At 41.3% G+C, this 71588-nt stretch overlaps 3 protein-coding genes and 1 long non-coding RNA gene across 18 annotated transcripts; 3 read left to right on the plus strand and 1 right to left on the minus strand.

The window, feature by feature from the left end:
- The first annotated feature begins 2553 nt into the window (after positions 1-2553).
- LOC102123898 (zinc finger protein 525-like) lies at positions 2554-24741 on the plus strand. 9 transcript variants are annotated; one of them, XM_065535922.2, is made up of 6 exons: positions 2554-2710; positions 6235-6311; positions 8172-8322; positions 9630-9756; positions 10569-10700; positions 17265-24741. In XM_065535922.2, exons 4-6 carry the CDS (start codon positions 9723-9725, stop codon positions 18788-18790), a joined length of 1692 nt encoding a protein of 563 aa, XP_065391994.1. In that variant the 5' UTR covers positions 2554-2710; positions 6235-6311; positions 8172-8322; positions 9630-9722; the 3' UTR covers positions 18791-24741. The 9 variants fall into 9 exon arrangements, with proteins under 9 accessions (XP_065391994.1, XP_065391996.1, XP_015297495.3 ...); XM_065535924.2 differs by having other exon boundaries at positions 8172-8269; XM_015442009.4 differs by lacking the exon at positions 8172-8322.
- Positions 8934-56318, minus strand: ZNF677 (zinc finger protein 677). Of its 6 annotated transcripts, none has more exons than XM_074024564.1 (5): positions 56284-56318; positions 54579-54654; positions 53016-53086; positions 44589-44742; positions 8934-9241 (listed from the first exon to the last, which is right to left on the minus strand). In XM_074024564.1, exons 3-5 carry the CDS (start codon positions 53028-53030, stop codon positions 9195-9197), a joined length of 216 nt encoding a protein of 71 aa, XP_073880665.1. In that variant the 5' UTR covers positions 53031-53086; positions 54579-54654; positions 56284-56318; the 3' UTR covers positions 8934-9194. The 6 variants fall into 6 exon arrangements, with proteins under 6 accessions (XP_073880665.1, XP_073880664.1, XP_005590255.3 ...); XM_074024563.1 differs by lacking the exon at positions 8934-9241 and adding an exon at positions 20500-21203; XM_005590198.5 differs by lacking the exon at positions 8934-9241 and adding an exon at positions 26311-35540.
- Positions 56319-56482: 164 nt separating this feature from the next.
- Positions 56483-57726, plus strand: LOC135968571 (uncharacterized). 2 transcript variants are annotated; one of them, XR_010583457.1, is made up of 2 exons: positions 56483-56790; positions 56975-57726. It is a non-coding gene; the product is annotated as an uncharacterized lncRNA (long non-coding RNA). The 2 variants fall into 2 exon arrangements; XR_012427949.1 differs by having other exon boundaries at positions 57605-57726.
- Positions 57727-62253: 4527 nt separating this feature from the next.
- On the plus strand, positions 62254-62784 carry LOC102122872 (small ribosomal subunit protein uS13-like). Its single transcript, XM_045378577.3, has one exon. The coding sequence runs from the start codon at positions 62297-62299 to the stop codon at positions 62633-62635; it is 339 nt and encodes a 112-aa protein (XP_045234512.2). The 5' UTR covers positions 62254-62296; the 3' UTR covers positions 62636-62784.
- Positions 62785-71588: the final 8804 nt, after the last annotated feature.

Raw genomic sequence — 71588 nt, forward strand, 5'->3', positions numbered from 1 at the left:
AGACTCCGTCAAAAAAAATAAAAAATAAAAAAGAACTAGTAACAGTATAATGAAAACAATCTTCTTTTTAAAGTAGCTCTCATTAAACACACACACACACACACACACACACACACACACACACACCCCACATCCTGTATTTCCAATAGAAAATATGCTATGGCACCTAATTAAAATACATTTCCAGACCTATGTAAATAAATTACAAAACTGCTGAATTGGTGATGCCAATAAGACAGAGGAATAGGAAGTCCCAAACACTATCCCCAAACACTATCTCCATCATGAAGACACACATCTAGTAACAACACATTTACCAACTGCCTTTGTAAGAAATCTAGACACCACGTAAGTGGTTGGACTTTTTTTTTTTTTGAGACCGAGTCTCACTCTGTCACCCAGGCTGGAGTGCAGTGGCAAGATCTCGACTCACTGCAGCCTCCACCTCCTGGGTTCAAGCAATTCTCCTGCCTCAGCCTCCTGAGTAGATGAGATTACAGGTGCACGCCGTCACACCCAGCTAATTCTTTGTATTTTTAGTAGAGACAGAGTTTCACCATGTTGGCTGCGCTGGTCTCGAACGCCTGACCTGAAGTGATCCACCCACCTCACCCTCCCAAAGTGCTGAGCGTGAGCCACTGAGCCCAGCCTGGAACTCTTAATAAATGCCCAGTAGGAAAATTGGAGACACTGATAGAGGTCCTACCCTGGCATCACGGGGTATCACTGTGATGAAACCACCGACTCTTGATTTCTCAAAGGGTAGAGAAAGTATGGAAAGGTCCATCTAATATCCTGACTTTTCAGGGCACTGCCTGAGGGACAAGTTTCTGTCTTGGTTGAACATAAACACTGAAAATGACAGGATGCCAGGTCAGGGAAATCACTGAGAACAAAGGCAATCAACATAAACCAGAGTCTGCAGTAACGCACGCAGACACTAGGTGGAGAACCAGACCACAGCTTACCATGAAAACACAGGGACTGCAGAATTGCAGGCTGTGAACAGGAGCGTTCCTGAAGAAAAACTGGCAAAAATTCTCAGGTAACTATAAGCAAAAGCCCAGAGACGCCACATTCCCAGAAAAGGCTTCAGAGGTCTCCAGAATCTCTAGTCAGGCTGAATAGAGAATGTCTTCCCTGAAGGAAGCCAGAAATAAAAAAGTAGGAGTGGCTGATTAGTGAAATGCTGAGGTGCCAAGATAACAAGACATTCAAGAAGATAAGGAAACATGATCCACACAAAGGAACAAATGAAACCACCACAAACTGACACTAAAGAGATGAAGATGTGTGAATTATCAGACAAAGAATTGAAAATAAGAGTCACGAGATGGTCAATGAATTAAGAGAACACACATAGACATCCACAGGAAATCAGGAAAACAAGATATGAGCAAAATAGACTACCAATAAAGAGACAAAAGCTATAAAGGAGAAACAGAAATTTTAGAGCTGAAAAATGTAATCAGAAACACTGAACACAGAGCCTTGGTGCTCAATGCTGCACACAGATTGCAATCCCCTGGGCCACCGTAGTTATTACTGAGGGTAGATCCCAACCTGACCATGGGAATAGGAATCTTGGGCAAAGGAAAGTTGAAATGGTTAATACGTTAATACGTTAAAGTACGTTAAAAGGTATGTTTGCCAGCGAATGGGACAGAAGTTGAAATGGTTTATGATGAAATGGTTATTTCTGCCAGCAGGTAGGACAGAAGAGCTACTAGTGAGACTGAAGCAACTCTGGGTGTGGGGATCTGGCATCTCTGGGGGTGTCAGTCTGGGGTAGATTGAATGCCCGAAAGTTTCTGCAATGTGGATTAATTTAAGCTTAACTAAAAAGCCCTGAAAATGTCTGTGAAGTGTATGCAAACTAGAATGTGAAATGCAAAACTCTGCCTGGGCAGAATGTGTAAGTAATTTCAAGTCACCTCGCAACAGAACTTAACACAATCCCCTCCATATTCTACACCCATTCACAATGAAGGGAGACAGTCAGCCCTGTGCACAGTTGCAGAGATTTTCATATGGTAAACACCTGGGGTGTGGAGCGAGGAGGGCTAATACCGGTGACATTAACTCTTGCTTTAGAAAAAGCAGTAACTTTTTAAAAATAGTAGAGCAATTTAAGTTTGCAACTTACGAAAATATCTTGTTTCCAATAGCGATGGCCCACATAATTCTAACGGTTTACCTTAAAATTGAAACATTAACTTAAAATAAGCAGAAAGCAAAACTGCTCCGCAGGACACGAAATAGACTTAAGCGTTCCCAAACCCAGAAGATAGGGACGCTCTGGGAACGCAGGTTCCCACCCGCCCTCCTTTGGTCCCTCCCGGCCCCGCCCCCTGCCTGTCCAGACCCCGCCCCACCCTGCGCGTTTTCTCCCCGGCCCCTCCCTGTGCCGGTCGCGCCCCTCCTAGGCCCCGCCCCTAGGACCCCTCAGTCCTCTCCAGCCCCGCCCCCTGCCCTACTATCCCTGGCCAGGCCCCGCCCCTTCCCCGCCCCCAAGCCGCCCGGTCTCAGCTGCGCGCGGTTTTCTGCAAACCCGGAAGCGGATCGCGGGGAGTGAAGGCTGCGCCGCAGAGCGTGAGTTTTACTCTCTCCAGATTAAATCTGCGCTTCGCAGTCCCCCTTCTTCCATCCGCCGGGTCTGGAGAGGATCCCTACAGATCTTAAAATGCCCGCACCGCGCCCTCCACCCCAGGTAAATTCTGACGTTGCTGCGAGAGTGCGGGGATCGCTTTCCCTTTGGGTTAAAGTCCCTCTAAGGCTACTTCCTGAATCTGGTCTTTCTGCCTTGCGCTAGGTAAACATGGCCTTTCGCGTCTTTTGCTACCTAAAATCCTTTACCGATTTTTCTTCCCGCCACGCAGGAGGGCGCTTTTTTTTTCTTTTTTTTTTTTCCTGAGACGGAGTCTCGCTGTGTCGCCCAGACTGGAGCGCAGTGGCGAGATCTCGGCTCACTGCAAGCTCCGCCTCCCAGGTTCACGCCATTCTGCCTCCCAAGTAGCTGGTACTGCAGGCGCCCGCCACCACGCCCAGCTGATTATTATTATTTTTTTTTAAGTAGGGGGTTTCACCGTGTTAGCCAGGATGGTCTTGATCTCCTGACCTCGTGATCCGCCCGCCTCGGCCTCCCAAAGTGCTGGGATTACAGGCGTGAGCCACCGCGCCCAGCCGGGGGCACTTTTTAGAGCCTTCACCTGCAAGGTGGGTTCAGGTCTATCCGGTTCTCCAAGACTCGCCCTTGTTGGCCCTTGGTGCGCAGCGCTGCAGCCTCAGTCCGGAGGGGCCGGTTCCTTAACCTTGGTTCTGGGATTCTGCAGACCCCACCCCTGTCCTAAGGTGCCATCTGTCTTTCTCGTCTGAAATCTTTCTCAGGGAGGGCCTTCAGCTCCCACGCCCCTTTAGGCAGTCACCTCCCGTGGTGGGAAGGTGAGCTGGGCTTGTTCTGTGACACCCATGGTGGAGGAGGTGACCTTGGCCTGTCCTGTGACACCCAGTATTCTTTTTTTTATTTTTTGAGAACGAGTCTCCCCCTCTATTACCCAGGCTGGAGTGCAGTGGTGCGACCTCGGCTCACCGCAACCTCCACCTCCCAAGTTCAAGCGATTCTCCTGTCTCATCCTCTGAGTAGCTGGGATTACAGGCATGAGCCACTGCGCCCAGCCAACATGGAACACTTCTGACAGCAAATGTGTGGGAGTTTTTTTCCCACACACTAGGCAATTCTCCAGTGGACACCAGCTGCGTGTCCTATAATTCAATTCAATTCTGACACTGTGCACCTGGAGTTAGAGTCAGATCCAACAGGTTAAGGTCTTAGTCCCACAAGACCAGCCCCCCCCCCCCCGCCCCACCCTGCTGCCACTTCAGACATCAGTCAAAAGTAATAGATTGTCACCTGTCCTTAAAACTGACCTATATTTTGGGGCTCCCATGACTCCCTCTTTGGTTTTGATTAATTTGTGAGGACAGCTCACAGAACTGCTGGAAGCACTTACTTATGTTTACTGATTTTTTTTGCAGTCAGTCCTCGCTTAATGTTTTCTATAGGTTCTTGGAAATTGAGTCATGAATGAAATGATATACAGCAGGTCCTCAAATAACGTTGTTTTGTTCAATGTCATTATTATTATTATTTTTTTTTTTGAGACGGAGTCTCGCTCTGTTGCCCAGGCTGGAGTGCAGTGGCATGATCTCGGCTCACTGCAAGCTCCACCTCCCGGGTTTATGCCATTCTCCTGCCTCAGCCTCCTGAGTAGCTGGGACTACAGGTGCCCGCCACCTCGCCCGGCTAGTTTTTTGTATTTTTTTTTTTTTTTAGTAGAGACAGGGTTTCACTGTGTTAGCCAGGATGGTCTCGATCTCCTGACCTCGTGATCCGCCCGCCTCGGCCTCCCAAAGTGCTGGGATTACAGGCTTGAGCCACTGCGCCCGGCCTATTATTATTATTTTGAGATGGAGTCTAGCTCTGTCGCCAGGCTGGAGTGCAGTGTCTCGGTCTCCACTCATTGCAACCTCCACCTCTCGGGTTCAAGTGATTCTCCTGCCTCAGCCTCCCAAGTAGCTGGCATTACAGACACGTGCTGCCATGCCCAGCTAATTTTTGTATTTTTAGTACAGATGGGGTTTCACCATATTGGCCAGGTTGGTCTCAATCTCCTGACCTCTTGATCCGCCCACCTTGGCCTCCCAAAGTGCTGGGATTACAGCGTGAGCCACTGCGCCCGGCCATTCAATGCCATTTTTTATGTTGATGAGGAAAAAAGTTGCCGTTTCACTTAAAGTTCCTGTTTCCAAGAATCTATTGATAAGATCAAGTGAGGATTTGGTGTATGAATAAAGGATATCATAAATGATAGCCATGAGCAGCCAGATGAAGAGATATGTATGGTGAGGGCTGAGAATGTTCTGAGCACAGGAGCTTCTGTCTTGTGGATCTGGGTGTACCACCCTCCTGGCATTCAGATGTGTTTGTCAACCAGAAAGCTCTCCAGACTCTATAGATCGGGAATTTTTATTGAGGCTTCATCCTGTAGGCATGAGAGATTATTGACTCAATCTTCAGCCTGTTCCACTCTAGGAAATGAATGATGGAGCTGAAATTTCCAAGTTTCTAATCATGGCTTAGTCTTTCTGGCAACTAGCTGTGTCCAGGAGCCCACCAAGACTTGCCTCATTAGAACAAAAACCACTCCTATCATGCAGGAAATTCCAAGGGATTTAGGGGCTTTGTGCAAGGATGCGGGGTCAAAGACCACATATGAGAACAAAAGATTCTCCTAACACCCCTTTCTGTGAGGGGTTTAGGATCTATGTCCCAGGAACCAGGAGCAGAGACCAAAAATATATTTCTTGTTATTTCACACTCCCTCAAAATGGAGCTCAATCCTGGTTTGACTTGAGAGTACTGAGTCGTTTTGCAAATAAAACTCTTGTACCTCTTTACCTGAGATTTCCATTAATGTAATGGGGTTGGAGTCCAGCATTGAAGTAGTTACGTTACCCCAGCTGATTCTAATCTGTGTCCAGCATTGATACTTAGGCTCTGTGTCTTCCATTTCTTTTTTTTAAATGTTTTAGATGGCGTCTCACTTGCTGTCGCCCAGGCTGGAGTGCAATGGGGCAATCTCAGTTCACTGCAAACTCCGCCTCCTGGGTTCAAGCGATTCTCCTGCCTCAGCCTCCCGAGTAGCTGGGACTACAGGTGTGCGCCACCACACCCGGCTAATTTTTGTATTTTTAGTAGAGACAGGGTTTCACCATGTTGGCCAGGCTGGTATTGAACTCCTGACCTCAGGTGATCCACCCGTCTCGGCCTCCCAAAGTGCTGAGATTACAGACTGTGTCCTCCATTTCTGAGGGCTAAGCTCAGCCTGGGATCTATAGAGATGTGAGGGCGGCTGTGCTCTGCATGAGGTTTGCTCAAGGCCAGGTGTGCGCCCTGAAGGGAAGCTCAGTCCAGCCCAGCTCCCCACTGCTGCAGCGTGCGTGTGGGCTTCTCTAGGAGGAGAGTGGGTTCTTAAGAAAGCGGTTACAGACTCACCTATTGGTCTTCCTACAAGTTTCTTTCTCCTCCATCACTCCTGGTGCAGTCGGTGGCAGAGGACTGTCTTTGCACGGGGTGAGGTCTTCCCTGTGTGTATGGTCGTGGCACAGGGAGCGGATGTGTTAATTCTAGGCATTAGATAACTTCTTTTTCACATTCCATATTAACTTTTAAAGGCTCATGTGGCCTGAGGAAGAAGTCCAGAAGAGAAGAAAGAGGAAAGAAAGAGGAGACAGGGATGGCTCTTCCTCAGGTAAAATGATATTCTCGGTGGATTGTTCTGTTTCCTTTTTTTTTTTTTTTTTTTTTTTTTGAGAGAGAGTCTCACACTATCACCCAGGCTGGAGTGCAGTGTTGTGATCTTGGCTTACTGCAACCTCTGCCTCCTGGGTTCAAGCAATTCTTCTACCTCAGCCTCCCAAGTAGCTGTAATTACAGGCGCCCGCCACCACGCCCAGCTAATTTTGTATTTTTAGTAGAGATGGGGGTTTCACCATGTTGGCCAAGCTGGTCTCCAATCCTGACCTCGTGATTCACCAGCCTTGGCCTCCCAAAGTGCTGGGATTACAGGCGTGAGCCACCATGCCCAGCTTATTCTGTTTCTGTTTCCTTTCCGAAATTTCATTCTTTGGAGTTGCAAATCTTCTGAGTCTGAAGCGTCCTGCCTGACACGTTTGCTCGCACTCACCTGTGCCTTCCCTCAGTCCCTCTCATTTCACTTAGATTCCATTGCCTGTGACCCAGTGATATGAACTTGGGAAGAGGCCCTACTGGGCATGGTCCTGGGAAGGGCTCACACCCAGACATGGATGGACATGAAGTGTGGGCCCCGTGGTGTCAGGACTGTTAGGCAACGCGGATTGTTTAGCGGCCACATCTGGATGCACTGTGAGGTCTCTGTGGATCAGGAGTAGAGAAGTTGCACATGGAAGTCACGTACTAATGTGCACAAGTACCTGGTAAATTCCAGAAAAGTCGGCTGATAAGGGGAATTCTGGCATGTTGTTTGTCTGATTTAATAATGCATTCGAAGATACATACATGAATCTATGTTTTTGGCTCCAGAACTGTTATGATTTGGAAGGGAATGGAAAGTTCAGAAACACCTTGGTGAGGGGAGGGTGTTTTATTCTACCACTGATTTTTTTTTTTTTTTTTTTTGAGACGGAGTTTCACTCTTGTTGCCCGGGCTGGAGTGCAATGGTGCAATCTTGGCTCACTATAACCTCCGCCTCCCAGGCTCAAGCAATTCTCCTGCCTCAGCCTCCCAAGTAGCTGGGATTACAGGCAAGTGTCACCATGCCGGGCTAATTTTGTGTTTTTAGTAGAGACGGGGTTTCTCCATGTTGGTCAGGCTGGTCTCAAACTCCCAAACTCAGGTGATCCATCTGCCTTGGCCTCCCAAAGTGCTGGGATTACCGGCGTGAGCCACCATGCCTGGCTCCACCAATTTTAAAATATGAAATCAATCTAAATCTCTTTCTTTTTTTTTTTGAGACTTGCTCTTATCCCCTAGGCTGGAGTGCGATGGTGCGATCTCGGCTCACTACAACCTCTGCCTCCAGGGTTCAAGCGATTCTCCTGCCTCGGCCCCCCAGGTAGCTGGGTTTACAGGTGCCTGCCACCATGCTGGGCTAATTTTTGTATTTTTAGTAGAGACAGGGTTTTACCATGTTGGCCACGCTGGTCTTGAACTCCTGACCTCAGGTGATTCACCTGCCTTGGCCTCCCAAAGTGTTGGGATTACAGGCATGAGCCACCTCTCCCGGCCAGAAAACAATCTAAATCTCTAACAGCAGGAGATTATTTAAGTCATTTTCAGCACGTCCTTCTTTTGGAGGTTGCTTTTCAATCTCTTGATTCTTTCTTTTGATGCAGAGATGTTTGTAAGTTTGATGTAGTCCCGTTTGGATATTTTTGCTTTTCTTGCGTGTGTCTTTGGTGTCCTATCTTAGAAATCATTGCCAAATTCAGTTTCACAAACCTTTTCTCCTACACTTTCTTCTAGGAGTTTTATCATTTTAGGTCTTAAGTTCAGGCTTTTAATTCTTTTTTTTTTTTTGCTTTGTTTTTTTGTTTTTGTTTTTTTGTTTTTTGTTTTTTTGTTACCCAGGCTGGAGTACAGTGGCACGATCTCGGCTCACTGCAACCTCTGCCTCCAGGGTTCAAGCGATTTTCCTGCCTCAGCCTCCCGAGTAGCTGGGACTACAGGTGCCTGCCATTTCACCATGTTGCCCAGGCTGGTCTCGAACTCTTGACCTCAGGTGATCCGCCCGCCTCAGTCTCCCAAAGTGCTGGGATTACAGGCGTGAGCCACTGCGCCCAGCCTAAATATTTAAATTTAAATTGATAGAATTTTATTTGTAGTTTGACTATAACTATTTCATAGGGATTGAAGTTAAAGCTTTAAATGTTTTTTCATGTTTTTACCATTCTTTTATCGGCCATATATAACATAATGTTGACAAACTAAGTTAAATACAACTTACACACTTTACTGTCCCCAAGATGCTGAAATGCACATGAGGAAAAATGATAGTGAAAAAAGTCATAAAAAATACGTCATTGAGAGGCATGTTTTCTCTTTGTTAATTTACATTTGTGTATGTGTGTGTGCATGAATGTATGGATGCCCAATCCTATGGCTTTTATAGAAGACACATCACCATTTCATGAATCAGTTTTGTATTTTTATTTTTTATTTTATTTATTTATTTATTTATTTTGAGATGGAGTCTTACTCTGTTGCCCAGGCTGGAGTGCAGTGGCGTGATCTCGGCTCACTGCAACCTCCACCTCCCGGGTTCAAGTGATTCTCCTGCCTCAGCCTCCCGAGTAGCTGGGATTACAGGCGTGTGCCACCACTCCCAGCTAATTTTTGTATTTTTACTAGAGACGGGGTTTCACCATGTTGGCCAGTATGATTTCGATCTCTTGATCTCGTAATCACCCGCCTCGGCCTCCCGAAGTGCTGGGTTTACAGATGTGAGCCACCACACCCGGCCACACTTTTTAGATTCTGACCTTTCTTTCTTTAAAGCCACCGTGGACATTGTCATCTCTGAAGACCACACACCTCTTCTGGAGCATCTAGATACTGAATATCACTGTGTGTCAAACATAATCTCTAGCACTACTATAGAGACAGCCATGTGTTGATTTTTTCTCTGTTTCTTCCATTGTCTACAGAAAGAGAAATCCACACTTATTTAGAAGATATCATGAGCTCTTACAGAAGAGTGTAATAAAATGCAATTAGGGAGACATACCGAATGTTCTTCCTAACATCCCTAAGTGCCCCAAAATACTTTAGCATGGGTCTGCCAGAACTTTCCCTTCAGTAAATCCATACAATTCTCTTCTCTTCTCATTTTATGTAAAGATGATAACTCTCCCCACATGTGCTTGGTAAAAAGTGTTTTTCAGACACAGTTTGCCTGAAAATACCTTTCCATGGATTTCCCAGAACGTTCATTTAAACTAAATTGACTTACACCTCTCTTTTCGTCTTTTGTGTGAAGATAATAGCTTTACCCATAACTTCTTGGTGAAATGTGTTTTTTCATATCAGGGAAGGTTGACATTCAGGGATGTGGCCATCGAATTCTCTCAGGAGGAGTGGAAATGCCTGGACCCTGCTCAGAGGGCTTTGTACAGGGACGTGATGTTGGAGAACTACAGGAACCTGGTCTCCCTGGGTGAGGATAATGCCCCTCAGAAGCTGGGATCTGCTCTGCTGTATCTCTGCGTGTTACCTTGTGTGCCTCCTGGGAGCCCCTGCATTGCTCAATTAAGATTGAAGCTATGTTAATTCTCAGATGAAAAGCTTAATAGTGCAGCATCTGGACTTGTTTAATTATCCCGTTTTCAAATGATCTACCCGCTTCAAGATATGTCATTGGTGGTTCCATAGCTTAAGCAGAAATAAATCTTATGGTAGACTTTAAAAATATCTACTTTGGGCTGGGCGCGGTGACTCACGCCTGTAATCCCAGCACTTTGGGAGGCCAAGGCGGGTGGATCACCTGAGGTCAGGAGTTTGAGACTAGCCTGGCCAACATGGTGAAACACCATCTCTACTAAAAATACAAAAAATAGCCAGGCATGGTGCCAAGTGCCTGTAATCCCAGCTACTTGGGAGGCCAAGGCAGGAGAATCACTTGAACCCGGGAGGCGGAGGTTGCAGTGAACAGAGATTGCGCCACTGCACTCCAGCCTGGGCAACAAGAGCGAAACTCCATCTCAAAAAAAAAAAAAAAAAGAAAAAAGAAAAAGTAAAAAAAACCCACTTTGCTGTTTTCTATCCCTTTGCTTGTGATTTAGTACTTCTTAGAGGACGGCTTGATGTCCGTATCTTACCATGTTCCCTAAACATTCAGAAGGAGGCATTCAGGGGTGAATTTGTGAAACATTTTTCTAGATCCATTTGTAATGTCCTCTCTCCTCCTCTAAACAAAGGGCTGAGATTCTGTAAAAGCCACAGCACATCACATTCCTTTCTTTTTCTAAGCAGGAATCTCTCTTTCTGAAATGAGTATTATCTCCATGTTGGGGCAAGGGAAAGAGCCCTGGACTGTGGAGAGTGAAGTGAGAATAACAAAAACATCAAATGGTTGGGAACGCATCAAAGGTGTGAACACAGGTAAGAGCTCAAATGGACAGAGAGGAAGCTGCACCGTTAGTAGTCAGGTAACTCTTTCTGAGTTGAAGAGTTCTATGGGACAAAAAGTTTAAATCCTGTGAGCTCTCAATGGAAACTTCCATTTGCCCTCATTTATCCCTGGGCTCTTCTGATGTGTAATAGTTTATCCTTTCACTCTTCCATGGTGCTACAGCTCAAACAGTGACAAAGGCAAAGTCTTTATCATGATGGACAGCACCCTGTCATGTGGCTTCTGTGACCTCTTTGGTTTCTTCACTCTGAGGGGTACAGGGAGGGTTGTGTCAAAGGGGTCTCCTGTGATCTCTCCTGTACCTGACTGCATCTGATGCTCAGTTCTCTGTCTATACAGATCAGAGCTGAGGCCTCCATAGACCTGCCCCCTTGACGTATTCAGGTTTTGCCCCATTTCCTGTACTTGGGAGGCCTAATCAGTTGATGGGGAAACATTGGCAACTCCTCCTTTGCATATGGGGCTCCGGAAACCTCATGGTGCTGTCTGCAGCCCTCTCTGCCTGTTGAAGTCTTTCAGCCTCAGTCATTTCTTTTGTTCTGCTTTTGCCACAGACTGCAGTGTGTGCAACAGGGGAGTACGCTGGGCTTTCTGGGATTGTTTACTCAGTACTGGAATGGCACTAGGCAGAGAGGTCCTTTTTTTTTTTTTTCTTTTTTTTTGAGACAGAGTCTGGCTGTCTTGCCCAGGCTGTGTTTGTGATGCAGTGGCGAGATCTCAACTCACTGGAACCTCTGCCTCCCAAGTTCAAGTAATTCTGCCTCAGCCTCCAGAGTAGCTGGAACTATAGGCGCATGCCACCACACCTGGCTAATTTTTGTAATTTTTTTTATACTTTAAGTTTTGGGGTACATGTGCAGAACGTGCAGGTTTGTTACATAGGTATACATGTGCCATGGTGGTTTGCTGCACCCATCAACCCGTCATCTATATTAGGTACTTCTCCTAATGCCATCCCTCCCCTAGCTCCCCAACCCCCAACAGGTCCTGGTATGTGCTCTTCCCCTCCCTGTGTCCATGTGTTCTCATTGTTCAACTCCCATTTATGAGTGAGAACATGTACTGTTTGATTTTCTGTTGTGTTAGTTTGCTGAGAATGATGGTTTCCAGCTTCATCCATGTCCCTGCAAAGGACATGGATTCATCCTTTTTTATGGCTGCACAGAATTCCATGGTGTATATGTGCCACATTTTCTTTATTCAGTCTATCATTGATGGGCATTTGGGTTGGTTCCAAGTCTTTGCTATTATGAACAGTGCCACAATAAATATATGTGTGCATGTGTCTTTACAGTAGAATGATTTATAATCGTTTCAGTATATACCCAGTAGTGGGATTGTTGGGTCAAGTGGTATTTCTAGTTTTAGATCCTTGAGGAATCGCCACAGTCTTCCACAGTGGTTAAACTAATTTACACTCCCACCAACAGTGTAAAAGCATTCCTATTTCTCCACATCCTCTCCAGCATCTATTATTTCCTGACTTTTTAATGGTTACCATTCTAACTGGTATGAGATGGTATCTCACTGTGGTTTTGATTTTCATTTCTCTAATGACCAGTGATGATAAGCTTTTTTTCATATGTTTGTTGACCACATAAATGTCTTCTCTTGAGAAGTGTCTGTTCATATCCTTCACCCACTTTTTGATGGGGTTGTTTTTTTCTTGTAAATTTGTTTTTAAGTTCTTTGTAGATTCTAGATATTAGCCCTTTGTCAGATAGATAGATTGCAAAAATTTCCTCCCATTCTGTAGGTTGCCTGTTCACTCTGATGATAGTTTCTTTTGCTGTGCAGAAGTTCTTCAGTTTAATTAGATCCCATTTGTCAATTTTGGCTTTTGTTGCCATTGCTTTTGGTGTTTTAGTTATGAAGTCTTTGCCCATGCCTATGTTATGAATTGTATTGCCTAGTTTTCTTCTAGGGTTTTTATGGTTTTAGGTCCTATGTTTAAGACTTTAATCCATCTTGAGTTAATTTTTGTATAAGGTGTAATGAAGGGATCCAGTTTCAGCTTTCTGCATATGGCTAGCCAGTTTTCCCAACACCATTTATTAAATAGGGAATCCTTTCTCCATTGCTTGTTTTTGTCAGGTTTATCAAAGATCAGATGGATGTAGATGTATGGCATTATTTCTGAGGCCTCTGTTCTGTTCCATTGGTCTATATCTCTGTTTTGGTACCAGTACCATGCTGTATTGGTTATTGTAGCCTTGTAGTATACTTTGAAGTCAGGTAGTGTAATGGCTCCAGCATTGTTCTTTTTGCTTAGGATTGTCTTGGCTATACGGGGTCTTTTTTGGTTCTGTATGAAATTTAAAATAGTTTTTTCCAAGTCTATGAAGAAAGTCAGTGGTAGCTTGATGGGGATAGCATTGAATCTACAAATTACTTTGGGCAGTATGGCCATTTTCACAATATTGATTCTTCCTATCCATGAGCATGGAATGTTTGTCCATTTGTTTGTGTCCTCTCTTATTTCCTTGAGCAGTGGTTTGTAGTTCTCCTTGAAGAGGTCCTTCATGTCCCTTGTATTGTATTCCTAGGTATTTTATTCTTTTTGTAGCAATTGTGAATGCAAGTTCACTCGTGATTTGGCTCTCTGTTTGTCTGTTATCGGTGTATAGGAATGCTTGTGATTTTTGCATATTGATTTTGTATCCTGAGACTTAGCTGAAGTTGCTTATCAGCTTAAGGAGATTTTGGGCTGAGACAATGGGGTTTTCTAAATATACAATCATGTCATCTGCAAACAGAGACAATTTGACTTCCTCTTTTCCTAATTGAATACCTTTATTTCTCTCTCTTGCCCGATTGCTGTGGCCAGAACTTCCAGTACTGTGTTGAATAGGAGTAGTGAGAGAGGGCATCCTTGTCTTGTGCCTGTTTTCAAAGGGAATGCTTCCAGTTTTTGCCCATTCAGTATGATATTGGCCATGGGTTTGTCATAAATAACTCTTATTATTTTGAGATACATTCCATCAATACCTAGTTTATTGAGAGTTGTTAGCATGAAGGCTGTTGAATTTTGTCGAAGGCCTTTTCTGCATCTATTGAGATAATCCTGTGGTTTTTGTTATTGGTTCTGTTTATGTGATGGGTTACATTTATTGATTTGCATATGTTGAACCAGCCTTGCATCCCAGGGATGAAGCTGACATGATCGTGGTGGATAAGCTTTTTGATGTGCTGCTGCATTGTTTGCCTGTATTTTATTGAGGATTTTCACATCGATGTTCATCAAGGATATTGGCCTGAAATTTTCCTTTTTTGTTGTGTCTCTGCCAGATTTTGGTATCAGGATGATGCTGGCCTCGTAAAATGAGTTAGGGAGGATTCCCTCTTTTTCTGTTTGGAGTAGTTTCAGAAGGAATGGTACCAGCTCCTCTTTGTACCACTGGTAGAATTTGGCTGTGAATCTGTCTGGTCCTGGACTTTTTTTGGTTGGTAGGCTATTAATTACCGCCTCAATTTCAGAACTTGTTATTGGTCTCTTCAGGGATTCGACTTCTTCCTGGTTTAGTATTGGGAGGGTGTATGTGCCCAGGAATTTATCCATTTCTTCTAGATTTTCTAGTTTATTTGCACAGAGGTGTTTATAGTATTCTCTGATGGTAGTTTGTATTTCTGTGGAATTGGTGATGCTATCCCCTTTATCATTTTTTATTGCATCTATTTGATTCTTCTCTCTTTTCTTCTGTATTAGTCTGGCTAGTAGTCTACCTATTTTGTTAATCTTTCAGAAAACCAGCTCTTGGATTCATCTGGTTTTTGAATGATTTTTTTGTGTCTCTATCTCCTTCAGTTCTGCTCTGATCTTAGTTATTTCTTGTCTTCTGCTAACTTTTGAATTTCTCTGCTTTTTATTCTCTAGTTCTTTTAATTATGATGTTAGGGTGTTGATTTTAGATCTTCCACGCTTTCTCTTCTGGGCATTTAGTGATATAAATTTCCCTCTACATACCGCTTTAAATGTGTCCCAGAGATTCTGGTACGTTGTGTCTTTGTTCTCATTGGTTTCAAAGAACATCTTTATTTCTGCCTTCATTTCGTTATGTACCCAGTAGTCATTCAGGAGAAGGTTGTTCAGTTTCCATGTAGTTGTGCGGTTTTGAGTGAGTTTCTTAATCCTGAGTTCTAATTTGATTGCACTGTGGTCTGACAGACTGTTTGTTATGATTTCCATTCTTTTGCATTTGCTGAGAAGTGTTTTATTTCCGATTATGTGGTCAATTTTAGAATAAGTGCCATGTGGTGCTGAGAAGAGTGTATATTCTGTTGACTTGGGGTGGAGAGTTTTGTAGATGTCTATTAGGCCTGCTTGGTCCAGAGTTGAGTTCAAGTCCTGGATATCCTTGTTAATTTTCTGTCTCATTGATCTGTCTAATATTGACAGTGGGGTGTTAAAATCTCCCACTATTATTGTGTGGGAGTCTAAGTGTCTTTGTAGGTCTTCTCTTTGTGAAGCATCTCGAGGGAGCTTATGAAATTGAATGATGCCTACCTTCTTTATGTCTACCGTACCTTGTCTTGTTTAAGCCAGTGCTACTTTTATTGTAGTACATTTCTATATATTGTAAATGAACTTGTTTTTATTTAATCAGCAGTCCATATTTTGATGAGTTTAGTGATTGTTTTATGTCTACAATATAATAGGGCTTTGTATTGGGGAATGCATTTTTAAGTATATTTTACAAGCTTTCCTTCTTTAGTTTGAGGGAGTGGCTCAGTAGCAGTTTCCTTAAAATCTGCATAAACTCCAGAACATATTGAAAATATTGTCTAAATTATTGGTTTTTTTTTTTTCACCTGACTTAATATATATTATTAAAGTGTCAGGCTAATTTGTTATAGCTTCTAAATTGGGGGATTTTCTGTCTTAAGAATACACTTCTTTTTCTTTTTTTTCCTTAAAAATTTTTTTTATTGTTGAGAATATACTTTTTACAATTAATTCAATGCCTTATTTTCAGAAATACCATTACATTGACTTGACATAATTTGTTATAGAAGATAACATTGCTTTTTCTATAGTATATTTTCAATTGTCTAATCATAACTTTTTGAGTTTGGGTTAAATGTCACTGAATTTTTATGTCCTCCATACATTATTTTGTAAAAATTATGCTGCTTATCTAGACTTGTCACATCCATCTTGGTATACTAAATTAATATTTAAATATCTCACAGTATTTTACAGGAAACCTGTCTCATTTCTTATACTTCAAGGACTTCTTCACTCTTATGTATATCACCTGTATTTTCTACAAATTTCTGAAGTTCTGCAAGTCGCATTCTTCAGTTAATACATGACTGTTTTGTTCCCCACCTTTCTTTCCATCTGAATTTTCTGTAACGTTCACTTGGTTCCTGTCAATCCACTTCTTGGTGCTGTCTTGTTATTCTCTGCTCCTTATGTGCTGCTATGTTGCTGAAAACCTAGCTCCACGGGTCTCCATGCACTGCCAGGAAATCTTTCTGCACTTTGCATTCACTAACAGCTCCCTTCAGTATAAGCCATTACCCACTGTGGGTCATTTACTTATTTTCTTTATAAGGTTACCACTATAGTTTGGAGGGGATGTTTGTCCCCTCCAAATCTCATGTTGAAATTTGATCCCCAGTGTTGGATATGGGGGCTAATGGTAGGTGTTTGGATCATAAGAGTGGACCCTTCACGAAAGGCTTGGTGCTGTACTTGAGGTAATGAATGAGTTCTTATCCTATTACTTCCCATGAGAGCTGGCTGTTGAAAAGAGCCTGGTGCCTCCTCCCCTCTTGCTTCCTCTCTTGCCATGTGATCTCTGCACATGCCATCTTCCCTTTGCCTTCTACCATGAGTGGAAGTAGCCTGAGGCCCTCACCAGAAGGAGCTGCTGGTACCATGCTTCTTGTACAGCCTGCTCCCCCTTTTTAGAGTTAACATAAGTTTGCACAACACAAATGTTTGGGTTATAGGTCATTTGAAACTGGATTTCCCTAAAATTAATTTGCATTACATGTAATCACTTTTTCTTTATTAAAAATCCTGTTCCTAAAAATTTGAAGATCATGGTTGAAAATTTTATAATTGTTCAGTATAAATACTATTTTTGGTATAATATCTTTTTCTTTCTCTCTTTCTCTCTTCCCTCTTTCTCTCTTTCTTTTATTTATTTTTTATTTTTTACTTTTTTTTTGAGATGGAGTCTTGCTCTGTCACCAGCCTGGAGTGCAGTGGCACAATCCTGGCTCACTGCAACCTCCACCTCCTGGGTTCACGTGATTCCCCTGCCTCAGCCTCCCTAGTAGCTAGGACTACAGGCACGCGCCACCACACCTGGCGAATTTTTTGTATTTTAGTAGAGATGGGGTTTCACCATGTTGGCCAGGATGGCCTCAATCTCCTGACCTTGTGATCCACCCGCCTTGGCCTCCTAAAGTGCTGGGATTACAGGTGTGAGCCACTGCGCCCGGCCAATATCTTTTTCAATATGAACTACTGATTTGCCAACTATAGTTAATAGAAAACCTGTTTTTTAAATATCTTGTAGACGTCTCTCCTACACATATGATCAAGAAATCACCACCAAAACAGAACAATAGCACAGAAAAAGTATTCCAAGCAGTGATGTTGGAAAGACATGAAATCCATGACATCAAAGATTTTTACTTCAGGGAAATGCAGCAAAATATTCATGACTTTGAGTGTCAGTGTCACAATGATGAAAGAAATTACAGAGAAATACCTGCAATTAAAAACATCACTGGAAGAAGAGATCAAGGTGATGGAAGGAATGCAGGAAATAAACCAGTTGAAAATCAGCTTGAACTAAGCTTTTGGTCGCATCTGGCTGAACTACAGGGATATCAGACTGAAAGGAAAATTTATGAATGTAATCAAATTGAGAAGTCTGTCACCAGTGGCTCCTCAGTTTCATTACTTCAAACAAATCTTCCTCGTGTCAACACCAGCATTTCTAATCTGTATAGGAATGATTTTATGCATCCTTCATTACTCACACGAGACCAGAAAGCATACATTAGGGAAAAACCTTACAAATGCAGTGATTGTGGCAAGGCCTTTCATCAGAGGTCCAACCTTACTATACATCAGAGAATCCATACTGGACAGAAACCACATAAATGTGATATATGTGGCAAAGGTTTCAGGCGAATTGCAAACCTAGCAAGTCATCATAGAATTCATACAGGAGAGAAACCTTACAGATGTAATGAGTGTGGCAAGACCTTCAATCAGACGTTCAATCTTACTACACATCAGAGAATCCATACTGGACAGAAACCATATAAATGTGATATATGTGGCAAAGGTTTCAGGCAAATTGGAAACCTAGCAAGTCATCATATAATTCATACTGGAGAGAAACCTTACAGATGTAATGAGTGTGGCAAGACCTTTAATAGGATGTTCCACCTTACTAGACATCAGAGAATCCATACTGGACAGAAACCATATAAATGTGATATATGTGGCAAAGGTTTCAGGCAAATTGCAAACCTAGCAAGTCATCATAGAATTCATACAGGAGAGAAACCTTACAGATGTAATGAGTGTGGCAAGACCTTTAATTACAGGTCCCACCTTACTAGACATCAGAGAATCCATACCGGACAGAAACCATATAAATGTGATATATGTGGCAAAGGTTTCAGTCAAAATTCATACCTTGAAAATCATCAGAGAATTCACACTAGAGAGAAACCTTACAGATGTAATGAGTGTGGCAAGACCTTTAATTACAGATCCCAACTTACTAGACATCAGAGAATCCATACTGGACAGAAAACATACAAATGTGATATATGTGGCAAAGGTTTCAGGCAAATTGGAAACCTAGCAAGTCATCATAGAATTCATACTGGAGAGAAACCTTACAGATGTAATGAGTGTGGCAAGACCTTTAATAGAATGTTCCACCTTACTAGACATCAGAGAATCCATACTGGACAGAAACCATATAAATGTGATATATGTGGCAAAGGTTTCAGTCAAAATTCATACCTTGAAAATCATCAGAGAATTCACACTGGAGAGAAACCTTACAAGTGTAATTAGTGTGGCAAAGCCTTTAGCATGTACTCAAACTTAACTGGAGAGAGACCTTATAAATGTAATGAGTGGGGCAAGGCTTTTTTTCAGAGTTCAAAATTGTGAAACATCACAGGATTCATTCTGGGGAGAAACCAAACAAATGTAATTAATGTGGAGAGGCATTTATTCAAAATTCAAGTCTGGTGGACCATCAGAGAACTCACACTGGAGAGAAACTTTACAAGTGTAATGAGTGCGGTAAAATCTTTATTGGGCATTCAAGCCTAACTAACCATCAGGTAATTCATACTGGAGAGAAACCTTGCAAATGTAATGAGTGTGGAAAGGCTTATATGAAGCGGTCCCAACTTAGACATCATGAGAGTATTCATACTGGAGAGAAGTCATACAAATGTACCAAACGCAGCAAAGCGTTTAAACAATGGGCGGACATCAGGATTCACCAAAAAATCTATGCTGGAGAGAAACCTTACAAGTGTGATGAATGTGGAAAAACCTTTACCCAGGCCTCTCACCTCACTATACATCAGATCATCCATACTGGAGAGAAACCATATGAATATGATGTATGTGGCAAAGTCTTCAGTCAAAATTCACATCTCGAAAGTCATCGTAGGATTCGTACTGGAGAGAAGCCTTACAAATGTGTGTGGCAAGGTCTTCAGTCAAAATTCACACCTTGTAAATCATGGGAGAATTCAGACTGGAGAGAAATCCTACAGATGTCATGAGTGTGGCAAAGCCTTTACTGGAGGCTCACACTTCATTAATCATCAGATAGTTCATACTGGAGAGAACCTTCCAAATGTACTGAATGTACCAAGGCTTTTAAGCGTGGCCCTAAACTCAGGACTCACCAAATAGATCATACTTGCAAATGCAACGAATGTAGCAGTGTTTTAAAAGTAGTGTTCACTACATATTAGATATTAGTATCTAATATATCTTGGGGCAAAGGCACACAAATGTAATGTGTGTGACAAGGATTTTACCTGAGGATCAGAAGTTGGGGAACAGAATAATTTGTACTGGGGAGAAACCTTAGAAATCCAATGAGCATGGGAAAAACTTTACTATCAGTTCAGGTACTACATAACATCAGAGAGTTCATATTGAACAGAAACCATGTAAGTACAAGGTATGTGGCAGAGGCTGTATTCAGGCTTCACAGTGCACTGGACATCAGAGTATACATCTTTTGCTGGGCATGGTGGCTCACGCCTGTAATCCCAGCACTTTTGGGAGGCTGAGGCGGGCGGCTCACCTGAGGTCAGGAGTTTGAAACCACCCTGGCCAACATGGTGAAACCCTGTTTCTGTTAATACAAAAATTAGCTGGGCGTGGTGGTAGGTGCCTGTAATCCCAGCTACTCAGTAGGCTGAGGCATGAGAATTGCTTGAACCTGGGAGGCAGAAGTTGCAGTGAGCTGAGATGTGCCACTGCATGCCAGCCTGGGCGACAGAGCAAGACTCCGTCTCAAAAAACAAAACAAAAAAACAGAGTATACATCTTTTAGAGAAATCACACAAAAGTAACACGCATGCTAAGGCTTTTTTTTTTTTTTTTGAGACGGAGTCTTGCACTATTACCCAGACTGGAGTGCACTGGTCCAATCTCAGCTCACCACAACCTCCACCTCCTGGATTCCAGCAATTCTGCCTCAGGCTCCCAAGTAGCTGGGACTACAAGTGCACACCACCACACCTGGTTAATTTTTGTGTTTTTTAGTAGATACGGGGTTTCACCATATCGGCCAGGCTGGTCTCAAACTCCTGACCTCATGATCTGCCCGCCTTGGCCTCCCAAAGTGCTGGGATTATAGGCGTGAGCCCTTGCATCTGGCTCATGCTAAATCTTTTACCCAGTGGTCAAAACTGGCACATCACAGGATTTATACTGGAGAGCAACCTCACAAATGTAATGAAAGTGGTAAGGCTTTTTATCAAATGTCCTTGTCTTTGGGGTCATGAGAAAATTCATACAGAATCTATTAAAAATGTACTAAACATGGAAAGACCTTCAAGCAACAGTGATATAATGAAGGTGGTAGTTTTTTAAACCAACACCCACAACAGTCTACACATCATAGAATTCATACCAGGAATCTAATTTTCCAAAATTAACTGGAAATATTACAAACTGCAGAATAGTTCCAGGCCAAAATATGTTACATTCATAACATGATGTATATATCAAAGGAAAAAAGGACATGTGGAAATGACACATTAGTGTATAAAATAGTCATTTATGTGAAGTTTCTTGGAAAGGCTACACTACTATTATTGGTTTCCATCTGAAGTTTGAGATCTGTCGATTTATGCTTTTCTTACAGGCCTTTCATTGTGGTCTTTCGGAAGGAATCAATAAAATGACAGGGCCCACTTCATTAGGTGTGGTTCATTCCTATTCATGCTCCCTGGAAGAACAAGAATGCTGAATTTTAAAATTTAATATTGTATGAATTAGCGTCAGGGAGAGGTGGAGAATAATACAAAACTGTAAGTCATGCTTATTGTGTTCAGTGTGCCCTTCTCCAGAGGGCCACTGGCTTATAGGAAAGGATTGCTGCCCTACCAATTGACCATGAGATGGCATCCCAGGACGTTAAGACACTGGGTTTTTGTTTGTTTGTTTTTTGAGATGGAGTCTCGCTCTGTTGCCAGGCTGGAGTACAGTGGTGTGATCTTGACTCACTGCAACCTCCATGTCCTGGGTTCAAGTGATTCTCCTGCCTCAGCCTCCCAGGTAGCTGGGACTACAGGCTTATGCCACCATGCCCAGCTAAGTTTTGTATTTTCAGTAGAGACAAGAGTTTCACCATGTTGGCCAGGATGTTCTCAATCTCTTGACCTCGTGATCTGCCCACCTCGGCCTCCCAAAGTGCTCAGATTACAGGCGTGAGCCACTGTGCCCGACTGACACTGGGCTTTTTATGAGAGTGATAGATTACTAGGACCTGATTGTGTGGTAGAAGTAATGTAGGGGAAATGGCGATCATCTTCTTTAAAAAGCAATAGCTGTTGTATATCAATGATTAATGAAAAATTAGTTATTCTTGTAAATTGAAGAAAGAATGGTTATCATAGAGGGTAGTTCAAGTCAAAGAACCAGGACTGGGCATGGTGGCTCATGTTCTGTAATCCCTGCACTTTGGGAGGCCAAGGCAGACAGATCTCTTGAGGCCAGCAGTTTGAGACCAGCCTGGCCAACATGGCAAAACCCTGTCTCTACAAAAAATACAAAAATTAGCCAGACATGGTGGTGGATGCCTGTAACATCAGCTATTTGGGAGGCTGAGGGGAGAATCACTTGAACCCCGGAGACGGAGGTTGCAGTGAGCCGAGATCACCACCCTGGGCAACAGAGTGAGACTGCCTCAAACAAAAACAAAACCAGACAAAAGAACCAGAAGAGCGTGTGCACGTGTACGTAGACGTTTCACAACTGGCATTATGTTTTACTACTGTTTTATTTAGAAAGTTTCACACGTTTTATGTGTTAATAAAATTTAATCATAACTTTTAATGACTCACGTTTCTTCTACCACAGTTTTGTCTCACCTCAGTTGGGTATTTCATAACAGACAGTGATAGTGCACCATTAGGCTCTCTAGGTTGAAGGAGTCTTGCAAGGAAACATGAGGTTTGGGCTTTAACTGTGGCAACTGACATCCAGTATCCTCCCCTTTAATTTGTTCTCATCCAAAACTGATCCATATATTTTTCTTTAATAAGTGATTTTTCAAGGTTGCATTTATTTTCTCCTTTACACTACACTTTGAGTAAGAGTCAGTGTTATTAGTGCTTTATGTGTAATCACTGAACCTGTGAGATAAGTACTGATGTTATTCACATATCACAAACGAGGAAACTTAGGGCCAAGATGGTTTAAGGACTCATCCACATCCCTGTAAGTGGGTGAGTCAGGATTCATGTTTGGCTGCAAAGATGAGTGATACAGTTTGGATTTGTGTTCCTGCCTGGATCTCCTGTCAAATTGTAATCCCGTGTTGGAGGTGAGGCCTGATGGGAGGTGACTGGATCATAGGGGCAGATTCCCCTGTGGTGCTGTACTTGTGATAGTGAGTTCTCATGAGATCTGGTTGTTTAAAAGTGTGTGGCACCTCCCCCTCTCTCTTCCTCCTGCTCTGGTCATGTGAAGTGCCTGCTCCCACTTTGCCTTCTGCAATCATTATAAGTTTCCTGAGGCCTACTCAGAACCTGAGCAGATGCCAGCATCATACTTCCTGTACAGCATGCAGAACTGTGAGCCAATTAAACCTCTTTTCTTCATAAATTATCCAATATCAGGTATTTATCCAATATCAGGTATTTCTTCATAGCAGTGCAAGAATGGACCAATACAGTGAATGTCTTAACCATGGTGCTCCACTAACATGGCTAGTTACTTTTCTTTTTCTTTTTTTTTTTTTTGAGATGGAGTTTCACTCATTGCCCAGGCTGGAGTGCAATGGCACAATCTTGGCTCACTGCAACCTCTGCCTCCCTGGTTCAAGCGATTCTCCTGCCTCAGCCTCCCGAGTAGCTGGGATTACAAGCGTGCACCACCACACCCAGCTAATTTTGTAGCTTTAGTAGAGACGGGGTTTCAGGTTACAGGTGTGAGCCATCTCGCCCAGCATGGCTAGTTATTTCTCTCTTTCACGAACTCAACATCTTGACTTAATTTTGTTAGTATCTTTTGTCATTTTATACTGGTTATCTTCACACATAATTGTGACTGTAGTAAGCATTATGTCTGTATTTTTATTTCATGGGCCAAATTACTATAAATACACACTTAAATAAGATGCCTCAGCCTCCCGAGTAGCTGGGATTACAGGTGCTCGCCACCACGCCTGGTTAATTTTTGTATTTTTAGTAGAGACGGGGTTTCACTATGTTGGCCAGGCTGGTCTCGAACTCCTGACCTCAGGTGATCCACCCGCCTCAGCCTCCCAAAGTGCTGGGATTGCAGGCGTGAGCCACCGCACCTGGCTGAGAGTCATATTTTCATCACATATCTGAATTACAATAAAGTTGGGGAGATAAAGCATACAGTCAGTTTTGTAGTCCAGTGCAAGGGGAACACAAGGTTTCTCTTAATCGGAAAAGAAGAACTGGTAGGTCTTTTCCCTTATACCAGGGAAAACATAGGAAATATGTGATTGTGTTGCTATTTGATTTGAAACTACAGTATTGGCTGGGCGTGGTGGCTCAGGCCTGTAATCCTGGCACTTTGGGAGGCCGAGGTAGGTGGATCACCTGAGTTCGGGAGTTCGAGACCAGCCTAACCAACATGGAGAAACCCTGTTTCTACTAAAAATACAAAAAATTAGCTGAGCATGGTGGTGCATGCCTGTAAACCCAGCTACTTGGAGAATTGCTTGAACCTGGGAGGCGGAGGTTGTGGTGAGCCAAGATCGCACCATTTCACTCCAGCATGGGTAACAAGAGCGAAACTCCATCTCAAAAAAAAAAAAAAAGAAACTACAGTACTTTATGTGAAAGTAATTTTTGATGACACTGACAGTAAAGATATAAACTGGGGCTTAAAAACTCCACTAATTTTACTTGACATGCATTCATAAGTGGAAGTAGCAATATGCCCCTAAGTGTCCCCAGGGGTAGATGACAGAGGTGTGTATCCTAACAAGTCTTTGCACAACTGGTACCATCAAATCTCTCAGACAGTTTTGACAAATGGTATTTGCTATCTTTTCATTAACCCATTACCCCACCCTACCCCCACATCTTCCCAGTAAGCTGTGAGGCTCCTGTCAATACATTTGTCTGTGCATTCCACAAATGGGTCATCATGATTCTGGATCCACACTTGTATCTTAACCCCTCTAGGAAAAGAACTGTTGTTAGAAGAATCAATATGCAAAAATATACACAACTTATATAGGTGTTTTGACTTTTAAGTCCCCCGAAATAAAAAATTGTGAACCATAAGAAGTCTCAAATTTTAAATGTCTCCAACAGATAATGATCACACACCTCACCAAGCCACTCTGACTGTGGATATTCCTCAATCATTATAAATATGTTCCCATCCTGACAATTTTCTCCATTTCCTCTGCCCAATTATTTTTCCCCATTTGTATCTATAAGACAGAGTAAAATTAATGATTTTGCTCAAACATCTTATCCTATGGGCATTTCTTGAACAGTTTAAAGTAGGACATCCTGTCATTCTATCACTACATGTACACTTCATCGAACTTATCCCCATATTATAATTAAGGCTGACTTACCCGTATAGAACATAAGCTACTTGAGAGCAGGGAACTGGTTTAGTTTCTTGCTAGATCATCAATGATTAGAAAAATCCCTGAGAGCAGGGACTCTGCATTTGTGTTGAATGAATGAATGAATGAATGCACTTTTTTCGATGCAAATAAATAAGTTACTGCAATGCAAGGGCTCACAGATTAGCAGGTAACAGATTCTACTTTTATTCCCACATTTTATATCTCAGGCAACATGAGCTAAATAGATCCACCTTAGCAGTGAAAAAAGGTTTTCATGAAGTTTTTCTAAGCCATGAAAATGGAAGATTCACTCTCAAATGCTCCATTCTACTCCCAATGAAAAATAACACTTATTTGTCAGGTAGAAAAACTTACGTGAGTAATGACAATCTGAAAAACAGGGACTAAAAGACAAGTAGGAAATTTATCTTTCTCACATAATAGCAAGTCCAGAGGCTGCAGTTTGGGATGTGGCAGGTCCTCTGAGAAGTCCATTCCGCCTACTCTACCTCCATCAGCACTCAGCCTTCCTTCTCCTTGAGGAGAATGCAGATGGCTGGTGTACGACTGAGCAGGGTATAGGATGAGGGGCAAAACCATTTTCATTTTTAGGCTTTGTCTTGTTTACCCGAAAGCAATATTTCCATATTTTTTTCCAAAGAATATTAATTCAGTTAAAAGGCTACTGTAATTATAATGAAGAACGGGGATTTTCAAATTTCATATTCACACATCAAAAACAGAGGAAGAGAAAGAAACAGTAAGTTAGAAAGCCAGGAACAGTGGCTCATGCCTGTAGTCCCAGCACTTTGGGAGGCTGAGTTTGGAGGATGGTTTGAGCTTGAGCACAGGAGTTCAAGACCAGCTTGAGCAACATAGTGAGACCTCATCTCTACATAAAAATTAAAAAGTTAGCCAGCTGTAGTGGCACACACCTGTGGTCCCAGGTACTCGGGAGGCTGAGGTGGGAGGATCATTTGAGCCCAGGAGGTTGAGGCTACAACAAACGGTGATCACACTACTGCACTGCAGCTGGGGCTGGACAGAGGGACACCCTTTCTCAACCAACAGCAGCAAAATCCACAAACATGCTGCATACCTGTTACCAATTATATCAATGACAACGTAGTCACCATAATTTTGGGAAGAGCCAGATTATATCAACTGACTTTGTTCTTTATCCTGAGAGTCTAATATTCTATGTAACCTATGGCCTGTTTTTAGGTGTTCGAAATGAAAGACAAAAATTATCAAACTGTCCTTAGTGTTTTTTTTTTTTAACTTACAGATTTACTTCTATTGAGCTCTATTTGTATCTAAATGAAAATATTTCTCCGAGTTTTAATATATTCTAATTCTACTATCAAAGTAGGAAAATGAAAGAATTTGAGATTTTTAAAAAAATGCATGCCCTCTTACCTTAAAGTGAGAGATGTATACACTTCCAAATGTATTTTCATATTAGACTACAACTTAAAGGTAATCTAACTGTTATATCATAACTCGGGAATTTTCAGAGGGAGCCTGTATTTCCAATGAAGCATTAAAGACCTTAACAGGATTTCCTCGGGTACATAGAATATACTCAATTGGGGTGAACTTTTAAAATGTTTAAGGATATATTTGTTCCAAAAAATGAATCATCCCATCTTGTTTTAGTTTTCAATTTTAGTTTCCTTTTTTGTTGTTTTTCCCCATGTAAAATTTTTTTGTCTCTAAAGTCAAAATTATATTACAAATATACGAAAATCCTATTCTGATTTGCCTTCTCGAACTTTTTATTTTTTTAAATAGGTTTCTTGATAGGTATTAATTTTAGATTTTTTTTTTAATCACAAAGAGAATACCATATATGATATTCTATACCTTATTTTTTAGCTATGGTGGCGATCACTCCAATATGACTTTCCCCATTCTTTTTTTTTTTTGAGATGGAGTCTCGCTCCATCGCCCAGGCTGGAGTGCAGTGGCGGGATCTCGGCTCACTGCAACCTCTGCCTCCTGGGTTCAAGTGATTCTCCTGCCTCAGCCTCCAGAGTAGCTGGGATTACAAGAGCACGCCACCATGCCCAGCTAATTTTTGTATTTTTAGTAGAGACGGGGTTTCATCATGTTGGTCAGGTTGGTCTTGAACTCCTGACCTTGTGATCTGCCCGCCTCTGCCTCCCAAAGTGCTGGGATTACAGGCATGAGCCACCGCGCCCAGCCCTGACTTTCCTCACTCTTTTAACAGCTTCACATATATAGCCAACATTCCCCTAATTTCTCAGCCACCTTGCCTCAAGTTAAAACCATGAGACCAGTTTTGTCAAACAGGGTGTAAGTGTAATGTATCACTTTCAGGCCAAACCACTTAAAACTAAGTGTGACCTTCTTGCTCGTTTCCTTTGCAATAATCAGAGGCCTATTTTTGAGATGCAGAAACCATAATATGGAAGCACCTCCATCTCTGAGTTACCACATAAGCATCAGTTGCCCTACAGGGTCAACTATCCCAGTGGTGCAATTGACAGAAAAGACTCATTTTATACAGTAAGCTTCTGGGATTTAACAAAAAATGGTTTTGTGTCTCCAGGCACGACAGGACATGCCATTCCTTACAAGATTTTTAAAAGCAAAGCCTAGACAGCTTTAGCAATACCCTCTTTCTTTATAAACTGTTAGAGATCTAGGCCTGAAGTGCAAGGAAAGGACAATAAAATCTGTCTTTCTACATCATTTCCTCCTCAGTGATGCTCATCAATTGCTATAAATCACTGTGTCACGTTTCCACTGCCAATTTTTTTAGATATTCACAATACCTCCTCCAAACCTCAGCCTATCCTGTGTCTTAGTCCATTTTTTGTTGCTGTAACAGAAAACCTGACCTGGGTAATTTATATGTATGTATATAATTTATGTATGTTTACATATATAATTTATTTCTTCCAGTTCTAGAGGCTGGGAAGTCCAAGGCGGAGGGGCCACATGTGGTGAGGCCCTTCTTGCTGCATCATAACAGAAGTCATCACATGGTGAGAGAGAGGAAACATGCCAGCTCAGCTCTCTTTTCCTCTTCTTCTAAGGCTACTAATCCCAACATAGGGATCCGCCCCCATAACTTCATCTATCCCTAATTACCTCCCAAAGGCTCCCACCTCTGAATACCATCAACATATGGATTTGAGGATTAAATTTCCAACGTGAACTTTTGGGGAATACATTCAAACACAGCACCGAGTCACCATTTTCTAAAAGAGTAATACCGCAGCTACCCAAAATCACTGAACAAAGACGTTAGGCACCATTTGCATTCCCTCTCAAAGTTTCTAAAACCATTTCTAGTTTTGAGGTCAATATGTCTCAGCTACTTTTCTATACTGCAATATCCTTTGTCCACTTAACACTACCACCACTGCAATCTGGTGCTCAGAACTGTTTTCCAGAAGGCTTTTCCTGTATGGTTCTTGCTAAACTTTGCCAATGAGAAAAACCTGCATGGGATGGGCACAGTGGCTCACAGCTGTAATCCCAGCACTATGGGAGGCCTAGGTGGGTGGATTGCTTGAGGTCAGGAGTTCAAAACCAGCCTGGGCAACATGGCGAAAACCTGTCTCTACCAAAAATACAAAAATTAGCCCATTTCTTAACCTAGTCTCAAAACAAATAAATATAAATAAAAAATTTAAAAAATTTAAAATGCTGTTTAAAGGAAAACCTGAATGGAATAGGAAAGGCAGAAGTGAAGCACTAAGCCATTAATCTCAGATGAATACTGCACAGACTTCACCATCTCTAATCCCAATCAAGCAGCCAGAAGCAGTAACTTCTAAGACATCTCCATGAGCTATGGTTTCTCACTGAAGCTGCCAGTGACTATTTTTCTTTGATATTCCTACTGGAGTCTTCCACACATTTTACTGCTCAAGCACCTCCAATATTCTTAACTTATATAACTATTCTTATTCTTGAAATAATTGTATACATTTTTCTAAACACAGACTGATACAAACATTCAGAATAAAGCTAATTCCATGTTTTCAAAGTTTATTCATCACAACCTGCATTACTGTATTGGTCCTGAGTCTCACTCTGTCACTCAGACTGAGTGCAGTGTCAGTCGTGGCTCACTGCAACCTCAACCTCCCTGGCTCAAGCCATCCTTTCCCCTTAACCTCCCAAGTAGCTGGGACTACAGGTGCATGCCATGACACCCAGCTAATTTTTTATTTTTTGGTAGAGATGAGGTCTCACTATGTTGCCCAGGCTGGTCTCGAACTCCTGGACACAGGTGATCCTCCCTCTTGGGCCTCCCAAAGTGCTGAGACTACAGGTATGAGCCAAAGAACCTTGCCAACTTTGCCGAAATTAAAAATGCTATTAAGAAAGTGGAAAAACAGGACGCAGAAGTGGAAAAAGTATTTGCAAATTATATATGTCATAAGGGTGTAGTATTCAGAATATAAAATAACTCTTACAACTCAACCAAAAACACAATCTGATTTTTAAAATATTAAAAGACATTTTTGAGTAGACATTTCTCCAATGAAGATACACATGGCTATATAGCATATGAACAGATACTCAACATTCATCATTAAGAAAATCCAACCACAATGAAATATCACTTGTAAGTGACTAGAAGGGTATATACTATTACTACTGCTAACCCAACAACTACAAACATCAATAATCGATAGGAAGTGCAGAAAATGAACAATGGAACATTGCTGATAGAAAAGTAAAATGGTGCAGGTGCCTTCGAAAACAGTTTGGCAGATCCACAAAAAGATAATCACCAATAATTACCATATGACCCAGAAATTTCATGTTTACAAACATACCCAAGAGAAGTGAAACCATGTATCTGCAAAAACATTTTGTAGAAAGTTGTTCATAGCAGCATATTCCATAATAGCCTAATTTCTTTCTTTCGTTTTTTTTTTTTTTTTTTTTTTTTTTTTTGAGTCTTGCTGTGTCACCCAGGCTGGAGTGCAGTGGCGCGATCTCGGCTCACTGCAAGCTCTGCCTCCCAGGTTCACGCCATTCTCCTGCCTCAGCCTCCCGAGTAGCTGGGACTACAGGTGCCCGCCACCAGGCAGGTTAATATTTTGTATTTTTAGTAGAGACGGGGTTTCACCGTGTTAGCCAGGACAGTCTCGATCTCCTGACCTCGTGATCTGCCCATCTCGGCCTCCCAAAGTGCTGGGATTACAGGCATGAGCCACTGCACCTGGCCCATAATAGCTTAATTTCAAAGAGTAGAAAGAGTTCAAATCTCCATCAAACAATGAATCAATAGACAAACTGTAGAATATTATTCAGCAACACAAAGTGATGAGGTACTAGGCTGGGTATGGTGGTTCACACCTGTAATCCCAGCACTTTGGGAGGCCTAGGCAGGCAGATCACTTGAGGTCAGGAATTCAAGATCAGCCTGGCCAATATGGTGAAACCTTGTGTCTATTAAAAATACAAAAATTAGCCAGGCATGGTGGTGCATGCCTGTAGTCCCAGCTACTCGAGAAGATGAGGCAGGAGAATCACTTGAGCCTGGGAGGTGGAGGTTGCAGTGAGCTGAGATTGCTCCACTGCACTCCAGAATGGGCACCAGAGTTAGCCTCTATCTCAAATAAATAAATAAATAAATAAATAAATAAATAAATAAATAAACAGATGAACGAATGAATGAATGAAGTTATGAGGTACTAACAAGTGTTAATTTTGGGTGGGGGTGTTTTTTATAGAGACAAAGTTTGCCCAGGCTGGTCTCGAGTTCCTGGGTTTAAGCGATCTGCCCATCTTGGCCTTCCAAAGTGTTAGAATCACAAACATAAGCTACTGTGCCTGGCCTAGAAATTGATTTTTTTTTTTTTTTTTTGGACAGGGCTTTGCTCTGTCACCTAGGCTGGAGTGCAGTGGCATGATCCTAGCTCACTGTAACCTCCAACTCCTGAGCTCAATGAATTCTCCTGCTTCAGCCTCCTGAGTAGCTGGGACTATAGAAATGTGCCACCATGCCCAACTAATTTTTAAATTTTGTAGAGACAGGGTCTTGCCATGTTGCCTATGCTAGTCTCAAATTCCTGGGCTCAAGCAAGCCTCTCGCCTGGGCCTCTCAAAGTGCTGACATTACAGATGTCAGCCTCCATGCCCAGCTGGCTAGTGGGATATTTAAACCACAGATGAGTACTCACTCCAGCCCTACCAGATAAACATCATAACACCCCAAGTCAGTCATCTTTCACTGCCTTCTCTAGCCACCAGCTTGGGAAGTCTACCCTGTTCTCTCCAGAAAGCCTTTTGAAATAAACATTCTTATAATACTTTGATGTAGAGTAGCACTGATCCTGAAATCTAAACCAAACTTTGCATGGGGTTCCCTCCTGTTCTAGTGGAGTGGTGACAAGTGCAAATCAGTAAAAAAAAAATGTTAAATACATGAGGTTTCTAGTTTATTTTTTTTAAAAATTCCATTGTCTATGTTCATTATTAAGAGGAAACTCATGAACACTGATTTTTTTCAAATTATTTCATGGAGTGCTCCAAGTACAAAAAAAGAAGTTGTGTTATTATTTCAGAAATTTTATTTACTAATAATTTTCATATGCTTACATTTGTATTTTCCTCTCATGTAAAAGAAGGTACAAGCCATTCTTGCAAAGGCATGCAGAAAGTTATGTAGAAAAAAGGCATGTAGAAATATGAACGCACAGTGCACATTCATGAATGGGAAGGCAGGTTTCAGGGGGTCTGATATTGTACCACTATGGCATGGCATTTGCATTACAGCCATAGAAGACACCTGGGGCAGAGTGTGGAGAAAATATTTCAAGTGCAAATTATGAATATGTATTTCTCAAATTGTATACTGTTTGAACATAACATGGATAGAAATTGTTATAGATGACATTCAACCTTGAGAGTCTAATGATGTATTATAGTGTTTAAGTGTCCCAATGAGGTGGGATATGCTTGGGTTGACAGAAGGCACATGATTTATTCAGCGTTACTAAAAATAATTATATTTTACTAAGACATGAGAAGTATAATATATTCTAAATAAAAGAGTATCAAATGCAATCTCAGGGGCCAAATGTGAATCCCTTATAAGAACACTCTACTCTGGTTCTTTTGCTGGACTGTCCTCTATGGTAACCATTCTCTCTTCAGTTTCCAAAAAGAAGACCTACGTTCAATAATCTGTGATATGCAACAGTTACTACCTTTCAAAAGAGAGGTGATCATCATTCCCCCTCCATTTCTTTCTACCACATATGCAGTCTCTAGTGACTGACCATTTTACTTCCATGAAATCTCTCAATGTCCCGTCCTACTCTTCTTGTTTCATGGTCATCTTGTAGTGTAACCTATCTTTCCTATAATCGACAAAGGTCCCCAGTCATATCAACAATTCTAAGGGGTCCTGACCACATAAAGCATATGTTAGACAATAGTTTTACCTCTCTTCTGTCACAAACCCCCATGCTCTTATAGGATATTGTGTATTAGTGTTCTTGGCTGGGCACAGTGGCTCACGCCTGTAATCCCAGCACTTTGGGAGCCAAGGCGGATGGATCACCTGAGGTCAGGAATTCAAGATCAGCCTGACCAACATGGCAAAACCCCATGTCTACTAAAAATACAAAGAAAACAAAACAAGGCCGGGCGCGGTGGCTCAAGCCTGTAATCCCAGCACTTTGGGAGGCCGAGACGGGCGGATCACGAGGTCAGGAGATCGAGACCATCCTGGCTAACACGGTGAAACCCCATCTCTACTAAAAAATACAAAAAACTAGCCGGGCGAGGTGGCGGGCGCCTGTAGTCCCAGCTACTCGGGAGACTGAGGCAGGAGAATGGCGTGAACCCGGGAGGCGGAGCTTGCAGTGAGCTGAGATCCGGCCACTGCACTCCAGCCTGGGCGACAGAGCGAGACTCCGTCTCAAAAAAAAAAAAAAAAAAAAAAAAAGAAAACAAAACAAAAAACTAGCCAGGCATTATGGCACATGCCTGTAATCCCAGCTACTCGTGAGGCTGAGGCAGGAGAATCGCTTGAACCCGGGAGGCAGAGGTTGCAGTGAGCTGAGATCGTGCCACTGTACTCCAGCAACACAGCAAGACTCTGTTTCCAAAAAAAAAAAAAAAAAAAAAAAATTAGTGTTCTTGCTTTTTCCTGGTTTCAATAATATATATAAGCCACACCTTTGGAAGTAGTCCCTTCCATCTTACATCCATTCCTTGAGACAAACATGATAAATGAAAAGCATGCCATGAAGATTTAACATCAACATATTTCAAATTTCAAGGTGTAAATTCATCAATAAACAATATGAAATAACTGAATAAAAAATTAACACTGAAGAGTTACATCTTTCCACAGATGTCCTTGCTCCTCTGACACACACCATCTTATGAGTTTGTGACTTTTTAAAATTGTCTGTGAATTTAACATCAATCACTTAATCTTCAAGAAGGAATAAAGACTTAGTTCCCTCTATCCTGAATTTTTGTATGACAAAATGCTTTCGTATAAGGATGAATTTCCATTGAGAAATTTAAAATAATTTATCACCTTCATTTGTAATGTTTCTCTCCAAAATGAATGGTGTATTCTGAAGTCAGAACATTGCTTAAAGGACTTGCCACATTTGTATGGTTTCCATCCTGAATGTATTCTGTTATATCCATAATAGGGTAAATATTTTTATAAAGCTGTTCACATTCATTATATTTGTAAGGCTTCTCCACAGTAAGAATTCTGTGAGTTCCACAAGGTTGAACTTTGGATAAGCCTTGCCATACACGTTATCTTTGTGTGGTTTATCTCAAAGATGTATATTCTGGTATCAAGTAAGGTACAAGCCATAGCTAAAGGCTTTAGCACATTTTCATTTTATATGGTTTCTTTTCACAGTGGAACCCCTGATGCTAAGTACAGCTTGAATACTTATTTAATTTTTATCTCATTATATTTGATACATTTTTCTGTATTATAAATTTTTTGATGATCCCCAAGGTTTGAACTTTGGAATAAAGCATTACCATGTATATTATGTTTACAATGTTTCTTTTCAATGTGTATTTTCTGATGTCTAGTAAGGTTTGCAAATTGGGTAAAAGCTTTGCCACATTCAGTACATTTGTAAGGTTTCTCTCCAGTATGGATTTTCTTATGCTGAGTAAGATTTGAACGTTCAGTAAAGGCTTTGCCGCATTCAGTACATTTGTAAGGTTTCTCTCCAGTATGAGTTCTCTGATGACCCCAAAGGTGTGAACGTTTGATAAAAGCTTTATCACATTTATTACATTTGTAAGGTTTTTCTCCAGTGTGAATTCTCTGATGTTCCACAAGACTTGAACTTTGGATAAAAGCCTTGCCACACACATGACATTTGTGTGGTTTCTCTCCAGGATGTATATTCTGATGTCTAGTGAGATGTGAGCACTGCTTAAAAGCTTTGCCACACTCATTACATATGTAAGGCTTCTCTCCAGTATGGATTCTCTTATGTTGGGTAAGGCTGGAACGCTCAGCAAAGGCTTTGTCACATTCACTACATTTGTAAGGCTTCTCTCCAGTATGAATTCTTTCATGACCCCAAAGATGTGAACGCTGGATAAATGCCTTACCACATTCATTACATTTGTAAGGTTTCTCTCCAGTATGCATTCTCTGATGACTTGCAAGATTTGAATTTTGACTACAGACCTTGCCACATATATTACATTGATATGGTTTCTCTCCTGTATGGACTCTCTGATGCCTAGTGAGGTTTGAACACTGGTTAAAGGCTTTGCCACACTCCTTACATTGGTAAGGTCTCTGTCCAGAATGAATTCTCTGATGATTAGTGAGGTTCGAACTTTTGCTAAAAGCCTTTCCACAGTCATTACATTTGTATGATTTTTCTCTAATGTGTGTTCTCCCATACTGTGTATGTAACAAAGGGTATTTCAAAATCTTCCTATATTTATTACAAATGTTTTTGACACAAGGAGGAAGTGGTGAAACTGAGGAACTATTGATAGACTTCTCAACTGGATTACATTCATACATTTTCTCCCCAGTTTGAAATCTCTGTCGTTCAGTCAGCTGTGCCTGTAAGCTTAATCCAATTCTATTTTCAAAACATTTCACGTATTTGTTTCCAACATACCTTATGTTATTTTTCAGTTTTAACAAATTCCTTATAAATGGCGTGTCATGTATGAAATATTGGTATGCACTATCTCTTATAGAAACACTCTGCTTTAAAGAGAAATGTATTGAGGATTTATTATGTTGTTGATCTTTTCTGGGAGTGAGATTTTTGTTAGACGTCAAAGGCGTTCCTTTGTAATTTTTTGCATCATAGTCCCACAGGCTGTCAAACTTAGACATATTTTCCCAGACTTCCTTGAGGTCAAAATTGTTGATGCCATGGCTTTCCTTTCTTTCTAATATCACCAGATGGTATAATTCCTCTTTATTGTTTTCCTTTGGTGATAATCCCTTGCTTGTAAATCCAACAGAAATATCTGAAAGAGATAAAAAACCACAGGCTTTCCATCAAATAGAGTTGCAAGGTAAATATTTTATTAAAATACATAATATTACAAGAAAACTAAGATTTACAACGAACAGAGTTATGAAGCTTCTCAATCATCTTTAAACGTTTAAGAACACAAAGGGACAAGCTGTCCTCAATAAAGTAACATAGTAACAAAACGTGCAACAAATTACTTTAAGCACAGTTTAAATTCCCTATAGCTGAAACACTCATACTATGTAAATCCACATAAACCCTGAGAGAAGAGGTATTTTTCCACCACCACTCCAAGGAACACGTAAACTGGCATAGCTATATTGTAGTCTCATATTAGAAGATAAATAAATAGTAATGCATTATTTAGTACATAAGTATTATACACAAATAAAAGGTAAGGCACAGCTCAAACTTATCTAATAAAAATATTTAAAAATGGCAATTCATAATTGCAAAAAAAACACTGCAAGGAAAAATTAGGAAGAATTTAATAAAATTTTGAATATTTACAAATTGCAAATATGAATACTTGTTATAAAACTACTATACCCATGTAGAATGTGCATTTTGTAGCATTAACAAAATTTGTGCATGGTGGTTATATTGCATAATATATACTGAAAAACCATCATCTGTAAATCATCATAAAAACAAATAAAGGCCAGGCGCAGTGGCTCACGCCTGTAATCCCAGCACTTTGGGAGGCCAAGACAGGCAGATCACGAGGTCAGGAGATCGAGACCATCCTGGCTAACACGATGAAACCCCGTCTCTACTAAAAAAATACAAAAAATTAGCCGGGCGTGGTGGCAGGCGCCTGTAGTCCCAGCTACTTGGGAGGCTGAGGCGGGAGAATGGCATGAACCCAGGAGGCGGAGCTTGCAGTGGGCCGAGATCGCGCCACTGCACTCCAGCCTGGGCAACAGAGCAAGACTCTGTCTCAAAAAAAACAAACATGGCCGGGCGCGGTGGCTCAAGCCTGTAATCCCAGCACTTTGGGAGGCCGAGGCGGGCGGATCACAAGGTCAGGAGATCGAGACCACAGTGAAACCCCGTCTCTACTAAAAAAAAAAAAATACAAAAATTAGCCGGGCGCGGTGGCGGGCGCCTATAGTCCCAGCTACTCAGGAGGCTGAGGCAGGAGAATGGCGTAAACCCAGGAGGCGGAGCTTGCAGTGAGCCGAGATCGCGCCACTGCACTCCAGCCTGGGCAACAGCGTGAGACTCCGTCTCAAAAAAAAAAAAAAAAAACAAACAAACAAAAAACAAAACACTTTTTAGTAACCTGTGAAAATCTAACAGGCAGGTTAATAACCACAATTACACACAATTGTCAGTGAAATTCTAAAGAATTATTGCTTATGACCTACAGAAAAAACAGAAGGAACACACAACAGGAAAAATAATATGTTGAGAATCACTAAATTTTGAAATATCAGCTTCAGGTAAATGCACATTATTATAAAGATGAAGAATTAGGAGGGGAGTCTGAAATAATTTCACGCCTGCAGTTATATCATAGCAGTATACAGAGAAACTCCCGGACTAGGAAATGTCATCTAGTTTTCCAGTTCTATGGCCAAAAAAATATATATGTATAATGAAAGCTATGTGCTTTAACATTTTATTATGTAGCGTCACAGAAAATGTTGATATGAAAAAAATTACAAAAAATAAAACATGTAAGATAATGCAGGCAAAGGTCAATCTCATAAGAAACATGACAGACACTTGACATATCTTATTAATAAAGGTAACTTTTCAAAGCATACTAAATGCTATGCAAGTTATGAAGGTCTCTAACAGCATTAATTGATTTAAATCCTCTTGAGGTAAATTATTACACCTTTTCATACCACAACAAAGGGCTGAAGAGGTTTACATATCTATCCCTCACTCACACAGAAAACAAATATGAGAGGCAGAATCTGAACCTGCCTGTGCAGCCTAAGATGCCATGTTCACAGCACTAAGCACCACTGCCCACCCAGGGCAGGACAGATTATAAGTCACAGCAAGTACCAGGAATGTAGGAAGCAATGTTTCAAGGCAGATATGGGACTTGAGCTGTGTCACCTATAGTGTGACAGCACCACTGCTCTCAGATAGCATGAGTCACCTTGTCTTGCACATGTTGTTTAGACAGTGACCAGATCATGTTGCTGTCCTGCGTAAGCTGTCCTGTGTATAAGCATTCTTTACACAGTGTGTGCAATGAAGTGTATAAAGTCATTCTTTACACAGTGTGTGCAATGAAGGGATGTTATTCAGTGCTAAAAAGAAATGAGCTATCAAGGTATAAAAAGACATGGAAGAAATTTAAATGCACATTATTAAGTGAAAGAAGCCAATCTGACAAGGCCATATACCATATGGTTCCAACTATATGACATTCTGGAAAAGGCAAATCTGTGGAGACAGTAAAGAGATCAGTGGTTGCCAGGTGCCAGGGGGAGGGAGAGGTGAACAGACAGAGCACAGATTCTTTTTAAATTATTATTATTGTAATACTTTAAGTACTAGGGTACATGTGCACAACGTGCAGGTTTGTTACATATGTATACATGTGCCATGTTGGTGTGCTGCACCCACTAACTCATCATTTACATTAGGTATATCTCCTAATGCTATCCCTTCCCTCTCCCCCCTCCCCACAATAGGCCCTGGTGCATATTTCCCTTCCTGTGTCCAAGTGATCTCATTGTTCAATTCCCACCTATGAGTGAGAACATGTGGTGTTTGGTTTTCTGTTCTTGCAACAGTTTGCTGAGAATAATGGTTTCCAGCTGCATCCATGCCCTCACAAAGGACACGAACTCATCCTTTTTTATGGCTGCATAGTATTCCATGGTGTATATGTGCCAGATTTTCTTAATCCAGTCTGTCACTGATGGACATCTGGGTTGATTCCAAGTCTTTGCTATTGTGAATAGTGCTGCAATAAACATATGTGTGCATGTGTCTTTACAGCAGCATGATTTATAATCCTTTGGGTATATACCCATTAATGGGATGGCTGGGTCAAATGGTATTTCTAGTTCCAGATCCTTGAGGAATTGCCACACTGTTTTCCACAATGGTTGAACTAGTTTACAGTCCCACCAACAGTGTAAAAGTGTTCCTATTTCTCCACATCCTCTCCAGCACCTGTTGTTTCCTGATTTTTTAATGATTGCCATTCTAACTGGTGTGAGATGGTATCTCATTGTGGTTTTGATTTGCATTTCTCTGATGGTGAGTGATGATGAGCATTTTTTCATGTGTCTGTTGGCTGCATAAATGTCTTCTTCTGAGAATTGTCTGTTCATATCCTTTGCCCACTTTTTGATGGGGCTGTTTTTTTCTTGTAAATTTGTTTGAGGTCTTTGTAGGTTCTGGATATTAGCCCTTTGTCAGATGAGTAGATTGCAAAAATTTTATCCCATTCTGTTGGTTGCCTGTTCACTCTGATCGTAGTTTCTTTTGCTGTGCAGAAGCTCTTTAGTTTCATTAGATCCCATTTGACAATTTTGGCTTTTGTTGCCGTTGCTTTTGGTGTTTTAGACATGAAGTCCTTGCCCATGCCTATGTCCTGAATGGTATTACCTAGGTTTTCTTCTAGGGTTTTTATGGTTTTAGGTCTAACATTTAAGTCTCTAATCCATCTTGAATTAATTTTCGTATAAGGAGTAAGGAAAGGATCCAGTTTCAGCTTTCTACTTATGGTTAGCCATTTTTCCCAGAACCATTTATTAAATAGGGACCCTTTTCCCCGTTTCTTGTTTTTGTCAAAGATCAGATGGTTATAGATGTGTGGTATTGTTTCTGAGGGCTCTGTTCTGTTCCATTGGTCTATATCTCTGTTTTGGTACCAGTACCATGCTGTTTTGGTTACTGTAGCCTTGTAGTATAGTTTGAAATCAGGTGGCGTGATGCCTCCAGCTTTGTTCTTTTGGCTTAGGATTGTCTCGGCAATGCGGAGTCTTTTTTGGTTCCATATGAACTTTAAAGCAGTTTTTTCCAATTCTGTGAAGAAAGTCATTGGTAGCTTAATGGGGATGGCATTGAATCTATAAATTACCTTGGGCAGTATGGCCATTTTCATATTGATTCTTCCTATCCATAAGCATGGTATGTTCTTCCATTTGCTTATGTCCTCTTTTATTTCACTGAGCAGTGGTTTGTAGTTCTCCTTGAAGAGGTCCTTTACATCCCTTGTAAGTTGGATTCCTAGGTATTCTATTCTCTTTGAAGCTATTGTGAATAGTTCATTCATTCATGATTTGGCTCTCTGTCTGTTACTTATGTATAACAATGCTTGTGATTTTTGCACATTGATTTTGTATCCTGAGACTTTGCTGAAGTTGCTTATCAGCTTAAGGAGATTTTGGGCTGAGACGATGGGGTTTTCTAAATATGCAATCATGTCATCTGCAAACAGGGACAATTTAACTTCTTCTTTTCCTAACTACGATGGGGTTTTCTAAATATGCAATCATGTCATCTGCAAACAGGGACAATTTAACTTCTTCTTTTCCTAACTGAATACCCTTTATTTTTCTCTTGCCTGATTGCCCTAGCCAGAACTTCCAACACTATGTTGAATAGGAGTGGTGAGAGAGGGCATCCCTGTCTTGTGCCAGTTTTCAAAGGGAATGCTTCCAGTTCTTGCACATTCAGTGTGATATTGGCTGCGGGTTTGTCATAAACAGCTCTTATTATTTTGAGATATGTTCCATCAATACCGAATTTATTGAGAGTTTTTAGCATGAAGGGCTGTTGAATTTTGTCAAAGGCCTTTTCTGCATCTATTGAGATAATCATATGGTTTTTGTCTTTGGTTCTGTTTATATGATGGATTACGTTTATTGATTTGCATATGTTGAACCAGCCTTGCATCCCAGGGATGAAGCCCACTTGATCATGGTGGATAAGCTTTTTGATGTGCTGCTGATTCGGTTTGCCAGTATTCTATTGAGGATTTTTGCATCAATATTCATCAGGGATATTGGTCTAAAATTATCTTTTTTTGTTTTGTCTCTGCCAGGCTTTGGTATCAGGATGATGTTGGCCTCATAAAATGAGTTAGGGAGGATTCCCTCTTTTTCTATTGATTGGAGTAGTTTCAGAAGGAATGGTACCAGCTCCTCCTTGTACCTCTGGTAGAATTTGGCTGTGAATCCGTCTGGACCTGGACTTTTTTTGGTTGGTAGGCTATTAATTATTGCCTCAATTTCAGAGCCTGCTATTGGTCTATTCAGGGATTCAACTTCTTCCTGGTTTAGTCTTGGGAGAGTGTAAGTGTCCAGGAAATTATCCATTTCTTCTAGGTTTTCTAGTTTATTTGCGTAGAGGTGTTTATAGTATTCTCTGATGGTAGTTTGTATTTCTGTGGGGTCTTGGTGATATCCTCTATCATTTTTTATTGCATCTATTTGATTCTTCTCTCTTTTCTTCTTTATTAGTCTTGCTAGTGGTCTATCAATTTTGTTGATCTTTTCAAAAAACAAGCTCCTGGATTCATTGATTTTTTGGAGGGTTTTTTGTGTCTCTATCTCCTTCAGTTCTGCTCTGATCTTAGTTATTTCTTGCCTTCTGCTAGCTTTTGAATGTGTTTGCTCTTGCTTCTCTAGTTCTTTTAATTGTGATGTTAGGGTGTCAATTTTAGATCTTTCTGGCTTTCTCTTGTGGGCATTTAGTGCTATAAATTTCCCTCTACACACTGCTTTAACTGTGTCCCAGGGATTCTGGTATGTTTTATCTTTGTTCTCATTGGTTTCAAAGAACATCTTTATTTCTTCCTTCATTTCGTTATGTACCCAGTAGTCATTCAGGAGCAGGTTGTTCAGTTTCCATGTAGTTGAGCGGTTTTGATTGAGTTTCATAGTCCTGAGTTCTAGTTTGATTGCACTGTGGTCTGAGAGACAGTTTGTTATAATTTCTGTTTTTACATTTGCTGAGGAGTGCTGTACTTCCAACTATGTGGTCAATTTTGGAATAAGTGTGATGTGGTGCCGAGAAGAATGTATATTCTGTTGATTTGGGGTGGAGAGTTCTGTAGATGTCTATTAGGTCTGCTTGGTGCAGAGTTGAGTTCAATTCCTGGATATCCTTGTTAACTTTCTGTCTCGTTGATCTGTCTAATGTTGACAGTGGGGTGTTAAAGTCTCCCATTATTATTGTATGAGCGTCTAAGTCTCTTTGTAAGTCTTTAAGGACTTGCTTTATGAATCTGGGTGCTCCTGTATTGGGTGCATATATATTTAGGATAGTTAGTTCTTCCTGATGAATTGATCCCTTTACCATTATGTAATGGCCTTCTTTGTCTCTTTTGATCTTTGATGGTTTAAAGTCTGTTTTATCAGAGACTAGGATTACAACCCCTGCTTTTTTTTGTTTTCCATTTGCTTGGGAGATCTTCCTCCATCCCTTTATTTTGAGCCTATGTGTGTCTCTGCATGTGAGATGGGTCTCCTGAATACAGCAAACTGATGGGTCTTGACTCTTTATCCAATCTGCCAGTCTGTGTCTTTTAATTGGACCATTTAGTCCATTTACATTTAAGGTTAATATTGTTATGTGTGAACTTGATCCTGTCATTATGATATTAGCTGGTTATTTTGCTCATTAGTTGATGCAGTTTCTTCATAGTGTTGATGGTCTTTACAATTTGGTATGTTTTTGCAGTGACTGGTACTGGTTGTTCCTTTCCATGTTTAGTGCTTCCTTCAGAAGATCTTATAAGGCAGGCCTGGTGGTGACAAAATATCTCAGCATTATCTTGTCTGTAAAGGATTTTATTTCTCCTTCACTTATGAAGCTTAGTTTGGCTGGATATGAAACTCTGGGTTGAAAATTGTTTTCTTTAAGTATGTTGAATATTGGCCCCCACTCTCCTCTGGCTTGTAGGGTTTCTGCCAAGAGATCTGCTGTTGGTCTGATGGGCATTCCTTTGTGGGTAACCCGACCTTTCTCTCTGGCTGCCCTTAACATTTTTTCCTTCATTTAAACTTTGGTGAATCTGACAATTATGTGTCGTGGAGTTGCTCTTCTCGAGGAGTATCTTTGTGGTGTTCTTCGTATTTCCTGAATTTGAATGTTGGCCTGCCTTACTAGGTTGGGGAAGTTCTCCTGGATGATATCCTGCAGAGTGTTTTCCAACTTGGTTCCATTTCCCCCTTCACTTTCAGGCACACCAATCAGATGTAGATTTTGTCTTTTCACATAATCCCATATTTCTTGGAGGGTTTGTTCATTTCTTTTTACTCTTTTTTCTCTACACTTCTCTTCTTGCTTCATTTCATTCATTTGATCTTCAATCACTGATACTCTTTCTTCCAGTTGATCGAGTCGGTTACTGAAGTTTGTGCATTTGTCACGTAATTCTTGTGTCATGGTTTTCATCTCTTATCAGTTCTTTTATGGTCTTCTCCGCATTGATTACTCTAGTTATCCATTCATCCATTCTTTTTTCAAGGTTTTTAGTTTCTTTGCGCCGGGTACGTAGTTCTTCCTTTAGCTCTGAGAAGTTTGATCGACTGAAGCCTTCTTCTCTCAACTCGTCAAAGTCACTCTCCGTTCAACTTTGTTCCATTGCTGGCGACGAGCTGCGTTCCTTTGGAGGGGGAGATGCTCTCTGATTTTTTGAATTTCCAGCTTTTCTGCACTGCTTTTTCCCCATCTTTATGGTTTTATCTGCCTTTCATCTGTGATGATGGTGACATACTGATGGGGTTTTGGTGTGGGTGTCCTTTCTGTTTGTTAGTTTTCCTTCTAACAGTCAGGACCCTCAGCTGCAGGTCTGCTGGAGTTTGCTTGAGGTCCACTTTATATTACTGCTGAGTAACAATCTGAAAAGCCTCCCCTTTAGAAACACACATGTGGCAAAAGCAGAACTGAAGGAATGGCCAAGGGGCTTGAACAAGTAAAGAGACTGACAGTCTTTGAAATTTCAGGGAACCCCAGATACATCTGGGGGGAGCCATTGTTTTCCCATTTTCCTGAAAAGTTCTCGCAGGTATAAGAAATGGGAATAGAAACTGAATAGGTTCTGGAGCCAGGGCTACAAAGGCCCCAGCTCTGATCTGCACAGACTGAAAACCACATATCAGATGAAATTATATACACAAAAAGACAGTCCTTAAAAATAGCCATCTTGGTCCCTCTCAAAACCAAAAGACCAAAATGATCAGAGGGGCCAAACAGAGTATTGCAGGTCATGATAGTACCTTTGCTTTTGTGTCTGCATGAGTTGGGGCATCATGGGAGAGTTGGAGTTCAACATTTTACACATTTGAATAACTGTGTTGGGGGACAGTGGGAGGGGGTGTGGACTTTAATTTGAGAGCTCATAAGAAATAAACTTTTGTTTTCCCACTGATCTTTCCCATTTGCAGAGTTTCCCAAACAATACTCAATGGAGTAGCTTACTCTGTGGCCATCCGAGTGCTTATTTGTGCTCATATTCTGACCTACCTGATTTTTCCACTATTTTCACTTCACTCTCCATAGTCTAGGACTCTTTCCTATGCTCCAAAAATGAAGATAATATTCAGCTCAGGAAAGATTTCAACTTATAAAGAAAAAAGAAACATGGTGTGTTGTGCTTTTCCTGGATACATTCCCAGCCCTTTGTTCAGCTATGAAGAGAGGATATTACAGATGGGTCTGGAAAACGATTTCCCAAAATGATTTAATAAATCAGTCAACTAACTGCCTTCTTCTGAATGCTTAGGGATTATTTTAAATATGCAGACTCTGAAAAAACTACTGACTCAAAGGCACGGGGATAAACCCATGATACCAGATACTTTAAAGTGTTTTCCATAAGGTTTTGTAAGTACTGATGTTCTGGAACCACCACTCATCAAACCTGGTTACGTGCAGAACTTCTGACGAAAGGGGAAGTTTAAAGTCTATATGCCACATTATGAAGCATTTCCACTCTGAATCAAAAAGTTTCAATCTCCCCTTTCAGAACAGGGATCAGATTCAGACAAGCATATTGGGGGCTCCCAAGAGACTCACAAGGAAAAATGTAAAGATGTACAAGAGTGGTTACCGTTTTCTGGAAGGACGTTATCCTCATCCAGAGAGAGCAGGTTCCTGTAGTTCTCCAACATCACGTCCCTGTACAAGGCCCTCTGGGCAGGGTCCAGGTACTCCCACTCCTCTTGAGAGAATTCTATGGCCACATCCTTGAATGTAAACAGTCCCTGAAATAAAAACACACTTCACCAAGTGGACACAGGAAAATTTCTTATTTTCACACAAAATGACAGAAAAGAGGTGTAAATATTCACTTGGCCAGAGTGATGTGACTGATTTATGTGAGTTAATGTAAGCAACTTATATATCCCTGATTTTATTTTAATTGAGATGAAATTCACGTAACATAAAATTAGCTATTTTAGGCTGGGTGCAGTGGCTCACACCTGTAATTTCAGCACTTTGAGAGGCTGAGGCGGGAGGACCTTTTGAGCTCAGGAGTTTGAGACCAGTCTGGGCAACAAAGTGAGACTCCATCTCTACCAAAAATTTTTTAAAAATTAGCTGGGCACAGTGGCATGGGCCTGTGGTCCCCGTTACTCAGGAGGCTGAGGTGGGAGGATCACCTGTGCCTGGGAGGTGGAGACTACAGTAAGCAGTGATCATGCCACTGCACCCCAGTCTGGGCGACAGAGCAAGACTTCACCTCAAAATAAAACAAAAAAATTAGCCATTTTAAAGTATAATTCAGTGGCATTTAGTACATTCACAAAGTTATACACCACCACCTCTGTCTAGTTCAAAAACATTTTTATCATCTCCAAAAGAAATGCCGTACCCATTAAGCAGTCACTCCCCATGTGACTTTAACATAAGATAAGCTTAACCAAACAGGTAAATGACTTGCATGCTGCAAACTATAAAATACTAATGAAGGAAATTAAAGCAGACAAAACAAATAAATGGAAAGATATTCTATGTTCAAGAACTTAGGAAATTAATACTATGAAAATGTCCATATTATTCAAAGCAATCTACAGAGTCAATGCAATACCTATCAAAATCACAGTGGCACTTTTTACAAAAATATAAGAAATAATCCTAAAATTCATATAGAACTATGGCCGGGTGCGGTGGCTCACGCTGTAATCCAAGCACTTTGGGAGGCCAAGGCGGGCAGATCACGAGGTCAGGAGATCGAGACCATCCTGGCAAAACACGGTGAAACCCCGTCTCTATTAAAAAATACAAAAAATTAGCCAGGCGTGGTGGTGGGCGCCTGTAGTCCCAGCTACTCGGGAGGCTGAGGCAGGAGAATGGCGTGAACCTGGGAGGCGGAGCTTGCAGTGAGCCAAGATCGCGCCACTGCACTCTAGCCTGGGCCACACAGTGAGACTCCATCTCAAAAAAAAAAAAATCATATAGAACTATAAAGACCCAAAAGAGCCAAAGCAATTTTCAGCGAGAATATCTAAGCTGGCAGTATCACACTTCCTGATTTCAAAGTGTATTACAAAGGTATGGTAATCAAAACAGTATGGTACTGGCATGAAACAGACACAAAACAAAAGGACTAGAATACAAAGCCAGCAATAAACTCACACATATACAATCAACTGATCTTTGACAAGTGTGTCAAGAATACATAATGGAGAAAAGACACTCTCTTCAGTAAATAGTGCTAGGAAATCTGTACATCAAATGCAAAAGAATGAAACTGGATGCTTATCTTATGCCATAAATAAAAATAAACTCAAAATTGACTAAAGACTCAAGGTAAATTTACTCAATTTACCTTGTGTCTTTAGTTTTACCTGAAATTGTAAAACTCCTAGAAGAAAACACAGGAGAAAATGTTCTTGACATTATCTTGCCAATGATTTCTTGGATATCACACCAAAAGCGCAGGCAAGAAAAGCAAAAATAGACCAGCGGGACTACATCAAACCAAAACACTTGTGCACACCAAAAGAAACAACCAACAAAACGAAAAGGCAACTTATGGAATGGGAAAATATTTGCAAACTATGTATCTGAGAAGGGGTTAATATCCAAAAAATGTAAGGAACTCCTACAATTCAAGAGCCAAAAAAACTAATTACCCAATAAAAAATGGGCAAAAGAGCTGAACAGACATTTTTTCCAAAGAGAACATAAAAATGGCCATTAGGTATATGAAAAGGTGCTCAATATCACTAATCACCAGGAAAATGCAAATCAACAACATAATATGATCTCACATATATCAGGATGACCATTAAAGAAAAAAAAATCGACAAGCAATGTCCAGGATGTGGAGAAAAGGGAACTGTTGTACAATGTTGGTCAGAATATGAATTAGTGCAGCCACTATGGAAACAGTATGGAGGTTCCTCGAAAACTAAAAATAGGCCACCAGCTCACACCTGTAATCCCAGCATTTTGGGAGGCCGAGGTGGGCGGATCACGAGATCAGAAGTTCAAGACCAGCCTGGCCAACATGGTGAAACCCCATCTCTACGAAAAACATAAAATTTAGCTGGGTGTGGTGGTGGGCGCCTGTACTCCCAGCTACTCAGGAGGCTGAGGCAGGAAAATTGCTTGAAACCGGGAGGCAGAGGTTGCAGTGAGCCGAGGTCATGCCACTGCATTCCAGCCTGGGCAACAGAGGAAGACTCCATCTCAGGAAAAAATAAAAATAAAAATAAAAGTAAAAGTAAAAGTAAAACGACTATGATCTAGTAATTCCACTACTGGATATATACCCAAAAGAATTAAAATCACGATCTTGAAGAGAGATAGGGACTTCCATATTTATTGCAGCTTTATTCTTAATAGCCAAGTCATGTCTAAATGTCCATCAAGGAATGACTGGATAAAGAAAATGTGGCGCGCACACACACACACGAATATTACTCAGCCTTAAAAAAGAAGGAAATTCTGCTATTTGCCATAGACTACCTGAATGAAACTGGAGTATATTATATAAATGAAATAGGCCACACGGAGAACAAATACATGATTCCACTTACATGAGGAACTGAAAACAGTAAAACTCATAGAAACAGAGAATAGAATGGTGGTTGCTAGGTGCAGAGTGGGGAAATGGTGAGGTAGTAATTAGTACCAGTTATGCAAGATGAAAAAGTCCTAGAGATCTACTGAATAACACAGTGCTTATAGTTAATTCTGTATTGTATACTTAAAAATTTGTTAAGACAGTAGTTCTTAGGTTGTATTATAAAAATATGAAATAATAAAGATGGCAGAAAAAAACTTTTTGAGGCATTGGATATGTTTATGACAGATTGCAGTGGTGGTGTCAGAGGTGTATACTTATCTCTAAACTCGTTAAATTGTATACATTACATATGTATAGCTTTTTTATGTCAATCATACCTCAATAAGGAAGTTAAAATTCATTTAAAACTGAGTTTTTCAGTTTTCCTTTTATTGATTTCCAATTTCACTCGATTGTGGTGTGAGAACACAGTTTTATGAGTTCTAGCTTTGTACTGAGACTTGTTCTGTGGCCTGACATGTGGTCTATCCTGGAGAATATTCTATGTACATTTGAGAAGAGTACAGATTCTGTTTTTACTGAGTGCAGTTTTCTTTCCATGCTTGTTCGGTGTAGTTTACAGCAGTGGTGTCCAATCTTTTGGCTTCCCTGGGCCACACTGGAAGAATTGTCTTGGGCCACACATAAAATACACTAACAATAATGACAGCTGATGAGCTTTAAAAAAAAAAAGAAAACACATACAAAAAAATCTCATGTTTTAATAAAGTTTACAAATTTGTGTTGTGTCACATTCAAAGCCATCCTGAGCCACATGCAGTCCGTGTTCCATGGGTTAGATAATCTTGGTTTAAAGTGTTGTTCAAGTCCTTTATTTCCTTACTGATCTTCTGTATGGTTGTTCTATCCATTATTAAAAAGAGAGCATTGAATTCTTTATTATAGTAGGACTGTATCTCCTTGTAATTTTTGCTCCAAAATATTTGGGGCTTTGATATTTGATCCATATTTTTTATAGCGGTTACATGTTCTTGATGGATTAACCCCAATATTTACCGTCCTTCAACATCTCTGACATCAATTTTTTTTTTTTTTTTTTTTTTTTTTGAGACGGAGTCTTGCTCTGTCGCCCAGGCAGGAGTGCAGTGGCCGGATCTCAGCTCACTGCAAGCTCCGCCTCCCGGGTTCACGCCATTCTCCTGCCTCAGCCTCCCTAGCAGCTGGGACTACAGGCACCTGCCACATCGCCCGGCTAGTTTTTTGTATTTTTTAGTAGAGATAGGGTTTCACCAGGTTAGCCCGGATGGTCTTGATCTCCTGACCTTGTGATCCGCCCACCTTGGCCTCCCAAAGTGCTTGGATTACAGGCTTGAGCCGCCACGCCCGGCCTATCAATTTTTGACTTAAAGTTTATTTGGTCTGCTATCTGTATAGCTATCCAGCTAGGTTTAATATTTGCATGAAATACCTTTTCACATCCCTTTATTATACTTTCCAGACTATTTGTGTCTTTAAAGGAAGTCTTTTATAAATATCATATAGTGAAATCATAGTTTTAAAAAATTATTCCTCCAATAAGTGCCTTTTAATGGAGAATTTAATCCACTTCAGTCAGATAAAAGTAACTACTGATAAAAGAACTACTTTTACCATTTTGCTACTTATTTTTTATATGCCTATCTTTTTTGTTTTGTAATTATTCCCTTCCTTCCTTGTGTGTATAAGTTTGTGTGTGTATATCATTTCGGTTCCCTTCTTTACATTTTTGCTATTTTCTTAATGGTTGCCCTGGGGATTAAAATTTACATCAGAAGCTGGTAATAATTAAGTTTCAATGGATGCTAAGTTAGCTTCAATTGCATAACAACTTCTGTTTCTATACAGCTCTGGCTGGTTCTCTTCATACCGTCAAAAATTACTTCTCTATGCATTTTATAGCCAGTAACAGATTTACAATTATTGTTTTATACATGCCTTTTAAATCATATTAAAAAGGTTTTTAAAAAACCAGTAATATTGGCTTTTATATTTATACCTATGTAGGTATTTTACCTGTATTAATTTGTTCTTACGGCATTAAGGTACTGCTGGTGTCCTTTTATTTCAGCCTAAAAGACTTTGTTTAAGATTTCATGCAGGTAAGTCCACTAATGCAAACTCCCTCAGCTCTTGTTTATCTGGGGATCTCAATTTCACTGTCAATTCTGAAGGATAATTTGCCTGATATGAATTCCTGCTGGATAGTTCTTCCTTTCAAACTTTGAATATGTCATTCCACTAATTTCCAGCCTCCATAGTTTCTGATGAGAATTTGGCTGTTAATCTTTTTGAGGATCACTGTACATGACAAATCATTTCTGTGTTGCTACTACCATGATTCTTTTTCCTTCCACAGTTTGATTATGTGTATTGCTCTGGATCTCTATAAGTTTATCACAATTAAAGTTCACTGAGTTTCCTAGGTATACAGATTCATACTCTTTATATATTTCGGAGGTTTCAGTTCTTATTTCTTCAAATATTTTTTCTGCCTTTTGCTTTCTCTTTTTCTTCGAAAATTTTTATTAAGCATACATGCCTATGCTTCATGGTGTCCCAAAGCTTTCTTACATTTTATTTTTCTTCACTTTCTTCTGCTCAGATTAAATAATTTCAATTAACCTAAAGTTTAAGTTAGCTAATTCTGTATTCTGTCAATCTACTCTTGAAACTTTATAGCTGAAATTTTCATATTATACTTTTCAGCTCCAAAACTTCTATTTCACTTCTTTTTAATAATTTCTATGTCTTTACTGATACTCATTGAAACACTGTTGTCCTACTTTCCTTTAGTTCTTTGTCCACCGTTTACTTCAGCTGTCTGAGCATGGTTAAGATAGTTGATTTAAAGTATTTTTTAGTAAGTGCAGTGTCTGAACTTCCTCAGAAACATCATTATTAAGCCAGTAATCATGCTTCAAATTGCCCAACCTGGAGGAATCCTCACACAGCTGTAGTACAGTTGGCCTGCTCCCAAGCAGCCAATGCGGATTCTTTATAACAGAGAAAAACTGTATGTGTCTTCAGTAAGAGAATGCTCCAATGAGAAAGCAAAAACTCAAGTTATCTCTGTTTACCAGCCTAAAAACGAAATGAAGACATACAGTATACAAATATACAAATTTGCAAAACAGAATATCACAACAAAATATTCACTAAACGTTTTCTAAAATTAAGTTATGATTTTTATGATTTTTCTTCCATTGAAGAGAATGAACAATAGTTCCTGATGGAGACAGTGAGTGATGGTGGACTGGACAACATGTTTTACTCCTTAGTCCCTAAGCATCACTGTGTGACATTCTATCATAAAATATATATATATCATGTGATGCTTACTACAAAAGAAATGTAGTATTTAACAACAAGTAGTATAATCAGAATTTGCTCCTGCCTCTCTGATGACAGGAAGTTCTGCTCATAGGTCTTAGCTACATTATAGCCATCTTTTGGCTATTATTATTATTATTTTTTTTTTTTTTTGAGATGGAGTCTCGCTCTGTCACCCAGGCTGGAGTGCAGTGGCGCAATCTCGGCTCACTGCAACTTCTGCCTCTCTGGTTCACACCATTCTCCTGCCTCAGCCTCCCGAATAGCTGGGACTACAGGCGCCTGCCACCATGCCCCACTAATTTTTTTGTATTTTTAGTAGAGATGGGGTTTCACCATGTTAGCTAGGATGGTCTTGATCTCCTGACCTCGTGATCCACCTGCCTTGGCCTCCCAAAGTGCTGGGATTACAGGCGTGAGCCACCGTGCCCGGCTGGCTATTATTTTTTAATTATTATTATTATCTTTTTGAGACGGAGTTTTGCTCTTGTTGCCTAGGATGAAGTGCAATGGCACGATCTTGGCTCACTGCAACCTCCACCTCCTGGGTTCAAGTGATTCTCCAGCCGCAGCCTCTCGAGTAGCTGGGATGACAGGCATGTGCCACTATGCCCAGCTAATTTTGCATTTTTAGTAGAGACAGGGTTTCACCATGTTGGTCAGGCTGGTCTTGAACTCCTGACCTCAGGTGATCCACCCGCCTCAGCCTCCCAAAGTGCTGGGATTACAGGTGTGAGCCACTGCACCTGGCCCCTTTTGGTTATTACTAAAGAGTCAAAAAAATAACAGATGCTGGTGAGGTTGTGGAGAAAAAAGAACACTTACACACTGTTGGTGGGAGGGTAAATTAGTTCAACCATCCTGGAAGACGGTGTGGTGATTCCTCAAAGATCTAAAAACAGAACTACCATTCGACCCAGCAATCCCATCATGCATGCACGAACATACACATACGTGCACATGTTCACTGTGGCACTATTCACAATAGCAAAGACGTGGAATCAACCTAAATGCCGACCAATGGTGGACTGAATAAAGAAAATGTGGTACACACACACATACACCACGGAATACTATGTAGCCATAAAAAAAAAAAGAGATGATGTCTTCTGCAGGAACATGGATACAGCTGGAGCCCATTATCTTTAGCAAACTAACACAGGAATAGAAAACCAAATGGTGCATGTTCTCACAAGTGGGAGCTAAATGATGAGAACACATGGACACATAGAGGGAAACAACACACACTGGGGTCTATCATGGGTGGAGGGTGGGAGGCGGGAGAGGATCAGGAAAAATAACTAATGGGTACTAGGTTTAATATCTGGATGATGAAATAATCTTTACAACAAACCCCCAAGACACAAGTTTAGCTATGTAACAAACTTACCCCTGGACTTAAAGTTAAATTAAGAAAAATAATAAATTATAGACATTTTTATCTAAACACCCACTGCATGAGAATTCCTAAATGAACAGCAGAGTCTTCATGAGATGGATGCACTGTGAAGAATTTAAAGAACCTCCTGCTGTTAAGACAATTATGTTGATTTAATATTTTAAAACCAATTATGAAAAAAGACTACCTTCTCCATCCCCAATGTCTACTTCTGAACTTCCCATTCTATTCCAAATTAATATTTTACAGCCAGAAACACAGACTCAATTGTTTCGCTACAAACGTATTATAAACTCAAGCTAAGCAAGTTTCCCCCATCAGTCTACTTTTCCAAAGTTTTCCAGGTATTTGTGCACATTAATATATCACTTACATATGCAGCTTCTTTAATCCTGGTTTATAAAGAGCTGAAAGGGCATCCAAATGAAGTCTCTAAACAGTCACTACCACCCAACCTCACTGACACCATGGAGCCTGCCCCCCATATCCAATCCATGACTAGGCATCAAACCCTTCCCAGAACAATCATCTAAATGGAGCCTTTTCCAAAGTTCCATGTTACTGGGTCACAGTGAGATGGAATCTAGGTGGAGATGGAATTGAGGCAAAGCCCTGGGTGTGAATATACATGTCAGTCAGGACACTTCAGAGTCAGATAAAATTAGCAAGTCCAAAATATGGCATTTCAGGAAGGAGAGGACAAAACAATCAACCAAGAATATAACTTTTACCTGAGAAAGAGCCATTCCCTCCTCTTCTTTCTTTCCTCTTCCTCTGAGTTTCTTTCTCAGGTAAGATCAGTCTGTAAGTCAAAAATATGTTGTTTAATGCTTAAAATCAATACAGGCCCTTCTTCTACACACACAGACACAGGAAGAGGCTTGATATAGAAATAAGATGGTCCTTAGCTTTCAACTGCAACAAGAGTGAAAATAAACTCATGAAAAAAATAAACTAAACAGAGACTAAGAAGTGAGTTATTCCACCTATGTCTTCAAAAAGTTCTCCCTTCTTGCTGAAACCCAACATTCTGTATCAATTGCATTGTCCTCTGTCCACCTGATGCTCAGCCAAGAAAAACTGCTATGTCCAAGTTCACAGCCTCTCCCTGGGTAGCCAGCATCCAAAGACCGTCAGTCAATGCAGGATAATAAAAGCCTAAAATTGGAACAGGTGAAGAGCCACCATAGCTCCAGAAATCCCTGCTGTAGCCATACTACGTAGTTTAGATATTTGTCCTACAGGCAGAGGGAAAGCATAAAAGGATTTAACGCCAGGAGATGCCATAATAAAATTAAGACTTACTCCTGATGCAGAGATAGTGAGAAAGTATAAAAAGCTGAGAGAAGCAGCTCTCCCATCTCTAAGCCTATGCCCCCACCCCTTTCCTAGTAGTTTCCATCATTTTTGGAGGTCTGAGAGTCATTTAAGACTAACTGTAACTGGGCACCCTCTCTCAAAAAATTGCCACATGCAGACACATGCTCAATCCTGAACATCATTTCAGGGGTTCCATCGGCTCAGATTCAGAATTTCTGGTATACCCATCATCTCCATGTTACCGGTGGGCACACTGAGCCTCAGAGAGAGGAGGCATTTCACCAAGTTACCTGGAAAAGGTCTGAGTTGAGTGAGCAGAACTCAGTTGTAAATGAATTCTGAAATGGTGGCCTGGATAGGGCAGTAGGAAAGGTTTATCCTTATTTCCAGATTACCATTCACATTCCTGAGTAGAAGCTTCTATTTCATGGGTTTAATCAATCCCAAGGATTTAATTCCTCTTTTCCAGAAAAATATTCAAAAATATGAAATTACAAATAGCTATTACTCTTGGAAAGCATGAAAGGGGGTCAGCTGTGGAGATTAGTGCTGAGTAATCTCTTCATTATGAACAGATGGGCTCTGTTGGAACAAAATTCCACACCAATCCAGGCCATTCTTCAACATCTTGCAGAGAAAGGACAAAGGGGACCTGGGGGAACATCTACTTAGTGGGAGGCTTTCAGATGACATAAGGGAGTAAAGAAACTGAATAGAGCTGAGCCTTGACCAACACCAGTGATAGGGGCACTAACCGCCCCCCGCCCCCAGTCAAAAATTCAGGTACAACTTTTGATTCCCCAAAAACTTAACTACTGATAGCCCATTGTTGACCAGAAGTCTTACTGAAAACATAAACCATTGATAAACACATATTTTGTATGTTACATGTATTGTATACTGTATTCTTACAACAAAGTAAGAGAAATGATACTGTTAATAAGAAAATCATAAAGAAGGGAAAATATATTTACCATTCACTAAGAGGAAGTGGATCATCACAATTCTTCATCTTCCTCGCATCCCCCTACCGAGGTCATATTGTGTGGGCTGCAGTGGAGAAGAGAAGGGGTTCATTTTGCTGTCTCAGGAGTGACAGGGGTAGAAGAAAATCCCCTGTATAGTTGGACCTGCATAGCTCAAACTGGTGTTGTTCAAGGTCAACTGCATTAAGCTAACTGGTTAAACCAGATTTTAAGGGCTAAAAGATTATCAACACCCTTAGAGTGAAACACTGTGAAATCAGGTACAAGACATAAAAGAACAGTTCCAATATATGATAAAAAGTAGAAAGCATTTAGGCCAGGCGCGGTGGCTCACGCCTGTAACCCCAGAGCTTTAGGAGGCGGAGACAGATCACCCGAGGTCAGGAGTTCGAGACTAGCCTGGATAACAAGGTGAAAATCCCATCTCTACTAAAAATACAAAAAATTCGCCAGGCATGGTGGTGCGTGCCTATAATCCCAGCCACTCGGGAGGCTGAGGCAGGAGAATCGCTTGAACCCTGGAGGCGGAGGTTGCAGTGAGCCGAGATCGAGCCACTGCACTCCAGCCTGGGCGACAAAGTGACACTCCGTCTCAAAAAAAAGAAAAGAAAAGAAAAACAAAGCATTTAAAACTCATAAGCTGAACGATACATTTAAGAGAAAATAATTTGAAAAAATTTTTTTAAATCCAATAAATTCTGGAATTACGTTTAAGACAAGTTGTATATACATCAAATTTAGAAAATGACACAAGCCACACACAAAAAAGGAGGGAATAATATTGTTAATGTCTGTTGGTAAAGCAGCATATGGTGTCACAGTTTCTTCCCATTTCTTGACTCTCCTCAAGATGAGAGAAAGGGAAGAGGGTAACCTGGAATCAACTGAGCTAAGTCAGTTAACCCTCTGGCTGAATAAGGGTTACTTCAGATGTAATAATTAGAAAACGCAGAAACCTCACACCCTAGTTCTGCAATGTTCATTCTCTTCTGCATAAACAGTGAAACAAATTTTAAATTAATTATAGAGCCATGCATCAGTACTTCACAACTTAATGTTCCATATTAAATCAACTCCAAACTCACTTGGATTTGGGTCCCCGTCAATCTCTCTCTCCCACCTTCTGTTTCTTTCCTTTTCTTTCTCCCATTTCGGCGTTTCCCTGTCCATTTCTGCTCATTTTGCTTCCCTTCCCCTCCTTCTCTGACAGTGTTTGGCCTCATCTTGGTAGCATCCTTTTTTTCAGTCCCGGCTATTCTTTCTGATTGCTCTCTAATTTCGCGCATTTCTCCCTCTTTCTCCTCCATTTCTGCTTCCCCTCTGTTCTCCCTGGACGAGGGCGAAGGGTGTGTATCCGCCCCGAATGAGGGCTTTACCAGGAGGAGAGAAGAGGGAGTCAGAGAAGAGTTTTAAGCAGAGAAACGACGCGGTGGGCGGTCGGTAGCCACACTGACCGAAGGCAAAAAAGTACGGGCCAGTACCCGCTTCAGAACGATTTTAATCCGAAATGGACGCAGACCTCCAGACCCTCTGGGAGCTACGGGACTGGGAACGTCTAGGGGCCACGCCGCGAGAGGAATGAGCAGGTTTGGGGTTTTAACCTACAGGGCGACCCCAAAACCCGACAGCGGAGCGTGGGAACCTGGGGCCCGCGAGGCGCAGGCTTGAACCCGAAAGACGGAGACTCACTCACCCGAGAGTGACAGTAGCCCCGCGAGATCCGCTTCCGGGTCGGCAGGAACCTGCGCGTACGCGAGTGCACTGGGGAGGCGCAAGGGGCAAGGGCAGGGGCAGGGCGCGGACCAATGTGGGGATAGGCGGGCAAATGGCGGGAATGGGCGGGGACAAAGACGGGATGGGCGGGGATAATGGCGGTGGGCGGGGACAATGGCGGGGCGGGGGCGGGGCCTACGGGTCGGACTGCAAGACCTCACCTCGGCGCGTCCCAGCGACTTTTTTGGGTCTGTTCGTCGTCCAGCAGTACTCGATTCTTCACTTTTGGATTCCCTTGAATCTCTTTGGTGTCCTTTGAAGCCTAGTTAAGCAAAAAATTAGAGACCCATAGATCCCTTATATTGGAATGGGAGCTTAAGTTGGAAAAGATTTGCTTGGAAACGTTTTTGCGAGCGATGGAGGCGCGTCCTGCGATGAGGCGGGAGAAGCGCTGGGACCTGGTGGATGGGAGAGGGCTACGGAACAGGTGGGCGCTTGGATCCAGGAACTTCTGAGATCTGGACGATTAGAATTTTTATTTAATTAAGTGAAAGCTGGAGTTGTCTGCGTAGGTGATGGAAACTAGAATGAGATGCATTTTTGTGCCTGTGCGGACTGTAAAATTTTATATTGACTTTCACTGGAATATAATTTTTGTTTCTGTTCCCCAGTCACCCAGGAGGCAGAGATGCATCGTGGGCTGAGTTCCAGAGAATTTATGGGGTCAGACCCTGGGCTGTGGGGGTGGAAAGCTGAGGCTTGGCTTTAAAAGAACAAAAATTTCTGCTTGTATCGATATAAATTTATTTTCCTTTCTTTATTATTCTAATGCGCGCTTCTTGAGATAAATTACAAATCCAAGTACTGGATTTATTAGAGTTGGTATCTTGTGTTTTGCCTAAGTTATTAATTACTAATATAATATCGTTATTATTATTTTTATTATTATTTTGAGATGGAGTCTCTCTCTGTTTCCCAGGCTGGATTGTAATAGCGCGATCTCGGCTCACGGCAACCTGCGCCTCCTGGGTCAAGCGATTTTCCTGCCTCAGCCTCCCGAGTATCTGGGACTGCAGGCGTATGCCACCATGCCTGGCTAATTTTTGCATTTTTAGTAGAGACGGGGTTTCATCGTGTTAGCCAGGCTGGTCTGGGACTCCTGAGCTCATGTGATCCGCCCACCTGGGCCTCACGAAGTGCTGGGGTTATAGGCGTGAGCCACTGCTCCTGGCCTTTAGTTTGTAAAGTCTTTATTCTCAGTTATTCGGAAGACTATTTTTAACATAATATGTGTTTGGCAGTGCTCCTGGACAACTGAATTGATTTCTCTTGGGCCCGGAGAGGAAACTTGCTGACTGGAGGCTCCTCAAGAGAAGAGGAGCCTATATGGTGGTATCTGAGTAAACCAAGCCCTATCCACTGCTTCTTTGAGTCTCTGTTTTCGTAACTGGGAATTACATCTGATAATAGGTGAAGGGTGAAAAAATGAGAGTGTATTTTAGCATAAAAATACATATATATGTTATTTACATATAAACATACACATATAAAAATTCTATTTATTTTACATATAAAATCCATATATGTATTTAATTTTTTTTTTTTTTTTTTTTTGAGATGGAGTCTCACCCTGTCGCCAGGCTGTAGTGCAGTGGCACGATCTTGGTCACTGCAACCTCCACCTACTGCAACCTCTGCCTATTGGGTTCAAGCGATTCTCCTGCCTCAGCCTCCCAAATAGTTGGGATTACAGGTGCGCGCCACCACGCCCAGCTAATTTTTTGTTGTCGTTTTGCGTTTTTTTTTGAGACGGAGGCTCACTCTGTTGCCAGGCTGGAGTGCAGTGGCACTCTCTCGATTCACCGCAACCTTTCCCTCCCGGATTCAAGTGATTCTCTTGCCTTAGCCTCCTGAGTAGCTGGGATTACAGGCATGTGCCCCCACACCCGGCTAACTTTGTATTTTTAGTAGAGATGGGGTTTCACCATATTGGTCAGGCTGGTCTCGAACTCCCGACCTCATGATCCACCTGCCTGGGCCTCCCAAAGTTCTGGGATTACAGGCGTGAGCCACTGCGCCTGGCCTTAAGAAAGGTTTTTAAAGTGTATGGCACAGTTCTTGGTGGTGGAATATATAAACTGTAGGTTGGAGAGTCTAATTCCCCTAGATGGGGACATAGCCACATGTAAGGCTGTCAGGAGGGAAGTTTGAGGACATCGTGGCTCCCAGTGTAGGAAATATGGGAAAGGCATTTGTCCTTTGATTTTCTGCTGAGAGCTTCAAAATGCACATGCCCCAAGATTATGTCACTTTTTCTTCATGATGAAATGGAATTTATTTCTGGATGTGTATTTTAATGTTCTAATGCTGCAATTTTGGGGGTGAAGAAAATAAAATTCAGAAGCAGAAAATGAAAGTTTTCCTTTCCTGACCCCTCCATACTGGTAAATAATTGAGATGGCCAGAGTTAAAAGTTTAAGGAAATGTGTTCCTAAACTTGAAAAATTTTAAATTTTCACTCTGCTTAATAACTCATACTGGGAAAAATTTTGTACAATAAGTAAATACTGTGGATAGTAATATGTTCCCATTGATTATTCCTTGTTTCATACTAGTTTTGTGTCAACATATCCCTTCATTAGTTTGAGCTGTATCTTTCCAGACCATTTAATATGTATTTAAGGTATAGGATAGTACATATAGTCACAGTGCACTGTTAATTCTGTACTAATATTTTACCTAAACCCCACCAATTGATTTTCTTAATCACAAGTACTTTCTGGGGATATTTTCTAATTTTAAAGAATATGAATGTACCAGACTTTAATAGTTTCCTCATTTTAGACTTTCAATGTTGTTCTATTTATTTATTTATTTTTTGAGACAGAGTCTCGCTCTGTCACCCAGCAGTGGCGCCATCTCAGTTCACTGCGACATCCACCTCCTGGGTTCAAGCAATCCTCCTGCCTCAGCTTCTCGAGTAGCTGGGATTACAGGCGTGTGCCACAATGCCTGGCTATTTTTTGTATTTTTAGTAGAGACAGGGTTTCACCATGTTGGCCAGGCTGATCACGAACTTCTGACCTGAAGTGATCTGCCCTCCTTGGCCTCCCAAAGTCCTGGGATTACAAGTGTGAGCCACTGTACCCAGGCCCTATTGCTTCATTTTTAGATATTAGGTAGAATGTACAATTCTATCAGCGTACTTCTCGAATTTTGAATGTGTATGTGTTATCTGGATGTCTCTGAAAAGTGGCATTGATGGTTCATAGGCTGTACTAGTTATATCTTTCTGCATAAAAAATTACCCCAAAGCTGAGTGGCTTAAAATTACAATCTTCGGCCAGGCACGGTGGCTCAAGCCTGTAATCCCAGCACTTTGGGAGGCCGAGACGGGAGGATCACGAGGTCAGGAGATTGAGACCATCCTGGCTAACACAGTGAAACCCCGTCTCTACTAAAAAGCACAAAAAAACTAGCCGGGCGAGGTGGCGGGTGCCTGTAGTCCCAGCTACTCGGGAGGCTGAGGCAGGAGAATGGCAGGAACCCGGGAGGCGGAGCTTGCAGTGAGCTGAGATCCGGCCACTGCACTCCAGCCTGGGGGACAGAGCAAGACTCTGTCTCAAAAAAAAAAAAAAATTACAATCTTCTTATAACAACAGATGCTGGTGAGGATGTGGAGAAACAGGAACGCTTTTACACTGTTGGTGGGAGTGTAAATTAGTTCAACCACTGTGGAAGACAGTGTGGCGATTGCTCAAGGATCTAGAACCAGAAACACCATTTGACCCAGCAATTCCATTACTGGATATATACCCAAAGGGTTATAAATCATTCTACTATAAAGACACATGCACACGGATGTTTGTTGCAGCACTGTTTACAATAGCAAAGACTTGGAACCAACCCAAATGCCCATCAATGATAGACTGGATAAAGAAAATGTGGCACCTATACACCGTGGAATACTATGAAGCCGTAAAATACAATATGAGCTCATGTCCTTGCAGGAACATGGTTGAAGCTGGAAAACATCATTCTCAGCAAATTAACACAGGAACAGAAAATCAACCACCACATGTTCTCACTCATGAGTGGGAGTTGAACATGAGAACACATGTACACAGGGAGGAGAACATCACACACAGAGGCCTGTCAGGGGGTGAGGGGAAAGGCGAGGAAGAGTATTAGGACAAATACCTAATGCATGTGGGGCTTAAAACCTGGATGACAGGTTGATGGGTGCAGCAAACCACCGTGGCACATGTATACCTATGTAACAAACCTGCACGTTCTGTACATGTATCCCCAAACTTAAAGGAAAATAATTTTTAAAAACCTACAGTCTTCTCTTATCCTACAGTTTCTGATGGTCACGAAGCTGGGACCAACTTAATAGGGTGGTTCTAGCTCACTGGCTTTAAGGAGGTGGTGGTCACACTGTTGGTCACCCTGCAGTCATCTGAACACTTGACTTTGGGGCCTCAGTTTTCTTCTGAAGATTAGCATTATGGTAAAACAATGGACATCTTAAGGAAGACTACATAATCACCTGCAGAAATAGCATGCTCATGGTCAAAATAACATAAATGTAAGAAAATGAAGAGGTTCATTGAAGTATTTTATTAAAAATACATTTCAAGTATCTAACCAATACATATATACCCACTAATAATTTATTTGTTCTTATATTCTGATGTGTAATCACTAATAATTAAACTAATAGAGTATGATTTCTAAGTTAATTTGCTAATGAGAAATAATTTACAAGGGTAAAAAACTATTTTCCCAGTTAATATTGTCTTCTTATTTAATTTTAAACATGTTGAACCACATTCTCTTATTTGCATGTCTTGTATTCTAAATAAACCTTTCTCAGGCATGCTGAATATTTAAATTACTATTTATTTTTTGAATTTATTTTTACATTTAGTTCTATTTATTTACTTATTTATTTGGAGACCAGGTTATGAGACTGACTATTTTTTGTATTTTTGGTAGAGACGGGGTTTCACTGTGTTGCCAAAGCTGGTCTCAAACTCCTGGCCTCAAGCAATCCACTCACCTCATCCTCCCAAAGTGCTGGGATGACAGGTGTGAGCCACTGCACCTGGCCTGCTATTTTATATATAAATTCAGAACTTAATTAAAATGTTTTTTTCTTATTAGGAATATAATAGTCACAAAATCTTTTCATAGCTTTTTTTTTTTTTTTTTTTTTTTTTTTTAATAAGAAATAATGGAAAACAGTCTTTCCCAAACACTCCAATGGTCTCTTTGGAAATGCTCACTAGAAACTTCTAATAGATTCTAGGCATTAAAAAAGTTTTCCAGAACTATTCTCAGCTTCCCAAGTGTAAGCTGGCATTGACACTACAGGTGAAATCCTAATTGCAGTTTTGTGGGGAGATGAGGTCACAGAATCACAAAGCCACATTTCAGGCTCTGCCTTCCTCCCTCCCACACATGCTTTGACTGTTCAGATCGTCACCCTCAGCTCACAGTCCTGGCAGCAAGAAGGAGTCTGGTATTTTCTACTTTTGACTGAGGGACATAGTCTGTAGCAGGAGTCTGTACATAGGAAATATATCAGGAATCTGGGTAGGTGTGCATGTCTGGAAAAGAAACTCTTTTGGGGTAGAAATTGGTCTGGGACAAAACTAAATAGGAAGAAGGAATAATGCCTGGGGCATGAGCTGAGCTTGTGGAGAGGGACTGGAGGTCTGAAATCCTAAACTGAACCGTGACTACTGCTAATGTAATATAACAAAATTCTCATTGAAGGGGTTTTTGGTGTTTAATACACGTGTTATCAAAGTCTGAATTTTAATGTGCTTCAGGATTGTAATTTCAAAATTAATCCACTGTTTAATACGGTGTCCAAAAGTCACAGAGATATTTTCGGAAGTGGTGTAACTATTTCTGTAAAAGCTCTATGCATGGGATAGGTCTCTTCCACAGGAGGCCTACGCGCCGCCGCTTGTGCTGCCGCCATGTCTCTAGTGATCCCTGAAAAGTTCCAGCATATTTTGCGAGTACTCAACACCAACATTGATGGGCGGCGGAAAATAGCCTTTGCCATCACTGCCATTAAGGGTGTGGGCCGAAGATATGCTCATGTGGTGTTGAGGAAAGCAGACATTGACCTCACCAAGACGGCAGGAGAACTCACTGAGGAGGAGGTGGAACGTGTGATCACCATTATGCAGAATCCACGCCAGTACAAGATCCCAGACTGGTTCTTGAACAGACAGAAGGATGTAAAGGATGGAAAATATAGCCAGGTCCTAGCCAATGGTCTGGACAACAAGCTCCGTGAAGACCTGGAGTGACTGAAGAAGATTCGGGCCCATAGAGGGCTGTGCCACTTCTGGGGCCTTCGTGTCCGAGGCCAGCACACCAAGACCACTGGCCGCCGTGGCCTCACCGTGGGTGTGTCCAAGAAGAAATAAGTCTGTAGGCCTTGTCTGTTAATAAATAGTTTATATACCAAAAAAAAAAAAAAAAAAAAAAAGCTCTATGCATGGGATAACGAATATGACAGAGCTAATTGAATTATCTAATTCATAGCAAAAACAATGTGACTGAATAGGAATTGCTGAACTATAATTATTTTTCTGTAATACAGGTGTGTCATGCTTAATAGAGGCAGTAAATGTGTGTCTGCTGAGAATGTCTGCGGTCTGTTAATCATGCTGAGACTGTTTTCCTTCCTGAAATTAGGGAAGGTTCTTTAAGAAAAAGTTAACAACATAATAGAGGGTTTCAGATAGCAAACGATTAAGGACTTAATTTTAAATTTTCAATTTTAAAACTAATTATTACATATAATCTCATCAGAAGAAAGCAATTTTAAAGCTCATATGTTTCTTGTTATATTTTCTCTGTTTTATGAACATTTCAACATTATTCCAAAGCTCACTATTCATCTCTCTCTATTTTCTTTTTCTTTTCTTTTTTTTTTTTTTGGAGACGAAGTTTCATTCTGTCACCCACGCTGGAGTGCAGTGGTGTGATCTCAGCTCACTGCAACCTCCGCCTCCCGGGTTCAAGTGATTCTCCTGCCTCAGCCTTCTAAGTAGCTGGGACTACAGGTGCGTGCCACCACACCTGGCTAATTTCTTTTTTTTTTTTTTTTTGTATTTTTAGTAGAGATGGGGTTTCACAGTATTAGCTAGGATGGTCTTGATCCTTTGACCTTGTGATCCACCCATCTTGGCCTCCCAGAGTGCTGGGATTACAGGTGTGAGTCACAGCGCCCAGCCTCTTTCTCTTTTCAATGTATTGAATGCACAAGATTTCATACTTTCAAATTCCATTTTGCATATTTATTATATTTTCATAGGTTTCCCAAATCAAATATTAATTCAAGTTTCAGTTCGTTGTTTTAAAATAATAAATATATAGTTACATAATCTTTAAAATGATTAATTTGTTTTCTACCCTAAAATACTTTATCACCTTTTATATTTCATGTCTCGTATTTTAGTGCACAACCTACCTAATTTTGTACATTAATTTCCGTGATGGATGCCATAGTACTTTTAGTCTTTGCAGGCAATGAAATGAGTTTTTCCGCTGGTATCTTAACATCTACCCACATTAAATACATTGGGTCGTATAAAATTATTTAGTGCTTATGATAATTTATTCAGACCTATGAATATTCACTCAGAAGTTATACTGATATGTAGAATAAATACTTTGACAAAAATAGGAAATTATCAAACCAAATTTATAAAGTGAATATGATAAATGTTTATACATATATAGGTGTGTGTGTTTGTATGTGTGTATATATGTATATATACAAATATGTGAATAGATATATAAAGAACACAACTAGGGGACTATTATGGTATAGCGTAATGGTGAACACCAATGTCACCGCAATCAGGCTACTCAGGAGACAGAGGCTGCAGTGAGTCAAGACTGTACCACTGCACCCCAGCCTGGGTGATAGAGTGAGACTCCGTCTCAAAACAAACAAACAAAGGGTGCAGATAGGAGACAACAAGTAAATAGGGATTTGGCAGGTGGGAAAGAAATTGAATGGATTGGCTGGGCGCGGTGGCTCAAGCCTGTAATCCCAGCACTTTGGGAGGCCGAGACGGGCGGATCACGAGGTCAGGAGATCGAGACCATCCTGGCTGACACGGTGAAACCCCGTCTCTACTAAAAAATACAAAAAATTAGCCGGGCGAGGTGGCAGGCGCCTGTAGTCCCAGCTACTTGGGAGGCTGAGGCAGGAGAATGGCGTGAACCCGGGAGGCGGAGCTTGCAGTGAGCCGAGATCGCGCCACTGCACTCCAGCCTGGGGCACAGAGCAAGACTCCGTCTCAAAAAAAAAAAAAAAAAGAAATTGAATGGATTTTTGAGATATTCAAAAGGTAGATTGTTCTGGATTAAGCCTTGATAGCAGCTGGCTATATTGGCAAGAAGTAGGTTTCAGTATGGACTTTTTCATTTCCAACTTAAGGAGACAAGTTTTTGGAAGAAACCATCAGCCTTGGAGCAGCAGATGAATACCAATTTGAAGCCAAAATACATGAATTTGTTTTGTTTAATGCAGAACTTTTTTTCTTTTCTTTTTTTTTTTTTTTTTAAGACAGAGTCTCGCTGTTACCCAGGCTGGAGTGTAGTGGCGTGATCTCAGCTCACTGAGGCAGGCAACCTCTGCCTCCTGGATTCAAGTGATTCTCCTGCCTCCGCCTCCTGAGTATCTGGGATTACAGGTGTGTGCCACCATGCCTGGCTAAGTTTTGTATTTTTAGTAGAGTCAGGGTTTCACCATGTTGGCCTGGCTGGTCTCGAACCCCTGACCTCCAGTGATCCGCCCGCCAAGGCCTCCCAAAGTGCTGGGATTACAGGGGTGAGCCACCGTGCCTGGCCTAATGCAGAACATTATATTGATTTTGAAGTCACCAAGGGAGCAAAATGAACACCTTCAAAAGAAATAAAAAGGATATTAATTCAAACATAGGAAATATTTTAATATGATCCTCTGTAAATTATAAATGGTTGTAATTTTTTTAACTAAACGTTTTATTTTAGAATAATTTTAGATCTGGAGAAAATTTGCAAGTATAACACAGAAAGTTCTGAAATATCTGTCACCCAGTATCCCTCATGTAAACGTGTTTCCATGAAACATTTGTCAAGTCTACGAAACAAACGTTGGTTCATTCCTCTTAACTGACTTTATTTATATTTCACCCGTTTTAACACAGTCTTTTTTCTCTTTCAGGATCCAGTCCAGGACATCACATTATATATATTTTTATTTATTTATTTATTTTTATGAGACGGAGTTTTGCTCTTGTTGCCCAGACTGGAGTGCAATGGCGCGATCTTGGCTCGCCACAAACTCTGCCTTTCGGGTTCAAGCGATTCTCCTGCCTCAGCCTCCCAAGTAGCTGGGATTATAGGCATGCGCCACCAAGCCCAGCTAATTTTGTATTTTTAGTAGAGATGGGGTTTCTCCATGTGGGTCAGGCTGGTCTCAAACTCCCGACCCCAGGCGATCCACCCACCTCAGCCTCCCAAAGTGCTGGGATTACAGGCGTGAGCCACCACACCTGGCCAGACATCACATTATGTTTAGTCATCTTGCCTGCCCACCCTGTTTTGCTCTGTGGTTTTGTTTTTCATGATCTTGATACATTTGAAGAGCACTGTTTTACTTTTAGAATGTCACGAAAATTGAATTTGTCTTTTGTTTTTCTCGTGGGTAGACTAGTTTCATGGGTTTTGGGGAAGAAGACCACACTCATCACATCATATGCTGTCAGCAGTCTGAGGCAATTTGGATGAGTTATCTCTGGTGATGTTAATCTTGATCAGTTAAGATGGTGTTTGTCAAGTTTCTTCACTATATGGTTACTGTGTTTTCCTTTCCACAATCTAATCTTTGGAAGGGAGTGTCTAAGCCCATTACACATTTAAAGTGAGTATGTGTATTTGTGTGCAAGGGATATTGAATTAACCTTCATCTGCTGGGAGGTGTCCACAGATTATTTGCCATCCTTCTGTAAGGAAGATATGTCTTTTCTCCTTCATTTATTTGTTTATTCAATTGTTTATTCATATCAACATGAACTCATTGATATTTATATTTTGTTTTATAATTCATTGCTAAGGAATTAATTTTGTTACTTGTTTTTGCAGCTTTGGTCACTGGGAGGTGTGGAATAATAAAAAATATATATCTGGTCTTCATCCTGGTTCCTGTTACAGAGCTTCAAAATCTTTTTTTTTTTTTTTTGAGATGCAGTTTTGCTCTGTCACCCAGGCTGGAGTGCCTGGCATGATCTCGGCTCACTGCAACCTCCACCTCCTGGGTTCAAGCAATTCCCCTGCCTCAGCCTCCCAAGTAGCTGGGATTACAGGTGCATGGCACCACGCCTGTCTAATGTTTGTATCTTTAGTAGAGACGGGGTTTCACCATGTTAGCCAGCCTGGTCTTAAACTCTGGACCTCCGGTGATCTGCCTGCCACAGCCTCCTGAAGTGCTGGGATTACAAGTGTGAGCCACCGTGACTGGCCCAGAGCTTCATAATCTTTTTGAATTTCCTGAATGGTGAATGCCTTTGTCATACTCATGAGGTGACTCGTGGCACAGGTCCCTACATAGCTTTAAAATGAGGACTGGTCACCAGAAAGACCAACTATGTAATTAGAAGTAAGACCTTTCAGTCACCAGATCACTGGGAAGGGAAGAGGCTAGAGATTGAGTTCAAGCTCATGGCCATTGAATTAATCAACCATGCCTAGGTAATTACACCCTGATAAAAAATTCAGACATGAAGGCTTGGGGGAGCTTTCTGGCATGGGAAACATGTCAATGGACTGAGAAATTGGTACCTGCTGATTTGATAGGGACAGGAACTCTTGCACTTGGGCCCTTCTAGACCTTACTTCATGTATCTTTTCATCTGGCTCCTTGTTGATAGCTTTTATAATAAAATGGTAGTTGTTAGTATTGCATTCTCCTGTGTTCTGTGAGTCATTCTAGCAAATTATTGAACTAAAAGACCTGTGGGAAGCCCCAGGTTTGTCTTTGACTTAGCAGGGCTGCATTTGGCTTGGGGCTGCCTGAGACTTTTAGCTGACATCTGAAGTGGGGCAGTCAGTCCTGTGAAGGACTTTGCCCTATTAACAGAGAAAAATACCAGCTGAGGCAACAAAGGGAGACCCCATATCTACAAAAAAAAAAAAAAAATGAATAAATTAGCCAGGCACTGTGTGCACACCTGTGGTCGCAACTACTTAGGAGGCTGGGGAAGGAGGATCCCTTGAGTCCAGAGGTAGAGGCTGCAGTGAACTACGGTCATGCCACTGCACTCCAGCCTGGGCAACAGAGCAAGACCCTGTCTCAAAAAGAGAAAGAGGCCGGGCACGGTGGCTCAAGCCTGTAATCCCAGCACTTTGGGAGGCTGAGACGGGCAGATCACGAGGTCGGGAGATCGAGACCATCCTGGCTAACACGGTGAAACCCCATCTCTACTAAAAAAATACAAAAAACTAGCCGGGCGAGGTGGCGGGCGCCTGTAGTCCCAGCTACTCGGGAGGCTGAGGCAGGAGAATGGCGTGAACCCGGGAGGCGGAGCTTGCAGTGAGCTGAGATCCAGCCACTGCACTCCAGCCTGGGCAACAGAGCGAGACTCCGTCTCAAAAAAAAAAAAAAAAGATTTTGAAGCTCTGTAACAGGAACCAGGATGAAGACCAGATATATATTTTTTATTATTCCACACCTCCCAGTGACCAAAGCTGCAAAAACAAGTAACAAAATTAATTCCTTAGAAAGAAAGAAAGAGAGAGGGGGCTGGGGAGGGAGGGAGGGAGAAAGAGAGAAAGAGAGAAAGAGAAGAGAAAAGAAAAGAACAAACTCTGTAAAACATTTTAAAAAGGTTTATTCTGAGCCAGTATGAGTGATCATGGCCCAGAGCAACACAATCTCAGGAGGTCCTGAGAAAGTACGCCTTTCAGGTTCAGATTATAGTTTGGTTTTACATATTTCAGGGAGACAAGAATTGTAGGTAACAATCATTAATACACGAATGGTATATATAGGTTCAGTCTGAAAAGGTGGACATCTCAAAGTGAGGCTTACAAGTCATAGATGGGTTTTAGGGATTCTTCAGGTGGCAATTGGTTGAAAAGTTAAGCTTTTTCTAGGTGCTCCAAAGACTTGAAGTTAGTATTAGGAATGGTTAAGTTAAGGTAAGGGGATCTGCTACCTTCCGTGTGATTTTCTACCAGTGTCAGGTTGGAAAGTAAGCCACATTATACTGGGTTAATTTTTAAAAGCATGTTTAATGACATTTTATGGTTTGCAGGGCATGACTTAACCTTTGCCTGGCATGGCCTTAGGTCTTGTTTGTAATTTGGTATCTTATCACCACAAAGAGTCCATTCTGTCAGTCTTATGATCTTTTTTTTTTTTTAAAAAAAAAAAAAAAAAAAAGATGGAGTCTTACTCTGTCATCAGGGCTGGAGTGTAGTGGTGTGATCTTAGCTCACTACAACCTCTGCCTCTTGGATTGAAGCAATTCTCCTGCCTCAGCCTCCTAAGTGGCTGGGATTACAGGTGTGCGCCACCATGCCCAACTAATTTTTTTTGTATTTTTAGTAGAGACAGGGTTTCACCATGTTGATCAGGCTGGTCTCAAACTCCTGACCTCAAGTGATCCACCTGCCTTGACCTCCCAAAGTGCTGGGATTACAGGTATGAGCCGCGGCGCCTGGCCATGATCTCTGTTTTAATATCAATGCCGGTCAGTTGTGCCTAAACTCCAAAAGGGAGGGAGTATAAGGAGGTCCATTCAACCTCCCTTCCCAGGATGGCCGTTCAACCTCTCTTCCCATCATGTCTGGGAATTCAGATTTTAACATTTTTCTGGGTTCCCCTTGGCCAAGAGGGAGTCTACTCAGTCTGTTGGGGGATTAAGAATTTTATTTTTAGTTTACAGCCCTTCACTTGTGAAGTCCTTGTTAACACCCGGTAGTGTCATAACTGAATTAATTGCAAAGAACCGGGGACAGAATGCAGGTACCCTTTTAGGTCGGCTCTGTTTTTGGAGCACTTCCTTACTCTTGCTTTTTGCCACTACACGATCTCCCAGGCTCATCTTGAATTTTCCCTACCCGTGCCTTGGACTCAGCAGCTTCTCCAAGGAGCCTTTTATTAGAGAATGACATCAGAAATCAAGATGTGGGTGCTGGGTGTTCCCATTGCTGCTGGGGTATCATTGCTAATTGGCCTTCTCAGCAGGCAGACCTAGGAAATATGTTTACACACATGTTAGTAATTTTTCTATATTTATCTAACCACGTACTTTTTTTCTCCTGGGTAGACTGGTCCAGGGGTTATGGGCTTTAACTTTCTATAGCTAAATATGTGTTCATACTATTGTCCTTGACTCTAATACCAAAGAGATCAGTCTAACTTTTCCCTGTTGCTTCTCTGTACCTGTTTCTATTTATCAAGTATTACGGTGGGGAAGAAAAATAAATCTTGGGACCCCAAACTCACTAAGCCAAAGGGAAAGGAAACGTCAGGCTGGGAACGGCATCAGGCAAACCTGCCTCCCAATTTTTCCTAAATAAGATAGCTACAAAGATTTTTTAAAAAGTGGTGGCCAGGAGTGGTGGCTCACGCCTGTAATCTCAGCCCTTTGGGAGATCGAGGCAAGCGGATCACGAGGTCAGAAGATCGAGACCATCCTGGCTAACACGGTGAAACCCCATCTCTACTAAAAATACAAAAAATTAGCCCGGTGTGGTGGCGGGCGCCTGTAGTCCCAGCTACTCAGGAGGCTGAGGCAGGAGAATGGCGTGAACCGGGGAGGTGGAGCTTGCGCTGAGCCGAGATTGTGCCACTGCACTCCAGCCTGGGCGACAGTGTGAGACTGTGTCTCAAAAAGCAAAATAAAATAAAATAAAATAAAAAGTGCTACATAACCCCCCTCACAATTTACTCACAGGGAAATTCCTTGTGGGCCCCCAAACCTTTACCCTAAAACAATTCTATTGAATCTCACCCAGACAATGTAAATTGATAGCTTATCTTCACAGGTACGGGACAAAGAGCAGAGCTCAAAGTCATCCCTCTGTATTCTTTGTAACTCTTGTTGGACAAGGAGAATTTAAGAGTGCCTTGAGAAAACACATTTTTCCTTTTTGCTTTTGAAAATTCACTTTGTGGGATAAAAATCTTCACAGGGGGCCGGGCGCGGTGGCTCACGCCTGTAATCCCAGCACTTTGGGAGGCCGAGGCGGGCGGATCACAAGGTCAGGAGATCGAGACCACGGTGAAACCCCGTCTCTACTAAAAATACAAAAAAAAAATTAGCCGGGCGCGGTTGTGGGCGCCTGTAGTCCCAGCTACTCGGGAGGCTGAGGCAGGAGAATGGCTTGAACCCGGGAGGCGGAGCTTGCAGTGAGCCGAGATCGCGCCACTGCACTCCAGCCTGGGCGACAGAGCGAGACTCCGTCTCAAAAAAAAAAAAAAAAAAAAAAAAAAAAATCTTCACAGGGGATCATAAATTTCCTGGTTTGCTAGGCAATACGAGCAGTAACTAATATTTATCTGACATGACATATATTTGCATTACCCCTATCCCCAAGCTGAGATCTGTTGTTAGGCAAATACCCAAAGCCACTCCCTCTTTATCCTCCTCACTGATCCATGATTTCTATCCCTTCCCTGTATCAGGGATGAAGACGGGTAAGGGAGCTGTTATGCTCATGTGGAACTAATTCAACAGCATCACTATTTTCTTCTTTGGACAGATGTTTATTACTACAACTTTGGTGAGAATTGTGGGGTTTCATGATATATTATTAGTCCTCCAGTGTTTTGTTTTTTGTACATTCTAATGAGTTTTGTAAAACTCTGTAATCTCCTTTCAAATGGAATCTAAAATTTTAAGTTAAAGGTTAAATTTAATCAAAAGAGAATTCCAAAAGGTACAACCCTCAGACTATCTTAAATGTTTAAACATAAAAATAAAAATGCTGCATCACCACAACCACATCTATGTGGTTCGTTTATAGCATTACAGCATAATCTCCAAAGCTGGAAATGACCGGACAATGTCCAGCAATGGATAGATGAATAAATAAGCCGTGGCACATTCATAGAATGGACAACATTCAGCAATAAACATCAATGAACGCGTGAAATGCACAACCTCATGGTTGAATATCAAAGGCATTCAACTGGCTGAAAGAACTCAGTTTCAAAATGTTATGTATTCACACCCATGTTCATAGCTGCCTTAT

The sequence above is a fragment of the Macaca fascicularis genome, chromosome 19 (genome assembly GCF_037993035.2).
Source record: "Macaca fascicularis isolate 582-1 chromosome 19, T2T-MFA8v1.1".
Taxonomy (NCBI): Eukaryota; Metazoa; Chordata; class Mammalia; order Primates; family Cercopithecidae; genus Macaca; species Macaca fascicularis.

Coding starts and splice junctions, on each gene's coding strand:
- LOC102122872 (XM_045378577.3), top strand. CDS start 62,297: ATGTCTCTAGTGATCCCTGAAAAGTTCCAGCATATTTTGCGAGTACTC.
- LOC102123898 (XM_015442007.4), top strand. CDS start 2,684: ATGCCCGCACCGCGCCCTCCACCCCAG. Junction 9,757..10,568: donor CAGGAACCTGGTCTCCCTGG/GTGAGGATAATG, acceptor TCTTTTTCTAAG/CAGGAATCTCTCTTTCTGAA. Junction 10,701..17,264: donor CATCAAAGGTGTGAACACAG/GTAAGAGCTCAA, acceptor AATATCTTGTAG/ACGTCTCTCCTACACATATG.
- ZNF677 (XM_005590198.5), bottom strand. Junction 35,541..44,588: donor TAACGTCCTTCCAGAAAACG/GTAACCACTCTT, acceptor TATCTCTTTCAG/ATATTTCTGTTGGATTTACA.